Raw genomic sequence first — 72089 nt, forward strand, 5'->3', positions numbered from 1 at the left:
CTGACTGACTGACCTTTTGATGTGTTGGACTGAGTGACTGACCTGTTGATGTGTTGGACTGACTGACCTGTTGTGTTGGACTGACTGACCTGTTGATGTGTTGGACTGACTGACTGACCTTTTGATGTGTTGGACTGACTGACTGACCTGTTGATGTGTTGGACTGACTGACCTGTTGTGTTGGACTGACTGACTGACCTGTTGATGTGTTGGACTGACTGACTGACCTGTTGATGTGTTGGACTGAGTGACTGACCTGTTGATGTGTTGGACTGACTGACCTGTTGATGTGTTGGACTGACTGACCTGTTGATGTGTTGGACTGACTGACCTGTTGAAGTGTTGGACTGACTGACTGACCTGTTGATGTGTTGGACTGACTGACCTGTTGATGTGTTGACTGACTGACTGACCTGTTGATGTGTTGGACTGACTGACCTGTTGATGTGTTGGACTGACTGACCTGTTGATGTGTTGGACTGACTGACCTGTTGATGTGTTGGACTGACTGACCTGTTGATGTGTTGGACTGATTGACCTGTTGATGTGCCAGTTCATCCGCCTTAAGTCCTGGCTTGTAAAAATAAATCAACTTCCGGTAGCCTGGAAAAATTCAGTTAACGAATTTACGGTCTAGTGAGTGCTGGGTACCGACCTACCCTCCCCACCTCCCCCGCGAGCCTCTTGGTGCCACCCCTATCTCCCCCCTCTCGCTAACATAACAGTCGTGTTTTCATCGAACCATGATTTAACACAGGGGTGGAGGTTTAGGGAGAGGCTGGTCCTGGGGAGGCATTGAGAAGTTGTAAACAAGTTTAACTCAAAACGTATTCGGATATATTCGTTACTTGCTTTATTCGATACTTGTCTCCCCCACACCCTCACACCCTCACACTCGCCTCCCCACCCCAACATACCCCCCCCCCCCCCCCACCCCCTAATTCCCTAGACTGGACCAAGAAAACCCAACCTTCTCCTGGAGACCGTGTTTTATCGATCGCCTCCCAACACGCCCGTCCTGTTTGTTGTTTTACAACTAAATCTGTTTTCTTCATTCATAAGTTTGGCTTCAGTTTAATTTAATATCGTCTCAATCTTCTGTCCGTTTGCAATTTCACAACCTAATTTATTTACTTCATTATTTCCGTCCGTTGTTTTACGGACACATTTATTTGCTTCATTTATAAATTTAAACGAACCGTTTACTTTTTGACTACGTGTATAGATGTGACACAGTAGCTGTGATGTTTTAGAAAACCTCTGTCGTTTGTTTCAGCATGGATGTCATTTATGCGGAGTGCTACAGTTATGTCATATGTCATTCATAAAGCTCGGTTACCTCATTAGTGGATCAATTAAATTTTCAAAGTTAGCAAAAAAAAAAGTGATTTAACTGTGACTAAATGTGACAAACAAGGGCCAAAAATTGACATTAAGGTGAAAAGATTTGACGATAAAAGTACAAAATATGACCAAAATGTTACTTGAATTGACTTAACCTCGTCTGAGGGATTTTAATATGCTGGTTGTTTAAAATATATAACTTTTTAAATATGTTACCTTTAAAATATATATTTCCTTTAAATATATATTACCTTTAAAATATATATATATATATAACATTTAAAATATATATAACCTTTAATATATATATAACCTTTAAAATATATATAAACTTTAACATAAATAACTTTAACATAAATAAACTTTACAATATATAAACTTTACCATATATAAACTTTAACATAAATAAACTTAAATAAATATATAAACTTTAAAATATATAGCTTTTAAAATATACAACCTTTAAAACCTATAAGAATAGCATTATTGGATAGATATTTTTGTTTGCATTGCAATATCCTTTTAAATCAAGTGGGGTATATTTTCACTTTCAAATAAATACTGCCTAACAAAAACAATTAAAAATAATAGGCTTACTACGTCTATTCTAGTTTATAGGTGATTTCAAAGTAGTCCGATCTAGTTTAGATATAACATTTATTTTCATTTTATCTGTGGTAACGATATGACGATACATATAAATCAAGATCTAGATGTATGGGATTATATGTATAAAAATATAAAAAATTAAATTTTGAAATATACGTTTTGGAATAGCCTATTATACCAGTGGACCGTATTATATACTTGATTGAATTTTTATTGGCTGTATAATTTAGATATATCTGGTACCGTTTATTGCAGATTCCTTAGAATTATTTTTTGTCCCGTTTATGTATCAAGTCTGAGGTTTTTTTTTTAAACTACACATCTGAACACAACACGGTGTAGCATAGCACAACACAAGATAGCTGAACACAACACTAACACAACAAAACGCAACATAACACAACACTATACAACTGAACACAATACAACATAACACAGCACAATATAGCACAACACAGCAAAACATAACACTACACGAATTACAACAAAGTTTACTCCGACCTATTAAACCAAGTGTTACCACTTCGCACGTTTTTAATATTTTACAATCACCCCGCATCGACCGTCTATTTGTCGTTTCTATTTTAAGTCGCGTTTAGACAACGGGATAAAAAACATTTACAAATCGTAAACAATTTACCCCACAAATAGAGGGGAGAGGCAGAAGAAAACCTCCCCAAAAATATGTGGAATTTCAATGTGTACATGAAATAAAATAAATTTGGCCAGAAATCGGATCATTGTTCTGGCAACCCGCGCGCGCTGCACATCGTTCTCGTCTGGTCCTCGCTTTCTGCAGGTAAATCTACGACCTAACTGTACCTCACCAAACTACGTGAGCTGTTATTTTTTTTTGTATACACGCGCTCGCACGCGCATTTATTGAGTCGCTCACTCAACCGCCTTCCCTCCCCCTCCCCCTGCTCGAAGGTAGGTCTGTAGCTCACCTAAGGTCGCGCGCGAGTGTGTTCCTTGCTGGATATGCCCGTGTTTCTCTCAAGTATTCGCCACTCTTCTCCTCGCTAGCTTATATTGTCTAAACAACAGCAGCATCGCCATTGTGGGTGAGTAGAGTTATCGTTGTTTAAAATACTTCGTGTTCTCGAATTTTCTATTGTTTTTTATGAAGATATTAACTGGCAAGTTATGGCTGGGTTGGTAGTGAAAAATGTCAAAACTAGGCGTGAGTGATTTAGTCATGTGATGTTTGTTATTGAACTCTGGTTCCTGTGGGGGATCGATTATGACCCAGTTTGATATGTTAGGGTTGGTGTGAAGTAGGGTAGGGGGGTGGGTAAAATATGTGAGTGGTGTATGCGTGTGTAGGGTAGTGTTGATCTTATGTTACACACGTTTGTTGTAAGAAAACACGCATGTGCTGGTGTATGTTGTTATGTTAGAGTTCTTGTGGCCAATTAGTCCAGTTCTCCGTAGACTACAGGTACAATATATAGGCTATTAGCTTGTTCATAGATGTCTCTCCAAAGTGTAAATTCTCTCTTGTATTTGTCTTGTTCTCACACTACCTGTCTGTAGCTTGCCTGTAGCTTTCTACCTGTAGATTCTTGTCTGTAGCTTCCTGCCTGTATGTTGCCTGCCTGTAACCTACATGTAGATGCTGTCTGTAGCTTGCCTGTATGTTGCCTGTCTGTAACCTGCGTGTAGCCAGCGTGCCTGTAGCTTGCCTGCGTGTAGCCAGCGTGCCTGTAGCTTGCCTGCGTGTAGCCAGCGTGCCTGTAGCTTGCCTGCGTGTAGCCAGCCTGCCTGTAGCCTCCTGCCAGCTGACTAGCGCCCGTAGAACTGACTTGCCCGTCCACAGATCGCGAGACTTGAAATAATCAATGAACCAACACATGCCTACACGCACCGTCTTAAGCTTGAGTTGTGGGAAACACTGGCTTTTTTAAACCGGCTTTTTTAACCGGCTTTCTTTTAGCTTGGTTGGAAATTCTGGCTTTTTAAAAACCTGCTTTCTTTTCCTGTTTTTCAAAACCCTGGCTTTGTAAATGGCTTTTTATGTATGAATACGAATCTACATTTAAGAAAAATGGTACGCACTAGTCCACTATTTCTTCATTTCGCTATAAAACATCTAACGTTGTTTTTTTTCGTCTATTGGCGTCTCTAAAAATATTTAATGTAAAATGACAAAGTACTATCATATGAAAATTTCAGTGCTCTCTCTATATCTCTCTTCCTTTCTCTCTGCGTCTCTCACATCCCCCCCCCCCAACCCTACGATATTTTGTAGACTTGCATATGTTTGTATGTGAGTACCACGTATAATTTAATACGTCACACACCTGGCCGTATAATGTTCCATGTACTGAGTGGCTTGGAAAACGAGGCTGAGTAATCATATCCCTCATTTAACGGTTTAACGATGCCAGTATGACATTTCTGACTTCTGGCTCCAGTCTACTAGTCCAGTGTAGTTTAGGTCCGATGCTTTAGTATGGTAAATACATATGGTATCACACATTATACTTTGAATCTCTGTTATCCCAATGAGTTCTTTAAATATGTTATCCCAATGAGTTCTTTAAATCTGTTATCCCAATGAGTTCTTTAAATCTGTTATCCCAAAGAGTTGTCCTAATCTGTAATCCCAATTAGTTATTCTAATCTATAATCAAAATTAGTTCTAATTTGTAATCCCAATCATTTCTAATTTGTAATCTCAATTATTTCTACTAATTTGTAATCTCAATTATTTCTCCTAATTTGTAATCTCAATTATTTCTCCTAATTTGTAATCTCAATTAGTTCTCCTAATCTTTTATCCCAATCAGTTTTCCTAATCTCTAATCCCAATTAGTTCTCTTAATCTGTTATCCCGATCTGCCATCGCAATCTGTTTGCCTAATCCACGATCTACAGACCTTGCTCAATGAAAACATGGGTTCCAATCGCCTTCGTCTGGTAGCCTGATAGATAGCCGAGTGTTTGGGTAAAAGGAAACAGGCACACATCTACACTTTTACAAGGAATGGCTAGACCCCCCCCCACCCCCACACTACGCTGCTGTACCCTGTCAGGTAAATCGAGTTTGAAAAAAAAAATTTAAGAGGTAAGAAGAATCTTAGAAACCGGAAATCGATAATTTGAACGTCCTACACATAGATTTAAAATATCAGGATTTGGAGGGTTGGTTTATGCATGTGTGGTGTGAGGTGACTTTGGTAAACAATCTATTAGGGATGTCTAAATGACATGAAATAGGTAAGCTTACAGAAGAAAGGTGGTTTTCTACATATACACACATATACAGACATACATACTGATACACACAGACATTATATATATATATATATATATATATATATATATATATATATATATATATATATATATATATAATCTTACGATAAACAACATAAATCGTACTGCGCAGGCGCAGAGGTTGTTAATGTCTGGCTTTAGCGTCTACCTCCATTCCTGATCCGTTAAGTAGGTTATGATGCACTCATCCTTTTCTTTTAATTCCTCAAAGTGACTTTGCCATCAAGTTGTCTACCTTACTCACTGCTGATCCGTGCACTATTATCCGCCCCTAATTCTATTAATAGCTTTTGGGAAAACTCCGCGATAGCCTAGAATACGGGCCAAATAAACTGTTCAATATCTTCCAGCAGTGATTCGTGTGTGTGCATGTATTGATAGGTGCATGTTAGATTGGGAACGTGCATCTGTTCCGTATCTTGTGTAGGCTGAGATGCTTTAAAAGCGCAGTGCTGTAATTTAGGAATTCTTGGAGAAAATAAAATGGTCTCTTAACGTGAACTAGAACAAATACATTGTTGTAACTATCAAATTTGAACTAGAACAAATACATTGTTGTAACTATCAAATTTGATCTAGAACAAATACATTGTTGTAACTATCAAAGTTGATCTAGAACAAATAAATTGTTGTAACTATCAAAGTTGATCTAGAAGAAATACATTGTTGTAACTATCAAATTTGATCTAGAACAAATAAATTGTTGTAACTATCAAAGTTGATCTAGAAGAAATACATTGTTGTAACTATCAAAGTTGATCTAGAACAAATAAATTGTTGTAACTATCAAAGTTGATCTAGAACAAATAAATTGTTGTAACTATCAAAGTTGATCTAGAACAAATAAATTGTTGTAACTATCAAATTTGATCTAGAACAAATAAATTGTTGTAACTATCAAAGTTGATCTAAAACAAATACATTGTTGTAACTATCAAATTTGATCTAGAACAAAACAAAACTGTCGGTTGATGTAACTTTGGAAAGATCAACCAGACTTAAAAGAAAGAACATAAGTCGTGTCTAATTTTCATTTTTCTGCTTAATACCTGGCAAATTACCAATTTTTACATTGCGAAATTTCCGTACGTATTTACTAATCCGCGGTGATTTAAATAAATTTACTTTCATCAAAGTTAAACGGCTAATACATTATTTTTACATAACTAACTTTAATGGTATTACTGTATAAATCTAATTCTGGTTTCGTTTTAGAAATAATGAATTTTCAGCATAAAATAAAATTGTGTATTGATTAGTAATTTTTTGCTTGAAGCTCTTGTGAGTATATACATTTTAATAACCCGACATCTGTAATGTTTATGTGTAGCATAACCGTTTCTTGTCTATTTTCACAACTATTATTTCTAGCTTTTTTTTACGTTTATATTTCACGTAACATTACTAGTAGATGAACGTACATTTCTGTTTCTATTTGTGAAATCTTTACATCAGCTAAAAAGAAACGTTGAACAAAAACAAAACGTTTTACTGGGCTAGTTATGAAAAAGGTGAAAAAAAAATCTATGTGCGTAATCGTGACGGCCCACGGTAGCGCTGGTATTGATCTCGCCAGGGCTAATGGAATGTGAGCACGCTTAAGGAATCGATACCACATACATTAGATTACACGAGAGGTCAATACTCGCCCGTCCTGCGGGTGTGTGTCCTCGGCAGTGTGAACACTGTGGTGAGCGTGTAGGCTACATACGGAGTTATTGTTCTTTGCTAGTGGATACAATAGCAGACGTGAAGGAGCAGACATGTGCGGTGGGGGTAGGTGTGAGAAGTGAGCAGTGACTCGCGTGAATTATTGCGATTGTTGTTTTCAAACACGAAACGGGATTTGGTCTTTTTTTATCAATACGGTAAGTCGTCTCTTGATTTAATATTGTAGTGTTTTTGGTTTTTGTATAGAGATCAAATATACGCTGGACAGAAGGATTTGACACGATGCAAGCTACTCTGTATTTGTTTAATTTACTTTTTTAGCTAAATGATAGGAACACATAACAGATTGATGAAGTAGATCGCATCTCTGATTTATTTAAAAAAATAGGTTGTAACGGGCAGTATCAACTGTTGAAATTAGTTGAACTACAGATAGTTTGTGAAACATTTGGTGGTCGCATACACATACATACACACATACACACATAGACACACACACATAGACACATACATAGACACACATAGACACACACATAGACACACATAGACACACACATAGACACACAAACACACACATAGACACACACATAGACACACACATAGACACACACATAGACATACACATAGACACATCCACACAAACACACAGAGACACACAAACACACATAGACACAAACACACACATAGACACAAACACACACATAGACACAAACACACACATAGACACACACACACATAGACACACACACACATAGACACACACACACATAGACACACACACATAGACACAAACACACATAGACACATACACACATAGACACATACACACATAGACACACACACATAGACACACACATAGACACACGCATAGACACACGCATAGATAAACACATAGACACACACATAGACACACACCTAGACACACACATAGACACACACATAGACACATCCACACAAACACACAGAGACACACAAACACACAGACACAAACACACATAGACACACACACACATAGACACAAACACACATAGACACATACATACAAACACACACAAACACACATAGACACACACATATATACACATACACACAAACACACACATACACACACATAGACACATGTACCAGTTTACGTACTTAGACACAACATCCCGTCAACTCACAATCACACACGCACACAAACAACATACATTCATATTCACATATGCTTACGTACATGCACACAACATACCGTCAGCTCACACGCTCATAAATGTACTCACATACATACGCACATGCACACAAACCAATATAACAAAACATAAGATTACACACACACACACACACACACACACATATATATATATATATATATATATATATATATATATATATATATATATATATCTATATATATATATATCTATATATATATATATATATCTATATATATATATAAACAAACCAATACACGATAGCATCAATATAAACACACACACTCCCATACGCACATACACGCATACCAACATTCGCACTTACACACAACAAACCAATACAAAATAGCGTCAATACACACATACACACTCCTATACTTTAATACACACAACTAACCAATATAACTCACCGTCCACTCACACCTGCGGTGAATGCTAATTAATTACTTGAGCTCATCGACCCAATTTGTTATGCCCGCTAAACACCTGCTTGGTTTCATTTTTATTTATTTAGAAATTTTTAATAGTCACACCCCACAGCCCCACCTCTTCCCCAACATACATACAGGTTTATAACATACATACAGGTTTATGCTCGTGCGAACCTACACTGTCATAAAACTTTAAACTCTCCAACCTAATTGATTTTGATAAGACCCATCATTAGTATTAGATAATTTAGGAACATTTTTCAAAAGTTGAACGTTGGTAAAAACATTGTTGCTCTTGCATGTTTTCCTTCAGCTGGTTAATATCTGTGTCTGTTGTTTGATATCTGTCTGTTGTTTGATATCTGTATTTGTTGGTTGATATATGTATCTGTTGGTTGATATCTGTATCTGTTGGTTGATATATGTATCTGTTGGTTGATATATGTGTCTGTTGGTTGATATCTGTATCTGTTGGTTGATATATGTATCTGTTGGTTGATATATGTGTCTGTTGGTTGATATCTGTATTTGTTGTTTGATATCTGTATCTGTTGTTTGATATCTGTATCTGTTGGTTGATATCTGTATTCCACACATCTGTGTCGTATTGATGTTGATACAAACATGTTCATCTTTCAACGTCGATTTTACTTGATTCGCATAATTTCCTATGATGTTATGACGCCGCATATAATTCCTATGACGCCACATATATTTCCTATGACGCCACATATATTTCCTATGACGCCACATATATTTCCTAAGACGCAGCATATATTTCCTATGACGCCGCATATATTTTCTATGACGCCGCATATATTTCTAATGACGCAGCATATATTTCCTATAATGTCATGACGCCCATATATTTCCTGGTATATAAATTCTATTTCGTTCGGGGCGGTAGACCTACTTTGGGGGTAGTGGGGCGCAGATGCCTGGAAGAAACTGCTTTTATCGGCTCCAACGACAGGTTGGTGTCATGCTGACCACTGTCCTGAGCTTAACACTTGACCAACTGGACAGCAATGACGGGCTCGTTCATGTTCATATACCTCAAACTGTTATAAGAGTTGGGTTTTAATTTAGACATGTGGAAAAGGGGAGTAAGTAGCACTTAAGTGATTTGTACACAAATCGAACGTACATTTATGTATTGAACACAACCTAATGACGTCACCTGACGAAATTAACGCAACCTAATGACGTAGAGGACGAAACTGAACAAAACCCCATGACGTAAAGAGACGAAATTAGACATCCATTCTTGAAGAACAAATGCCGCTCTAATGAATCCACTCCACACGATTTCTTGTTGTGTTTGAAGCTGGGCTGTGGCTCGCTAGTACATCGATAGTCGATAGTTCAAACAGGGAATTTAAGTAACATCACTTAACCATTATTTATGTTCTTTTTTTTTAAAAATGTTTACATTTGGACGCATTTGTTCATTTATTCTACGAAGTTTTTTTTTCTAAATGCATCATCATCTTTTTTCCGTTTGTGCCCAAAGACGCATGGGGCAGATGAAGTAGAGTTAATCTATTCCAATGACCTAACCATACAAGGAGATAGTGTAGTCAGCACTATTACCAGCCACTTTAATTTCCCCAACTTGAATCAGGTACCCATCTGAGCTGAGTAGACTCAGGTACGTCTTACAGACACGAGCCAGTTTAAAAAAAAATTATATCATGTTTATTCATTCGTCCGTTAAATTATGTTTTTAATATTGACGCCAATGACATATTTGTTTATTTATACTTCTGAGTTTCTTTAAAAAAACATAACAGATTTGTTCATTTATTCGTTGACGAAAGTTTGTAATTATGACGAATTAGTTCACTCGTGTATGTAGTCCATGACGTCACACTTCACTCGTGCACAAATTAATTAGGTCAGTGTATTGACACTGTTTTAAAAGTGTATAGATATCAATCTAATTTCTTAATTAACCTCCATTTACTTAAAAGCAGCTGTTGCAAGTTACCGTTCTTTAACCCGGAAGTAATACATTACATTTTTTTTTACTATATATTCGTCTCGGTGATACCGTCTTCTTAATAAGATTTTTAAGGATGCATTTGGTTTAATTAAGAGTTTATTCTTTAGGAGGCATGTTGACTGTTTATAGTAGCTTGTCGAGTTAAACTATAAATCCAAAAATTTTGTTCAAAAAATGTGACTTGATTATTGCGAAAAGATATATGTCTGATTTCATCCTAAGGGTTGTTAAAGATGTTCAGAGATAGTTGTCCAGATAATATTGTCCAAAGACAGGTGCTTAGAGTTTGAACCAAAATATTATTATCCAAATATTGTTATCCAAGTATGTAGTGTAACGATTGCCCAAACCATCGCTCAAATAAAGTAAATATCTCTATTTGTCTAGTGGCACATTTCGTTTAGATACTTCTAAACTGACTTGGTTTTATTTCCACCTTTAACCCTCCACCCGGCTGTGTATTTGGCATCTCCCAGTATATCCCAGCATTCTTTACCTTTGGCGTTGTCTTACGTGTCTTCTCCTTTGTCTGCCTGTAAGATACTTCTAGTCAGACATCCGACTTCTATTTGCAAGGTCTCGCCTCCATGTTCATTGAGCAGTGCTAGCATAGACACACTGTTCCATTTTATCATTGTGTGAGTCGCAGCATGTTTATAAACAAATCAGTGAAGTTCCTCTTTCAGACCCTTATGGCAGAAGTAGAGTACATGTATTTCTTGACATCGGAATATGAAGGGATTATGTGGTCAATGCTATATCCAGCGGTCTTTACTTTCCCTAACGTGTGTCAAGTACCCGTCAGAGCTGGGTGAACTCAGGAACGTTCTGAAGTTTCGAATCCTGACCGAAATCCGAACTCCATAACTTTGGGCTGGTAGTCTAGGTCTCTATCAGCACACCACGCCAACACGCACTAGTGTAAGAGTTAAATGATTAAAGTTGAAGTAGACGAATGCATTTGTCATTTCGATATTTTATTCGTTTCAACTAAAACAAAAAGAAAAAAAGAAAAAAAAGAAGAAAAAAAAGAAAAAAAAAGAGAAAAAAGGAAAGAAAAAAAAAAGATAGAAAACCTGAAGGTCACCTCCGTCTATTCTGATGCTAGTGATGACGTTGGAGGATGCACGTTGTGAATGAAATCTGGTTGCGTCGAGTGCTCTAATGGCTGCCCGGTCTAACGATGGCCATTGGCCAGTCCAGTCAGCTCCCAACTCTAATGGCCGCTGTCTGTTCAAATGACCACTTGATATATTAATGGGTGGAGCGAGTGGTGGACCCAGCGAGTCAATCGATGGTCCATCTGCTGGAAGTCGATGGTCACTCTCTGGTCAGTCGAAATGTAGGTCACGGTGGCAGGCGAGTGACAGAGAGTCATTGAGGAGAAATCACGGCTGGAATATTTTAGCTGGGTCTGGAACCTAGCGGCCAGTTGACGGCTTCTTTCTACATCGTTTATTGCACATTCAAGTTATACATACATATATATATATATATATATATATATATATATATATATATATATATATATATATATATATATATATATATATATATATATATATATATATATATATATATAGCTAATTCAAAAACTTAAAGAACTAAGTGCAAGACCCATAATTTAGTAAACATAAATTATATTCTAGGCTATAATTCAGAAATGTCAACCCATTAGATTTAGTTACCCAAAAATTTGAGAAGTGCGGTTTTATATATTTTTGGTCATCAATATTGTTCGGTGTATTGTAGCCGCCATTACTGGCCATTAGTCTTGGTCATTATCGCTGGCCATCATCCTCCTAGGCCACCATCCTAGGCATTCTCTAAGGCCAACGTTCAGTATTGCCGTTACGCGCCCTTTAAAATTACCTTGAAGCGAAAAAGGAAACATCGGTGGAAGACTCTAATGGAAGGAAAAGAAAAGACAAAAAAAAAAAAAAACCCAACGAGGTAATCGATTTCTTGCTGCGCCATGTTTTTTATCTTCTTCCATCTAAACATCTAATTGCAACACACGTACAACTGGCATTAAAACTTGTAGTTTTCAATTGTGGCTGTTATCACTTTGAAAACAAAACGAACATTGTTTACATTTGTTCCCACTTCCATGTTGTCATTTAAGGCTAAGCTTAAGTTAATGGAGACAATTATTTGAATGTTGCCCTTTTTGTTGACCAGCTTCCGTGTAAAGTTGCCGGAACATATTTCTGCAATTTAAACGTGGACAGCGCATGCATAATTTGGAATAGATACGTTAATAATGTCATTTAAATACGTGTTTTTGTTTGTTGTCAAATGGGTTGGGAAAAAAACAACTCTTTAATGTTGTAACTTTATACCTGTGGGGTTGGGGGTGCAGTTGTTGGGGGAGGGGAGGGGGGGAGGGTGTGGGTTGGCGTAATACATGAAATGATTTTAGTTCTCGGGTACTCTGACTTGTCCAGCTGGGGGGTGTTGTAGTCATGATGGTTGTATGGCATTGTTATGACGATCATGTAGTGTTGTTATGTCGATCAGTGTTTCTTCCAGACTTATTTCTCCGGGGGGGGGGGGGGGTAGACTTTCTTCGGGTTGGGGGGGGGGGGGGGGCGGACACTGTTAAAAGTATATATTTTCTATATAAATTATAAAAAATTCATTTCGTTCGGGGGGGGGGGGGGGCGGTAGAATTTTTTCGGGGGGCTTCGATGTCGATTATGTAGAGTGTTGTTATGTCGCTTATGTAGAGTGTTGTTATGTCGATTATGTAGAGTGTTGTTAGGACGACTATGTAGAGTGTTGTTATGTCGATTATGTAGAGTGCTCTTATGTCGATTCTATAGAATATAAAAAAGTGACATACCAACTAATATAATTGCGACTGTTATTACGCTTGAGTTTTGACAATCATGTACGATGTAAAAAAATCTATAATATACATTCTTAAACATAAATTCTTTTAAAAGCTACACATATTTACCGGCAACATATCGCCAAAACATTGGTGTTTCTAGCCAAATTTTTGTTTACATTTGATCAAAGCTTCGATTGCCACGAATACATACCTACTATTACATATTCGTCAAGTACAAAAATAGTATCCTGTAGGTGATATACAATGTCAAGTAATCCAAACTTATCACATCTATTTAGTCATTACATCTGTTACACAATATTAAATGTCTACGTTTGAAGATTTATTTTAGATAAATTACCATACTTCGTCAGTCTATACTGTAATAAATTGTACCCTTTGTGCGGCAGTTGGTTGTAAATTGGGAGGTAGATGCTGATCACAACATTGCACGTGTCGGTAATTTATGGAACTGTATCACTAGATTAAGACAGTTAATTTAGGGCACGTGTGTTGAATGGGTGGGTGGGCAAGTGGCAGGTGGGTGAGGGTGCCTGTAGGGTAGAAGGTGGGGGGGGGGGGTTGAATTTAAGGTTGGATGGGGGTGGGGGTACGTTTGGGTAGGAGGAAGGTGGGGGGGGGGGGTTAGCTGTAGTGTTGGAGGAAGGGAAGGTGGGTGTGCATTTAGTATAGGATGAGGGTAGGGGTGACTTTAGGGTAGGAGGAAAATTGTGGGTGGGGGTGCCTGTAGTTTTGGACGTGGGTGGGGGTGCCTGTAGTTTTGGAGGAGGGTGGGGGTGCCTGTAGTTTTGGAGGAGGGTGGGGGTACCTGTAGTTTTGGACGTGGGTGGGGATGCCTGTAATGTAGGAGGAGGGTGGGGGTACCTGTAGTTTTGGACGTAGGTGGGGGTGCCTGTAGTTTTGGACGTAGGTGGGGGTGCCTGTAGTTTTGGCCGTGGGTGGGGGTGCCTGTTGTGTAGGGTGAGTGGGAGGTAACTCTCGCCCCCAGCAGCCAGACTTATTAGCTTGATTCAGACCGTCCCTTTTGGCTAACCATCCGTTTTATTGCCCGGGTGTATCGTGGTGGTCCAGTGTAAACTAGTGTATCGCGATACTCCGCTTATTCTGTTACCCTTTGGTATCGGGATGGTCCACCTATATAATAACCTAATGTATCGCGATGGCCCACCTACTATATTTTACCTTAAAGTATCGCAATGGTCCACCTATGTCTTGCCCTAATGTATCGCGATGGTCCACCTATGTATAGCCCTATTGTATCGCGATTGTCCACCATCTATATTACCCTAATGTACCGCCATAGACCACCAAGTTAGATAACTCCTATTACAAAAAGGGAAGCAACAATTCTCCACTCTACCTCCGGTCAACAACAAGATCCAGATCCCATTTTTTCCTGCTGTATTAGGTCTCAAGGCCGAGTAAGAACTATTCAGGCCGTTTATCGATTATTTACTGCTGTATTTGTTTTCAAGTTGTCCGCTGGTTACATAGCTTGTCGGAGGCTGATGTTGAGGAGACGGGGAGATAACCTAGTCCTGTCTATTAACACAATGTTTTTATCGCTAGAAAAGTCTAGAAAGGGGGAATGTTTTGTTTACATCTTTTAGCTGCCATCCTATGATTTCGACTACACATCATCTTATTAATGCTTTAGCTCGTTGCCAACCCATAATTTCAACTAGCATACATCCATACTTTTTCTTTTCACATTTCCAACATCCCATGATTCCCAGCTACAACCACACATTTTCTGCCACCATTCCACAATGCTCCATTTACAATCCCCTTCCCCCCGCCATCACCCCATAATTCCCCCATCCCATAATTCCCCCACCCCATAATTCCCCCATCCAATAATTCCCCCATCCCATAATTCCCCCATCCCGTAATTCCCCCATCCCATAATTCCCCCATCCCATAACACCCCCATCCCATAATTCCCCCACCCCATAATCCCGCCATCCCATAATTCCCCCACCCCATAATTCCCCCACCCCATAATTCCCCCATCCAATAATTTCCCCATCCCATAATTCCCCCATCCCATAATTCCCCCGTCCCATATTTCCCCGGGTCGATGTACACCGTGATGCCTTGAACAGCTCACCCCACCAACCAGCCCGTGAATAATTTATCTGGTTATCACACCTTAGCGAGATTAAACTTGGACACACGGAGATTCACCTAGACCGTGTGTCTCGACAAGATGCCGTGTGTCTCGACAAGACGGAATGTGTCTAAGAAAAGGGGTGTCTTAACAAGACACGATCTGTCTCATCACGGACATAATGTCTTGCAACCAAGACACAACATACACAACGACACACCTTATTCATTTTCCACACAATATCTTTTCCCCAGTTAAAAACACATTTGCCTCGTCAATACTAAACTGTACGCAGTAAGCAAACATCTCGCGTCCTACTGACGCGGACAATGTACTGACGCGGACATTGTGACGCTTTCGGCGTCACATTTAGACGCCGTGCCAAATCCTGCTCTGTATAGAGCTGCTCAATTTGCACCGAGAATGTCGCTACAAAACAAAAATCGTTTATTATTAGTATGCATATCTAAAGAGTTAATTAACGAAGAAATGTGGGCTTAAAAATGCATATAATTAATGTAATTAGCATGGCTTAATTTTCTGCACAGTGGCATGCAATGCGGGAGTTTGTTCGCTACTTAATTAAAACAAGGCTAATCAAGTTTGTATAGGTCAAGGGCGGAGGGGGAATCGATACCTCGAACCCTGATATGCTGATTGTGTGGGAGGGTGGGGGGGGGGGAACATTAGGGGGTAAGGAGGGAGTGAGGACAGTAGGTGGGAGGGTGGGGGTAATATATGTGGGGGTATGTGGACATTGGGTGGGTGTTTTGGTTGTGGAGGGTGGACATGAGATAGGGGTGGGCGCAGTAGTGGGGTTGGGGAGTGTGGACATAGTAATTGGAGGGTGGGGACAATAGATTGTGGGACGGGGAAATGAGGTGGGGGGACATTAGATGGGGGTGGTGTATACATTTTCCTGTGGGGAGTGGATATATGTTTTTAGAGTTCATGGAATAACAGGAAGTTGCTTGCATGCAGTGCAGGCTGGGAGTATAATGTTCAGAAATGGGGTGGTAAGGAGTGTTGCAGGGGGGTGGGTAGCAGCGGTAAAGGTAGGGGTAGATAGCGAGGGGTGTGGGGAGCTCCAGGTTGTCTGGTTGTCATTAAAGTATACGTCATATATTTTCGTAAACACCTTCTGCCAAGGCTGATATTCCTTCTTAGCTTGGTTCGAATTGAATGCAAATTGGTTGTGTGTGTGTTGATTTTTACTAGATGCCTGCCCCAACATTTGAACCTTCTGGCTGTCCCAATATTTGAACCTTCTGGCTGTCCCAACATTTGAACCTTCTGACTGTCCCAACATTTGAACCTTCTGGCTGTCCCAACATTTGAACCTTCTGGCTGTCCCAACATTTGAACCTTCTGGCTGTCCCAACATTTGAACCTTCTGGCTGTCCCAACATTTGAACCTTCTGGCTGTCCCAACATTTGAACCTTCTGGCTGTCCCAACATTTGAACCTTCTGGCTGTCCCAACATTTGAACCTTCTGGCTGTCCCAACATTTGAACCTTCTGGCTGTCCCAACATTTGAACCTTCTGGCTGTCCCAACATTTGAACCTTCTGGCTGTCCCAACATTTGAACCTTCTGGCTGTCCCAACATTTGAACCTTCTGGCTGTCCCAACATTTGAACCTTCTGGCTGTCCCAACATTTGAACCTTCTGGCTGTCCCAACATTTGAACCTTCTGGCTGTCCCAACATTTGAACCTTCTGGCTGTCCCAACATTTGAACCTTCTGGCTGTCCCAACATTTGAACCTTCGAACCTTCTGACTGTCCAAACATTTGAACCTTCTGGCTGTCCCAACATTTGAATCTTCTGACTGTCCCAACATTTGAACTTTCTGGCTGTCCCAACATTTGAACCTTCTGGCTGTCCCAACATTTGAACCTTCTGGCTGTCCCAACATTTGAACCTTCTGGCTGTCCCAACATTTGAACCTTCGAACCTTCTGACTGTCTCAACATTTGAACCTTCTGGCTGTCCCAACATTTGAACCTTCTGGCTGTCCCAACATTTGAACCTTCTGGCTGTCCCAACATTTGAACCTTCTGGCTGTCCCAACATTTGAACTTTCTGACTGTCCCAACATTCGAACCTTCTGGCTGTCCCAACATTTGAACCTTCTGACTGTCCCAACATTTGAACCTTCTGACTGTCCCAACATTTGAACCTTCTGGCTGTCCCAACATTTGAACCTTCTGACTGTCCCAACATTTGAACCTTCTGGATGTCCCAACATTTGAACTTTCTGGCTGTCCCAACATTTGAACCTTCTGGATGTCCAAACATTTGAACCTTCTGGCTGTCCCAACATTTGAACCTTCTGGCTGTCCCAACATTTGAACCTTCGAACCTTCTGACTGTCCCAACATTTGAACCTTCTGGCTGTCCCAACATTTGAACCTTCGAACCTTCTGACTGTCCAAACATTTGAACCTTCTGGCTGTCCCAACATTTGAATCTTCTGACTGTCCCAACATTTGAACTTTCTGGCTGTCCCAACATTTGAACCTTCTGGCTGTCCCAACATTTGAACCTTCTGGCTGTCCCAACATTTGAACCTTCTGGCTGTCCCAACATTTGAACCTTCTGGATGTCCCAACATTTGAACCTTCTGGCTGTCCCAACATTTGAACCTTCGAACCTTCTGACTGTCCCAACATTTGAACCTTCTGACTGTCCCAACATTTGAACCTTCTGACTGTCCCAACATTTGAACCTTCTGACTGTCCCAACATTTGAACCTTCTAGCTGTCCCAACATTTGAAGCTTCTGGCTGTCCCAACATTTGAACCTTCTGGCTGTCCCAACATGTAAAGCTTCTGACTGTCCCAACATTTGAACCTTCTAGCTGTCCCAACATTTGAACCTTCTAGCTGTCCCAACATTTGAACCTTCTGGCTGTCCCAACATTTGAACCTTATGGCTGTCCCAACATTTGAACCTTCTGGCTGTCCCAACATTTGAACCTTCTGACTGTCCCAACATTTGAACCTTCTGACTGTCCCAACATTTGATCCTTCTGACTGTCCCAACATTTGAACCTTCTGACTGTCCCAACATTTGAACCTTCTAGCTGTCCCAACATTTGAAGCTTCTGGCTGTCCCAACATTTGAACCTTCCGGCTATCCCAACATTTGAATCTTCTGGCTGTCCCAACATTTGAACCTTCTGGCTGTCCCAACATGTAAACCTTCTGGCTGTCCCAACATTTGAACCTTCTAGCTGTCCCAACATTTGAACCTTCTGACTGTCCCAACATTTGAACCTTCTGACTGTCCAAACATTTGAACCTTCTGGCTGTCCCAACATTTGAACCTTCTGACTGTCCCAACATTTGAACCTTCTGACTGTCCCAACATTTGAACCTTCTGACTGTCCCAACATTTGAACCTTCTGGCTGTCCCAACATTTGAACCTTCTGACTGTCCCAACATTTGAACCTTCTGACTGTCCCAACATTTGAACCTTCTGGCTGTCCCAACATTTGAACCTTCTGACTGTCCCAACATTTGAACCTTCTGGCTGTCCCAACATTTGAACCTTCGAACCTTCTGACTGTCCCAACATTTGAACCTTCTGGCTGTCCCAACATTTGAACCCTGACTGTCCCAACATTTGAACCTTCTGGCTGTCCCAACATTTGAACCTTCTGGCTGTCCCAACATTTGAACCTTCTGGCTGTCCCAACATTTGAACCTTCTGGCTGTCCCAACATTTGAACCTTCCGGCTATCCCAACATTTGAATCTTCTGGCTGTCCCAACATTTGAACCTTCTGGCTGTCCCAACATGTAAACCTTCTGGCTGTCCCAACATTTGAACCTTCTAGCTGTCCCAACATTTGAACCTTCTGACTGTCCCAACATTTGAACCTTCTGACTGTCCAAACATTTGAACCTTCTGGCTGTCCCAACATTTGAACCTTCTGGCTGTCCCAACATTTGAACCTTCTGACTGTCCCAACATTTGAACCTTCTGACTGTCCCAACATTTGAACCTTCTGACTGTCCCAACATTTGAACCTTCTGACTGTCCCAACATTTGAACCTTCTGACTGTCCCAACATTTGAACCTTCTGACTGTCCCAACATTTGAACCTTCTGACTGTCCCAACATTTGAACCTTCTGACTGTCCCAACATTTGAACCTTCTGGCTGTCCCAACATTTGAACCTTATGGCTGTCCCAACATTTGGACCTTCTGACTGTCCCAACATTTGAACCTTCTGACTGTCCCAACATTTGAACCTTCTGGCTGTCCAAACATTTGAACCTTATGGCTGTCCCAACGTTTGAACCTTCTGACTGTCCCAACATTTGAACCTTCTGGCTGTCCCAACATTTGAACCTTCTGACTGTCCCAACATTTGAACCTTCTGACTGTCCCAACATTTGAACTTTCTGGCTGTCCCAACATTTGAAGCTTCTGGCTGTCCCAACATTTGAACCTTCTGACTGTCCCAACATTTGAACCTTCTGACTGTCCCAACATTTGAACCTTCTGACTGTCCCAACATTTGAACCTTCTGACTGTCCCAACATTTGAACCTTCTGGCTGTCCCAACATTTGAACCTTCTGGCTGTCCCGACATTTGAACCTTCGAACCTTCTGACTGTCCCAACATTTGAACCTTCTGGCTGTCCCAACATTTGAACCTTCTGACTGTCCCAACATTTGAACCTTCTGGCTGTCCAAACATTTGAACCTTCTGACTGTCCCAACATTTGAACCTTCTGGCTGTCCCAACATTTGAACCTTCTGGATGTCCCAACATTTGAACCTTCTGACTGTCCCAACATTTGAACCTTATGGCTGTGCCAACATTTGAACCTTCTGGCTGTCCAAACGTTTGAACCTTCTGACTGTCCCAACATTTGAACCTTCTGGCTGTCCCAACATGTAAACCTTCTGGCTGTCCCAACATTTGAACCTTCTGACTGTCCCAACATTTGAACCTTCTGGCTGTCCCAACATTTGAACCTTCTGGATGTCCAAACATTTGAACCTTCTGACTGTCCCAACATTTGAACCTTCGAACCTTCTGACTGTCCCAACATTTGAACCTTCTGACTGTCCCAACATTTGAACCTTCTGACTGTCCCAACATTTGAACCTTCTGACTGTCCCAACATTTGAACCTTCTGACTGTCCCAACATTTGAACCTTCTGACTGTCCCAACATTTGAACCTTCTGGCTGTCCCAACATTTGAACCTTATGGCTGTCCCAACATTTGGACCTTCTGACTGTCCCAACATTTGAACCTTCTGACTGTCCCAACATTTGAACCTTCTGGCTGTCCAAACATTTGAACCTTATGGCTGTCCCAACGTTTGAACCTTCTGACTGTCCCAACATTTGAACCTTCTGGCTGTCCCAACATTTGAACCTTCTGACTGTCCCAACATTTGAACCTTCTGACTGTCCCAACATTTGAACTTTCTGGCTGTCCCAACATTTGAAGCTTCTGGCTGTCCCAACATTTGAACCTTCTGACTGTCCCAACATTTGAACCTTCTGACTGTCCCAACATTTGAACCTTCTGACTGTCCCAACATTTGAACCTTCTGACTGTCCCAACATTTGAACCTTCTGGCTGTCCCAACATTTGAACCTTCTGGATGTCCCAACATTTGAACCTTCTGGCTGTCCCAACATTTGAACCTTCGAACCTTCTGACTGTCCCAACATTTGAACCTTCTGGCTGTCCCGACATTTGAACCTTCGAACCTTCTGACTGTCCCAACATTTGAACCTTCTGGCTGTCCCAACATTTGAACCTTCTGACTGTCCCAACATTTGAACCTTCTGGCTGTCCAAACATTTGAACCTTCTGACTGTCCCAACATTTGAACCTTCTGGCTGTCCCAACATTTGAACCTTCTGGCTGTCCCAACATTTGAACCTTCTGGATGTCCCAACATTTGAACCTTCTGACTGTCCCAACATTTGAACCTTATGGCTGTCCCAACATTTGAACCTTCTGGCTGTCCAAACGTTTGAACCTTCTGACTGTCCCAACATTTGAACCTTCTGGCTGTCCCAACATGTAAACCTTCTGGCTGTCCCAACATTTGAACCTTCTGACTGTCCCAACATTTGAACCTTCTGGCTGTCCCAACATTTGAACCTTCTGGATGTCCAAACATTTGAACCTTCTGACTGTCCCAACATTTGAACCTTCGAACCTTCTGACTGTCCCAACATTTGAACCTTCTGGCTGTCCCAACATTTGAACCTTCTGACTGTCCCAACATTTGAACCTTCTGACTGTCCCAACATTTGAACCTTCTGGCTGTCCCAACATTTGAACCTTCTGACTGTCCCAACATTTGAACCCTCTGGCTGTCCCAACATTTGAACCTTCTGACTGTCCCAACATTTGAACTTTCTGGCTGTCCCAACATTTGAAGCTTCTGGCTGTCCCAACATTTGAACCTTCTGACTGTCCCAACATTTGAACCTTCTGACTGTCCCAACATTTGAACTTTCTGGCTGTCCCAACATTTGAACCTTCTGACTGTCCCAACATTTGAACCTTCTGACTGTCCCAACATTTGAACCTTCTGACTGTCCCAACATTTGAACCTTCTGGCTGTCCCAACATTTGAACCTTCTGGATGTCCCAACATTTGAACCTTCTGGCTGTCCCAACATTTGAACCTTCGAACCTTCTGACTGTCCCAACATTTGAACCTTCTGGCTGTCCCAACATTTGAACCTTCGAACCTTCTGACTGTCCCAACATTTGAACCTTCTGGCTGTCCCAACATTTGAACCTTCTGACTGTCCCAACATTTGAACCTTCTGGCTGTCCAAACATTTGAACCTTCTGACTGTCCCAACATTTGAACCTTCTGGCTGTCCCAACATTTGAACCTTCTGGATGTCCCAACATTTGAACCTTCTGACTGTCCCAACATTTGAACCTTATGGCTGTCCCAACATTTGAACCTTCTGGCTGTCCAAACATTTGAACCTTCTGACTGTCCCAACATTTGAACCTTCTGGCTGTCCCAACATGTAAACCTTCTGGCTGTCCCAACATTTGAACCTTCTGACTGTCCCAACATTTGAACCTTCTGGCTGTCCCAACATTTGAACCTTCTGGATGTCCAAACATTTGAACCTTCTGACTGTCCCAACATTTGAACCTTCGAACCTTCTGACTGTCCCAACATTTGAACCTTCTGGCTGTCCCAACATTTGAACCTTCTGACTGTCCCAACATTTGAACCTTCTGACTGTCCCAACATTTGAACCTTCTGGCTGTCCCAACATTTGAACCTTCTGACTGTCCCAACATTTGAACCTTCTGACTGTCTCAACATTTGAATCTTCAACTGATAGAGTTGAGATGGAGGGACATCTTCCTTTAAAACTGGGTCCTTTTTATTTGGAACCCTGTAAACAGGGGCCCCTTTAATCTATCGCCCGTCAAGATTGGTCACGTAACGAGTAATGTGATTACCGTGATTACAGCCCTCTCAAAATAAAAAAAATAAAAACTTCAAAAGCGATCCTCACCGACACGTAATGACTGCTTCAAGTTTTATGGCGGCCTAATCGCTAGCTTCACAAACCACACTCTATCTTCTAGAATGTTGATCATAGTATACGCTAAATTTGTTTAAATCAGTTGAAAGAGGTAAATAGTTACGTGGATAATGATATACTGTTAATTTTTTTTAAAAATGTGTACTTTATCTTGAGCGAAAAATCCTGAGAGAATTGATTTATTATATAAGTAGCCGAAGCTAAGCAATGTTTATACCTCGCTCCTAACTTAGAACTGTTACTAACCGTAGCTTTTTCAAAATGGGTCTAGTGTTTTGGTTATGGTTAAACAGTACAGTACGTACGTAAATAACAATAACTACCATTGACTTGATTTAAGAAAGTCAGCAAGGAACAGACCATTTTTAGAAGAGACAGGACAATCTGCCTCACCGACTTATTAAATATCAATGGTCTTGTTTTGCTAAAGTCTCCTCCCCCCCCATACTCCCCCACACCCTCCCCCACACCCACCGTGCGTGATAAACATCGTCGTTAGCCCTCGTCTACTCACAGGGCTTCATTCATCTTCTCCTCACCTAATTATAGCTCTCACATTTCCCGCTTATTTCTGAGACTTCCTGTATGAGTGAAAACACCGCCATCGTCTGCTAGTCTAACCACGAGCAGAAGTGACATGAGCTGGTGCAGCCGACAGAACAGGCCGCGCAGTTGCATATTTCAGCTCGCCAAATGTCCTCCTCAAAGTGGAGATCTAACTACTGTAACGACTGTTGTTTATATGACTCACTTGAGACTTACTCGTGTTCTAGTGAAAACAAGAGCTGGATTAACTTTTGGGTATGGATTAGCATTGACATATTTATTAGCTGTAGAGGACCCTACTAAAGACCTATTTATCAGATACAGGGGACACTTCAAAACTTAAAAAAAAATATTGTGAACTAAACAACGTTGGACGAACCCTAATAAAAGTAGAGCAGTTTTTAGATTCTATACTTGTCGTAAATCGATAAAAATTGCCTTAGAAAAGCATGTGGATAGATTCTACTTCCGTTTCTTAATTAGTTCTCTTATTTATTCCTCAAAATGTCTGGCTTTATAGTCACAGCACTCCTCACCCCCCCCCCCCTCCCCCACTAAACTAGTATTAAAATATTATCCCAGCCTCTGTTATTGATAGTCTCTCTACCCCTAGTGGATTAACTCCTCCTCCCTCTCACCCCACCCACTATTATAAAGCCAGTTCTCCCTCGGGAAGTCATTACTGAAGGGGTGGGGGTGGAAGTAGATAACATAATATCTTGCAGCTGGGGAAGGGGATATATTTTGATAGTACTGAAAAAAATTTAAACTCATAAAGAAATGTTTTTTATACAATTGGATTAGAACGAAATGCGATCGTCATATTTTTATCTGGTAGAAAAAATACGCTTTAAAAATAATAAAATCAACTACACAGTTTGAAAGTATGTTGGGCAAATTGAAACGCATCTGACACGTATGTTAAAACTGTTTCATTTTTTTCGTGTCTTTTTTTACTTTCTCGTATATACGTAGTATAGAGAAAGTATTGTAATCGTGCAAAAAAAAAAATCGAGATTTTTACAAATCTCGACGTTTTACACCTCACTGATACGGAAAAACATAATTTTGCAATCTTGTCCGTATGTCTGTGTGTGTGTGTGTCTGTCTGTCTGTCCGTGTGTAAACACGATAACTTGAGTACCGTTACAGCTAGGTTGATGAAATTTCATATATAAGTATTTTATCAAAATCGTAGATCCGTATCAACTTTTGAGCGATTTCCGATAACCGGAAGTGGTACTTTTCCTACTTTGAATTTTTTAAAAGCCTATAACTTGAGTACTATTTCAGATAGATAAATGAAATTTCACATGTAAGTAAAAGATCTAATTCTCTACCTTCTGTTAAATTTTGAGTAATTTCCGTTGACTGGAAGTAGTAATTTACGCTACTTCCGATTTCTCAAAAAACTAATGTAAATTTTAAAAGTACTAATAATATTGCGCACTATTATGCGCTTTTTTTATTTGCGTTCACTTGGTGTGCAATTAATTTGTCTACGAGATTTTATTCTATTTTTAAAACTTTAAGTATTTAAAATGGATTAAAAATCATGTCTATAGCCCGAGTTTCCATCCCCTGTTATTTTATATAAGAATATTCGAGAAAGTTTAGGGGAGATCACTCCAGGTTTATTTGTTTTGTTATATAGCGCAGATTTGAAATATGGTTCATAGATATTAAATCAGTTAGGACATGTCTGTCTGACTTGACATACACAAGACAAATCATTGAGATGAGGCGAACACATTCTGATTATATATCCCGGGTTTTTTAGTCTGGCGGAGGGGGGGGGGGGGGGTAGTGTCCGGGAGGGGGGGGGGGTAATGTAATTAGGTTGATGTCCTGGGAGTTATCGTTCAAGAGGTTATTGTCTAAAACCTATAATACTGAAGACCGATGAAACAAACTTATGCAATGATATTTATTTAACAATACGGGAACATTGATGCGACCCCCCAACGTTTTTATTACACCCAAATAACCCATATGCCTTATCGCTCCACTATCCCTACCTACTTACTGAACACCCCAGCCCGTAACTACTCTTCTATCAACGAACCCCTCTCCACTTCTATCTACGAACCCCTCTCCACTTCTATCAACGAACCCCTCTCCACTTCTATCAACGAACCCCTCTCCACTTCTATCAACGAACCCCTCTCCACTTCTATCAACGAACCCCTCTCCACATCACCCGTCCCCATCAATACATGTTAACCAGATGTCTGACACCGACCCCTCCATCCCATCCCCCCCCCCCCACCCCCCCACCCCGAACTATGGGTCATCGATACCCTTCTACCAGCCCGTGTAAATATTGTCCCAGTCCCAGACGACTGTTTGACGGGGGTAAGGCCATCTTGAACTTTGACCTACTAGTGGCCCGTCTGACACAGATCTACACCACACCAGGCTGAAATTCTACGACAAACTTTACAAACATCTCATCACCAAATACACATCTTACAAAACTTTAACAAAATATCTTACGCAATGTATATCAATATCATATAAAGATCCCTAAAATATTAAGAAAAATCGTACAGGCAAACACAAGTCTGATACAATCTTTTTACAAAATGCTCTAAAAAAATCTACAAAAATCCAGCAGTTATTCAAAATTATACAAGCGTTTTTAAAAACATTATATGTTTGGTAATTCTAAAAACATCTATCAAAAATCTTTTTTTAAAATGTTACAAAAAATCTCACAAACGAACACACGCTTTACAAATATTTTACAAAAATCTGAAAACATTTCATCGTACACGTAGAACATTGTCACGTAAACTTATGCTGGGATTAAAATAAAGCTGACTCAGCTGTCTTGGAGCCCATGTGTCCGTCACGTGACCGGTCCCCGCGACAAGAAAACACCCCCCCCTGGTTCCCCCCCCCCCCCCACCCCCTTGTTGACGGCCATCTACAGCAATATAACTTGGCCTGGGCATCGATCGAAATGTTGAAGACCTCAGGTGAGCATTTTTCTTTTTTTGGGCCGGTCCATGTTTTTTACTTTTTTTTTGGCCGGTCCATGTTTTTTTACTTGGAAAGAAAATGGCCGGCGTCCTCTTTATAGCAGGCCAGTTCACAGGGAATCCGCGGTCTCGATGTCTCGTTACCTCTGTCTTGTTATGCCTGCTGAGGTCTGGCCTGTCTTTTAATGTCCTGTTTTATTGGATGCTGTGATCATAAAAAGTATTTCTGGCCAGCGTGACTTTGCATATTTTTTATATTTATAACTGTCTTTCATAGCCTCACATATTTTATATTTATAGTTGCATTTCATACCCTCACATATACATACTACAATCAATTATTGGATGGTTATTCCGCGTTGTGTTATGTGTTGCAGCAAAATCATCACATATCACATACACAAATACACACACCTCACACACACAAGTACACACATCACTTACACAATTATACTCTTGAGACCCAATGCCCCCTGTATTGAGAACCGATTTCCTACACTACCCACTGTCTCACAAGACCCCAACTTTTCATATATTGAGACCCCCTCTCTCACAAGACCCCAGCACTTCATATATTGAGAACCACTGTCCTACATGACCCCACCTGTCCTCTGTCTAAAAATAGAAAATCCTCATCCCAGACATCTTACAGTGACCTTCACCTTTAATCGGATTACGGTCGTAATACTTTCAACTACACATTAGCACCAGCCGTTCTTTCAACCCCTCCCCTCCTCTATATCCTGTCTCCCTCCCCTCCTCAACATCATATTTCCATTGCCTCCACCACGTCGTCCCCTTTCCCCTGACATGTCCCTCTCTCCTCAGACCCCCCCTCCCCATCAACGTTTCCCACTAATCAATAGCTTACTCCTTCCTCTCACGCTATGGGCTTTAGATCTTGACCTTTAGCCCCTGCTGACCTTGACAATCTTAAACATCGTCGATATCATCAGATTCCCCGTCTTTAATGTCTAAAGAAAATTAGCGGAGGTTTGTTCTGGGCTTGTTCTGATGTTGTTTGCTACTAGAGGCAATGTGACGTGCCCACAAAGGTGGCAGGGCACCATGCCCATAAAGGTGGCAGGGCATCATGCCCACAAACGTAACAGGGCATCATGCCCACAAAGGTGACGGCCTCATGCCCACAAAGGTGACGTCCTCATGCCCTCAAAGGAGGTAGGGCATCCTGCCCACAAACGTAACAGGGCATCATGCCAACAAACGTAACAGGGCATCATGCAACCCCAAACGTAACAGGACATCATACCCACAAACGTAACAGGACATCATGCCCACAAAGGTACAAGGTGGCAGAGCCTCTTTTCTGACGATCGCGCATGAGAGGATTACAAATGCCCAAGTTTTTGCTCTCTCATCCAATGACCAAAACCAACAAAGACATCTGGGTTGTAGCCGTAAAACTTCGTTTGGTTAGGATTAGGATTAAAGTGAACTTCGTTTGGTTAGGATTAAAGTGAACTTCGTTTGGTTAGGATTAAAGTGAACTTCGTTTGGTTAGGGTTAGGATTAAAGTGAACTTCGTTTGGTTGGGATTAGGTTTAAAGTGAATTTCGTTTGGTAAAGTAAGCGTATACCCTGGGTTAAGGTTAGGTTTAAATTGAACTTCGTTTTGTTAGGATTAGGTTTAAAGTGAACTTCATTTGGTTAGGATTAGGTTTAAAATTGAACTTCGTTTGCTTAGGTTTAAAGTGAATTTCGTTTGGTACAGTAAGCGTAAACCCTGGGTTAAGGTTAGGTTGAAATTGAACTTCGTTTTGTTATGATTAGGTTTAAAGTGAATTTCGTTTGGTACAGTAGGCGTATACGAAATCTGGGCTAGGGTTAAGGACACCGCTGTAGAAAACCCAAACAGCGACTGTTGTTTTGACTGGTTGCAGAGATCGATACTGTGACGCTATCGATGAGGCGACATCCATTAGACGAGATTTAAAATAGCGAACATAAACAAGAGATCCGTGACGTCAGAGGCCTGGAGCACTTTGATTGGCTACAGTGTCGCGTGCGTGTGCAGCCCCTGTTAAGGGCACGCGCGGCTTGGTGTGGCGGTGACGCTGGGGCGCCGGTGCGCACTTCGTGGTGCGATTTCATCCGGCTTGTACCAATCCCAGGCTATTTTTAGACACAACAACACCTTGATTGCGTTACTTAATTGGGTTAGCCAGCGTCGACGACGGATGTCATTATTTGTCGCCCTAATGACTCTTTTTTGGGCCATTTCTGGGAATCTGGAGAATTGAGTCTTGTAACTTTATCCAGCGAGGAGCTTTGTCTTTTATTGATTATGCTGCTCTACGATGGGTTCGGTCCTATCACATAAGAAGAAACGCGAGGCTTTGTTTTCGGCTTTAGTTTCGTTTTGTCTTTTCAGATAGATTGAAAATTTGAACAAGTCCAAAGTTTTATTTATAAGATATTGTATGTCTAAATACCTACCATGACAATCTCAGCCTCGTTTTAGCAGAATGACGTTAGAAATAAACTCACCCTCCCCCACTTCACCGAGTCGTAATTACGCTGTTTCATTGATTAAAGGTTTAAATTTGAAAATAAATTGACCATGAAACACTTCAGAACCAAGGGAAAGATCACCCTGTCTTAATTTCTACACAGAGTTTTCCCCCGCTGAGTTACGAATACTTAGACATGCCACTTTATAGAATGACTGAGACAAGCATCTACACACACTTCTGCTATGATTAAGAGAGGCATCTATAGCTACTTCGGCTATGATTAACATAGACATGTATACATACTTCTACTATGATTAAGACATACATCTATACATACTTCTGCTATGATTAAGACAGACTTATGTATATATTTCTACTATGATTAAGACAGATATCTATACACAGCTATATGATTAAGACAGACAGATATACATAAATCTCCTATGATAAACATCTGTATTGATGGATACCGCATGTTTAGCAGGCCTGTAGTATAACTCAAAGATTTACAAAAAAATATAATTGTTAGTTTTTATCTCATGCTGACAAAAAGCTGAAATTCTAATACTCTTCTCTCTGTCTTTGAATACTAATATCTACCACATACGTGCCTAGACAATTGAATACTTCAATAATTATCTAATCCTTAGGAATGAATTCAGGATGTAGCACATAGTTTGGAATGAGTTAAGGGATGGAATGTTAATATGCTGTAGAAGCAGCTCATATTGGCAGATATGACTGTGTTTTCGTATAGGGGGGGGGGGGGGGGCAAAGGTACTAACATGTGAAGCTCATGAATAGCGAATTTCGCATTATAGAAAACAAGGCGAGGCAACTCGAATTTGTTGCATTAATCTACAGTTATCCCACCCAGCCACACAAATCAAGTTCATCACCTCACATTCACACAAACTCACTTAATTGAAACATAGTTATATTTCAACAGAGTTATAACCAACAGTCAACATAGTTATAAAACACAGTCAACAGTCGATAAAAATTGTATCAATATCACTTTCGTCGATGAGGGACTAATGGTCCAACACATGTTGTACCCACTGGTCCAACATGTTGTACCCACTGGACCAACATATGTTGTACCCACTGGTCCAACATAAGGTGTAACCACTGGTCCAACATAAGTTGTACCCACTGGTCCAACATAAGTTGTACCCACTGGACCAACATAAGTTGTACCCACTTGCCCAACATGTTGTACCCACTGGTCCAACATATGTTGTATCCACTGGTCCAACATTACCCACTGGTCCAACATATGTTCTACCCACTGGTCCAACATATGTTGTATCCACTGGTCCAACATATGTTGTATCCACTTGTCCAACATATGTCCCACACACCTGCCCCACAGCTAATGAGCTCGGCTCATTAAGCATTAGCCACGCCTCAATAACTCGACTCTTGATCCCAGCCAACCAACCGTGGCGCCAGTGATTCTCGAACCCACGCCGGGCCGTCTCATGGTGTCATTACTATCTATATCTATATATATAATTCTCTTCTGGGATCAGTTAGAAAACAAGCTGCAAGCGCGCCTTTGCAGTCCCCTCTCTTCCTCTCCATCGCTATCACTACCACCCCCACCCCACCCCCACCCCACCCCCACATGATCTGGTGAGCGGTGTTCACTCTGTTTACATTTTACAATCACAGAGACGGGTTTGGTGACGGCTATTAGGGGCAGATAATTGAGTTTGAAACGATTTGAAACTTAGAGGAGGTAACTAATAGGAGGCTGCTTTCACGTGGGGGGGGGGGGGGGTTAGTGTTTTTAATCAAATATTTTCAATGGCAGCATTGGTACTGTCGAATTCACAAATTATAAATTACTGAAAAGTAGAAAATAAAACAACTAAATAGCGGCGTATGATACGCCGCGGGTCGGCTCGTGTAATTTAATCTGGAGTGTAATGGGCTTTAGGACCATACAAAAATCAATATCAGTGGAATCTATTACCTAGTGCCTAACTTAAAACTGATTTCAAATCGTGTTGTTTTTGGCTGTGCTGGTGATCCGGCCTGTTTGCGCGTGCCATTTGGTAATATATTTGTTCAATAAATAATTACTTTGTCGTTTTACCAGCCTGTTAATTAATTAGTTACCTAGTTACATTGTTAACTTACAAGTAATTACTGTTAATTAATTAGTTACTTAGTTACATTGTTAACTTACAATTTATTACTGAAGTATACTTTTACGTTTTAGGTAATTGTAATCTACTTCACATCATTTGGTGCTATTGTGACCTAGTTCACAGCGCCTGATATAATTATGACCATCAGACAAACATTAGACAACCACGAGCCTCTGCAACACACTGGCCTTTAAATGTAAAAATTTGACTTTGATGTATAATGGTGACCTAGTTCGCAGCGTCTGATATAATTATGACCTAGTTCACAGCGTCTGATATAATCGTGACCTAGTTCGAAGCGTCTGATGTAGCCATGACCTAGTTCACAGAATCCGAGGCAATAACGACCTAGTTCCAGACATCTGATGGCCGATTTTCTGGCTTTCTCCCGCTCTAAGCGACGTATTTAATCCCTGAGACTGCGTCACTCGTTGTCCATGGTTACCAATGTCAACAACACTTCCCATGTCGAATTTCTTATCACAGCCAACCTTTTAAAAAGATAACCCATTTCTGATGAAGGTTCATAATGGTGGTGCTGCGTCATGGTTGGGTGGAACCCGTGCTATTTTTAGATCTGGGATCTAACGTCAACCATTTACAACCTACAGCAACCATCAGATAACCACAAGCCTCTACAAGACACTGCAATCATCAGAAAAGCACGAACCTTTAAAACACACTGCAACCATCAGACAACCATCTTACATACAACCATCAGACAACCATCATACAACATACAACCATATGACAACCATCAGGCAGACAACCACCAGACAGACAACCATCATACAACCACTAAACTCTACAACACACTGCAACCATTAGACAACCATCAGACAACCATCAGACAGACAACCACCATCAGACAACCATCACACAACCACGAAACTCTACAACACACTGCCCTTTAAATGTAAACATTTGACCTTGATCTTAAGAAATGCCATCATATTTGAAGAGCCCATCAATACATACGTCTGCTAGATCTAATTCCCTTTTTACCTAGTGACACGTCAGATGGCTTCAGGTGTGGTTGGTACCAGTACTGAATGTGGTTTCGTTTACATTTTTTAACACACAAAATATCTCTTTGCATAGCCCTTATAATTATTTTGTTCTTTTGTCAATGGAAAATTTAGAATAACAAATTTGCTTTTCAGTAACAATTTCATGTACGGGTCATGTACGGGTCATACACGGGTCATTTAGGGGTCATGTTCAGATTATGCCAAGAGCATTGACTAATTACGTAAAGGTCATAAACGATGAATGTACTGATCGAGTTCGGGTTATTTACGGGTTATGAAAGAGGAATATCCACACATCTTTGACTTCATGTGGACCAAAAAACTGGCGCAGTAAGCTGTGCCTGCTGACCCGCGAAAAATTTCCGACCCCCAACTGCCGACCCCCAACTGCCGACCCCCAACTGCCGACCCCGAACTACCCACCCTCCCAACTGCCGACCCCCATCTGCCAACCCCAACTACCCACCCCCCAACTACCCACCCCCAACTATCCACCCCCAACTATCCACCCCCAACTGCCGACTTCCAACTGTCGAGCCCCAACTGCCGACCCCCAAATACCCACCCCCAACTGTCGACCCCCAACTGCCGACCCCCAACTGCCGACCCCCAACTGCCGACCCCCAACGATCGACCCCTAACAGTTGACCCCCAACTGTCGACCCCCAGCTGCCGACCCCCAACTGCCGACGCCCCTGATACCTGACGTCTATAGTCCCATCATGCCTGCCAGTCACCACTGAATCCCTGACAACTTCCGGCGATCCTACAAACTCTCCCGAACATTCTCCAGCAATTCCAGCCTGACCTTGACCCCAGCGTTTATTCTGTAACGTTCCCATGCTGGACACAAATGTACAAAACCCGCCAAAATTTTTCCAACCACCCCTCCTTTCCCGTCACCCCTCCTCACTACCCCACTCCCCTGCCCTGAATAGAGCACCACTAAAATCACGTGACCTAATGTTTCGCTTTCTCTGTTGTCCTTCGACTTAACTACTAAAGTGAGTTAAAACCGGTGGACGGTATCGATTACCGAGTACACCCGAGCCGAATCGATACCGGGAGGAAGGATGAAAAAAAAATGTAATAATATGATAGATAGCCTAGCGCTGGCTCTGTCAGCTGGCGAAGAGGCGAAATCGATACTGATCTTCATTTTTTTTTTCTGTTTCATTCACAAAATCACAAACGGAATATATCTGTTAGAGCGAGTTAGAGACAGGAAGTTGGCCACTGCGCATGGCTACCGTCAAGATGGCGTCGTCGTGATTTATTGTGTGTACGCCGAGGTTCGTTCAAGTAGGGGATTCAATCAAAACATGGCGCTGTTGTGTTACAGAACGGGGGGATGTTGACATCACATGACATCACATGACATCACATGACATCACATGAAATCTTGACATCAGTTAGAGTTGCCATGTTGGCAAGACATTTTTATTTCTCTGTTGGATTCTCGACTGTTTTCTACAACAATCATTGTGATTGTGCTTTAAATTTTATTGATTGGATAAAGAGGAAAGCAATTTTTGCGTAGCGTGTGTTCAAGCTAGGAGAAAAAAATCGAGAATGTTAATGTGAATAGCAAAAAGGCACACTGGGATTATACGGTGGACTGGGATTATAGTGGTTTTAGTTAATTAAATTTTGATTGCGTTCACTTATGTTTTTTTATCGTTACTGGTTTGACTTTGCCTGTTTTTGAATTGGTTTTTCACATTTTCTCTGTATTTCACCATTTGATGTTGTGTTCGTTCATCAGCAGGCACTTGTGGTATGAGTGGTTGACTTAGGAATAATGTTACAATAAATGTAGCGATTTAAAAAAAAATTCGTCTGATAAATAAAGAGATTTAAAAAAAAAAGAACTCGATACACTTTACAATTACTATATTTTAACTCGATACAGTATATGTAGTGCTTTTTATTCGTTATAATAACTTGTCAGTACCTAGGCTCTACAGTGTCAGGCACGTGTGATAGCTGTAGAAAGTGATTGATGCCTCATCAAAAAACTAATGAGCATGTTCATAATTAATCTTTGTATAATTAATCTTAGAATAATTAACCTTTGAATAATTAACCCAACATTTTCAATCAGATTTTTTCCATTATTTTTTCCACTTTTTTCCGTCATTTGAAAAATAATGGTTTCATCAATTTTCCGTCATTTTCTCATATTTTAAAAATGGTTTCTCCATCATTCTCCCATGATTTCCATTATCCTTTTTTTGTGTTTGTTTTTATTGTAATTGTTACATTTTTTAAATATTTTCCTATTATTTTTCCATAATTTTTTCAATTTTCCCATTAATTTCCAATTATTTTCTCATTATTTTCCCATTATTTTCCCATTATTGTTCCACTATTTGTCCAACATTTGTCCATTATTTTCCCCACAGACACTGGATCCACCAGCGACAAGACCGCGGTGGCAGTGGAACAAGATCCAGCAAATTTTGTAGAAGCAACCTATTTTCGACTCTCGCTCAGCTCACAACTTTGGTCTGAACTAACCAAAGCGGCAATGGATTAATTCTTTGTGCCAGGAGTTTTCACGGATACACTGCCAAATTCAGTTTATGAGCTTGCTAGTTTCATAAGCAAGAAAAAAAATTCTCTTTATTTTGGATTACCGTTTTTTTAAACAAACAAAGTTGATACGTCGATATTTTCTGAGTGTTTCAAGAATTGAAAAAGTGTATTAAAATATATATTCTTCAATAAATTCGGCAAATAAAGAAAAGATAACTCGCAAATTGTTGTGAGTTCCCTCCCTTGCCGTCGTCTGACGTCATCGCGATTTGTTTACATGACGCCATGCTTCTAGTCACTACCGTGGACCAATGACAACAGGAGGAGGGAGATTCGATTTCGACGATGGGGGCACTTACTGCGGAGGCTGGGAGGACGGGAAGGCCCACGGCAATGGCGTCTGCACGGGACCCAAAGGCCAGGGGGAGTACGCCGGGGCGTGGCAGTACGGGTTCGAGGTGTCGGGGGTGTACACCTGGCCCAGCGGTAACGCGTACAAGGGCCAGTGGTTTCAGGGCAAGCGACACGGGCTAGGGGTGGAGAACAAGGGCCGCTGGGTGTACCGCGGGGAGTGGACCCAGGGCTTCAAGGGCCGGTATGGGGTCCGGGCCAGCACCACGTCCGGTGCCAGGTACGAGGGCACGTGGACCACGGGCCTGCAAGACGGATACGGCTGCGAGAGTTACGCGGATGGAGGTGAGTCTGGAGTTGCTGTGTCTGGTCTGTCTGTCTCTGGTGTGTCTGTCTTTGATGTGTCTGTCTTTGCTGTGTCTGCCTCTGCTTTTGCCTCTCTGTATTGTCAGCTATGTCTGTCTCTCTCCTCGTAAAATTCATTCAAGATATTCACATTTTACATGTCTTTTTCAGCTTGCCTGTCTCTGTCAATTTCTATATTGTCTGCCCGTGAATTGTCTGTCTTTCTCAATGTTTAACCTCTTTCAAAATGCGCACTAGATTTTCAGTACTTTCTCTGCGTGTCTGTCTCCTCTAAACTCTGTAATGTCTGACTATGTATTTTCTGTCTCTCTCCATGTATAAATCCCTCTAAAATGTCTTTCTCGGCTTCTCACTTTTCGTTATCTATCTCTGTATTATATGCCTCTACAAACGTAAAATTCAATCCAATGTTGGAAATCTTAAGCAAGTCTGCGGGTGTTTATCTAATCAGATGTCTGCCTATCTCCTAGTGAATCCCTCATCTTTGGCCTTCCTCAAAATTTTGTTTAGATCTAGAAAGTCTCCCTACCTGGGTGTCCTTGTTTGTCTGTCTGCTTTCTACATCTGTACGGGTCTGGTATCTGCTAAACCATTATTTTTTAAATGACCAGCTAACTTACAGCTGCTTTAAATTATTTTCCTTAATTATATATCACTGAAAGTATAATGTACGATTTGAGATAATGTGTACATTTCTAACGGCAACTCATTTGTCAGGTAACCCAACGGTATATTTTCCCCCTCTGTTGTATGTTTATGGGTTAATCTTTCAAACGAAACCCCAGATTAAGTGAAACCATACCAGCTAGCTTAATTATTGATGCCTAAGTTGTAAAATCCTTTCATTAATCTCCTTGATTTTTTTTGATCTGCTGGTAAACAAAGGTAGGTCGGCAATACGTTGGGTTTTGTTTGGTGTGTGTGTGGTATTAATGTGTTGGTGGGTTGGTATGTGTGTGGGAAGGGTCATTGTAGCAATGAGTATGTGAGTGTGTGCGAGAGGGATCGATGTGTCTGTTATTGTGTGTGAGTGGTCTGTGTGGCTATGAGTGTGTGTGTGTGAGGGATCTATAAGGCTCTGAGTGTCTGTGTATGTGCTGTAGTGTGCTGTAGTGTAGTGTGGTGTGGTATAGTGTGGTGTGGTATAGTGTGGTGTGGTATAGTGTGGTGTGGTATAGTGTGGTGTGGTATAGTGTGGTGTGGTGTGGTATAGTGTGGTGTGGTATAGTGTGGTGTGGTATAGTGTGGTATAGTGTGGTGTGGTGTGGTGTGGTATAGTGTGGTGTGGTGTGGTATAGTGTGGTGTTGTGTGGTATAGTGTGGTGTGGTGTGGTATAGTGTGCTGTAGTGTGGTGTTGTGTGGTGTGGTGTAGTCTGATGTTGTGTGGTATAGTGTGGTATAGTGTGGTGTATGACGTAGGCTTAAAAAAATTCGGTTAAGCCCAGGGAATCCCAATCGTTGACCCGAAACAGAACTAGATCATTACCAGTTTGACCTTCACCTTCACCTAGATAATCATCCAATATGTCGGACAGTGTGTTCTAATAACTCACCGTCCTGCTGGGTAGTTAGCTCAGCCCAAAATATCTAGAACACATTTAGTGGCACGGTTGATGGTAAAAACACACTAGGTACCACGCGAACACTAGCGCCATGATGGTTAAAACACACTAGGTACCACGCGAACACTAGGACCGGCGTGCATTGCGCCAGACTTTGCGGGAATGTACCAATAAAATGGCGGCGATGTATCACAGCCACTTAGATAATATCAAGTGTTCCCCTGGAGAGATATGTTCCTCCGGGTGGGGAACATGTTCCCTGTGATCACACAGTCCTCGTCTTATCGGGACATTTTTCCCCCTAGATAACAACCCCAATGTTCCCCGTGATCCATTTTGTATGTTCCCCGGGAACAGGAGTTTTACACAGGATACGTTCTCTGTTTATAAGGATCACATGTGACACACAGGATCACATATTTTTGTTCCCTGAGATCACGTTTCGGTTCCACGTCTTTCTGGTTCCTAGGATCACGTCTTTAACTTAGTATTTCCCTCAGGATCAGCTATGTTCCCTCCATTAGATCACGTTTTAACTAGGATCACGTCTGTTCCCTAAGATCAAGTTTCAATCTCAGGATCACGTATGTTCTTTTACAAAACGTCAGTTTCTAGAAGAACGTTACAACCCCAGTATCACGACTAGTTTCCCTAGGATTACGTCGTTTGGATACCTCGGATCACGTTTCTATGATCACGTAGGATCACGTCCCTACCCTAAGACCACGTCCCGAGGACCCCTTACAATAGTTCCCTTACCATCCCACATCGGTAGAATCACACATTTGTGTTCACGAAAAAAAAATCTCAGCACACACGTACGTGTGTACACCGTTTACCTGCATGTGCACACCTTCCCCAGCTACACACCCACACAGGTAAATGCTAGCACGCGCGCCCCTGCACGTGCAACTTACCTGGCACGACTCTTGCGTGTGATGGAATGAGCACTTCAACTTCTTTCTGACGCGAACACGTCCCTCCCCCCCCACTCTCTTATGATTTACATCTCACGAATAACACAGGGGGTGGGTATGGAAGGGTGGGTGGGGGAGGGGACTACCACTCACGTTTAGTTATGAAGTCTCCTTCCCTCTATACCCCCCCTCTCCTTTACCTAATTACTCCTCATTTACCAGACCGTTCATCACTGACCTCTACACGCTTATGATGATTATTATGTATGTTGATTCAAAGTGACGTTTCACCCACTAGTCCTCATTAGCATAACTATTAATTTTTTTTTAGAAATATGAAATGTAGTTATATGAGTGAGGGAAATTGTAGAGTTTATGACTTACATACAGTGTATGTGTGAGTACTTGATGCGCGCGCGTTTATCATACGCGGGGTGAGTAATCCCTTAGAGCACGCGCACTGCGTAGCGTGCACATTCCATGAGCATATCGGTTGATAGACACGCGCCTGGGGGGAGTGGTGATTGGATTAGATCAATTGAACAGCATAACGGTTCAACGTCCTCGGTCGCTTCATTGATTTCTTTCATTCGATTTGTGTAAAGGAACGGGGGAGGCGGAATCACTTCCCTAAAGTAAACAGGAAAAGGTCAGCTTTTTTTTTAAACTCGGAGCTTTACGTTTACATTGAAATTGAGCTAAATTCGGAGCTGGGATTAGTACTGGTGTAAGAACCGGGATTAGCCTTTTGTCTATAATTAGAAAGTGACGTCCATAAAACGGCAGTGTTCTCCCCTTGCATTATTTAGCCGGATGATGGGAGGCAACCTTACCGAGATTGCCTCTTGGGCTGTTGCACAGCGTAGCGTCGAGTCGGCACATTTTTCGCTTCCAGAGAAAACAATGGCGAGGGCAGATAACCAAGAAACATACAGGGGGAAGACAAATCTGTCAGGGGCGGAGGCAGGGATTTCGTTTACTGGAACGAAATGAGATAACATTAATGAAAGGTGTGTGTGGGGTAGGGAGGGGGTAGATTGTGTGAGGGTGTAGAAGGATTTTTAGAGGTGTTGTGTGTGAGGAAGGTTGGTTTGTATGTTGTGGTGTAGGATAGTGAGATTTACTGTTAGAGTAGTGTAGAGATGCGTGTGGTAGAGGGAAGGGGGGGGGGTGAATGTATGTGTTGGCTCAGCTAGTGAAATAATCGTGTTAGCACTGTCGTAAGCTCTGTGATCCGCCTACTGTTGTTAACGTGGTTGATATTAAGGGAGGAGTTACCATTAGACTGGGTTCCAAAATAGTTGGGGTGGCAGTGTGTGGATGGTGGAGGCAGTGTGTGAGTGGTGATGGTGTTTGTGTGTGGATGGTGATGGTGGTAGTGTGTGCATTTTGAGGGATTGTGTGGGTGGTGGGGGTTGTGTGTGGGTGGTGATGGTGGTTGTGTGTGTATTTTGAGGGATTGTGTGGGTGGTGGGGGTTGTGTGTGGGTGGTGATGGTGGTTGTGTGTGAATTTTGGGGATTGTGTGGGTGGTGGGGATAGTGAGAGAGTGGTGGTGGTAGTAGCGTGTGGGTGGTGGTTGTGGTAGTACGTGGGGTGGTGTAAGTACTATGTGGGGGGAGGGGGTAAGTGTGTGTAAGCTTGTGGCTGTGTGTGGGAGTGTGGGTACTCGTAGTTGTTTGCGGGTTGCTGGGAGCTAAATACGTCAATGTGGTGTGATGCCTGTTTTATGTTGCGTTTGTTGGTGTGAATGATATGGAAGTGTGTGTTATATGTGTGTTTTGTGTGAGTGTGTGTGTGTTGTGTGTGCGTGCGTGCAAAAAGGTGTTGGTGGTAGAATATATTCCACAATAAACAAAAATAGTTCAACCTAGATCTACATTTAAATGTGGAACGTATGCCATTTTAAATGTATTTAACACACGTTTTTTTCTGCTAAAATATTTAAAATAACCAGAAACCAAGATAAAGACATTTGATTTGACACCAAATGCCCCCCTCCCCGCCAAATACCACCCTCCCCACCATACCAAATACCACCCTCCCCACCAAAAGCCACCCGACCACCATACCAAATACCACCATCCCCCACCACACACAATACCCCCTCCCCACCAAATGCCTCCGCTCCCCCCGACCACCATACCAAATGCCACCACCCCCCCCCCCCCCCCCTAAAAAAACAACTGGGCATGCGCCGTGCTAGTGAATATAGAACCCACCAGAACCAAACACCGTTGACAAAAAAAATTCCGGTTGTCTGACCTACGTCATTAGTGGGCTACACGGGGTAATTTGTCATTGAAAAGGTTGTAGCTGTGACCTTTGACCTACTGACGCAGTAGGAGAGGGGGTGGGGAGGGAGGGGGTCTACCCCAGCTCGCACTCATCAGAAAAAAAAAAACATTTTTTTTTTTTGCTGGAAGTTTCTCCCGCCTTTTATCAGTGAATTTTCCTGTCTGAAAGATTTTGTCAGCTAAATTGTGTTAGTGATGGTCTACAGTTAAAGAATTCTTCAGGCTAGTTTTTTACTAAAAAGCTGTCGTCAAATATAATTTCTCGTGCAAAGAATAATAATTTAAAAAATATATAAATAAATATACCGTTGTATGTGCTTACTAAATATCGTTATATTACGATTATGCAAGTATATGTGTGACCGTATTTTTAGACATACGACAACACACACGCACAGACACACACACACACACACACACGTCTTTTAATACATTACTGCTAGTACTGTAAACTACATTTACCGGCAACATTTTGTCTAATCACGCAAAGGTATTCTATTTCTTTATTCCGTGACATGCACTACATGATTAGTATCTGTAACAGGTACCAATCTAGTATCTATACCAGGTACCGTAAGTCTAGTATCTGTAACAAAATCGTCTAGTATCTTAACAGTCAAACCGTCTAGTACCTGTACAGGTACCACTAGTCTAGTATCTGTAACAGTCAAACCGTCTAGTACCTGTTCCATGTACCATGAGTCTAGTATCTGTAACAGTCAAACCGTCTAGTACCTGTTCCATGTACCATGAGTCTAGTATCTGTAACAGTCTAACGGTCTAGTATTTAGCTCAGCCTCAGGTACGGGCCTTGTAGAAAGGTGAGCGAACACCTGCAGACATCTGGCTGTCTGTTGCCAGTCGTGAGCCGGTCTTTGAGCAGGTTTCTTCGGCTGGGATCTTGGTTCTCTTTGTAGGGTAGCCTTGTAGCTACCTTCTACTTTAGACTTGTAGCTACCTACTAGCTTAGACTAGCCTTGTAGCTACCTTCTACTTTAGACTTGTAGCTACCTACTAGCTTAGACTAGCCTTGTAGCTACCTTCTACTTTAGACTTGTAGCTACCTACTAGCTTAGACTAGCCTTGTAGCTACCTTCTACTTTAGACTTGTAGCTACCTACTAGCTTAGACTAGCCTTGTAGCTACCTTCTACTTTAGACTACCCTTGTAGCTACCTTCTACTTTAGACTAGCCTTGTAGCTACCTTCTTTAGACTAGCCTTGTAGCTACCTTCTACTTTAGACTAGCCTTGTAGCTACCTTCTTTAGACTAGCCTTGTAGCTACCTTCTACTTTAGACTACCCTTGTAGCTACCTTCTACTTTAGACTAGCCTTGTAGCTACCTTCTACTGTAGACTAGCCTTGTAGCTACCTTCTACTTTAGACTAGCCTTGTAGCTACCTTCTACTGTAGACTAGCCTTGTAGCTACCTTCTACTTTAGCCTTGTAGCTACCTTCTACTTTAGACTAGTCTTGTAGCTACCTTCTACTTTAGCCTTGTAGCTACCTTCTACTTTAGCCTTGTAGCTACCTTCTACTTTAGCCTTGTAGCTACCTTCTACTTTAGCCTTGTAGCTACCTTCTACTTTAGACTAGCCTTGTAGCTACCTTCTACTTTAGACTAGCCTTGTAGCTACCTTCTACTGTAGACTAGCCTTGTAGCTACCTTCTACTTTAGACTAGCCTTGTAGCTACCTTCTACTGTAGACTAGCCTTGTAGCTACCTTCTACTTTAGACTAGCCTTGTAGCTACCTTCTACTTTAGACTAGCCTTGTAGCTACCTTCTACTTTAGCCTTGTAGCTACCTTCTACTTTAGCCTTGTAGCTACCTTCTACTTTAGCCTTGTAGCTACCTTCTACTTTAGACTAGCCTTGTAGCTACCTTCTACTTTAGCCTTGTAGCTACCTTCTACTTTAGCCTTGTAGCTACCTTCTACTTTAGACTAGCCTTGTAGCTACCTTCTACTTTAGCCTTGTAGCTACCTTCTACTTTAGCCTTGTAGCTACCTTCTACTTTAGACTAGCCTTGTAGCTACCTTCTACTTTAGACTAGCCTTGTAGCTACCTTCTACTTTAGACTAGCCTTGTAGCTACCTTCTACTTTAGACTAGCCTTGTAGCCTTATGTACCATAACTCCAACTCTCAGACAATGTAAACTAGAAGAATGTAGCAGCTAGCATATCCTGAGGCTAGGATTCCGTTAGCATTACCTTTAACCTTGGATAGATTGCTATGTATTTTGAGTCAACTATTTTTGTGACTGTAGTTTACATTGACTTCCGTATGCGTGAGTTGTATCTTGCTTTTTGGAGTTTATCGCGCAGTCGGTGTGTGTGTGGGGGGGGGGGGGGGGGGGTTAGGGGAGGGGGCAGTGGTCTACAGGTAGATCAGATTTAGATCTTGACCTCTTTAGACTATTTAGTTCCCCCTGACCAAAAAATCAAAGCGATTGAACGCCAATCGCGTAATCGAACCATGTTCTAGTCTAGTTAAGAGTTTTATTTTTTTGAATTTACGTGAGTTGAATTTAGCATTCAACCTCATATTTTTTTGCAATGTTACAGCAATCCATTCTGGAAACATGTTAGTTAATTATTAATTAAATGCCATATTTTTAAAATTAAGTTACATTATTTATCGTGGTGACAGAAATGAAAATATGTCGTCCACTTTATTAGGAACGACCTGATCAGAACAGCAGTCTTCATACAAGGGCAAGGTTATAAGTGGGGAAAAAATCCCACACTTCTTAAAGTGATTTTAAAATAGACGCATTCAGTTATTTTAACTTTTAAAATATGTATAATCTTGTTTCGTTTTTAATTCAGTACTCCACAACCCGGCATCTGTTTCTAGTTTTTAAATAGCCCTGACAACACCGCACGCGGACAGATACTCCTGTGTTTGAAGCATGCAATGGTTCCAGTCGAGTTGTCTCCCCGCCTAGCGTCCCCCCTTCTCCGTCAGATCATTAGTAAAACAACCCCATCCATTTTTACCCAACCGGTCAGTCTCAAATAACCCGCGCATGCGCTCTGTTTATCCTCCATTAATCTCCAACCGCCATACGTTTGCATTTATTAAAGGCAAACGACAGTGACCTTCAACCAATCCTGTCGGCCGCCATAGTTTTTTTCTTCTTTGACGCTAAACCACGCAATCAGTAAGACCTTTTTTTTTTCAGCTTTTAAAAAAAAATACCTCAAGTCTGGTTGATAAGGTCGGACTGTCTTTGAAAGCTTCGCTCCACCTTAACACAGGTGTACTTCCTTTCTCAGCGTTACTTCCCCTTTTCTTAATTAATTTTTTTTAACTTTAAATAATATTATGGCTGAGTTTAATTAAACTTTTGATACTTAAAAATTAAAAAGTACACAAGAACCTGCTTTTTTTCTCCAAGGAACGTTTTTTTTTAAATTTTTATTTCTAAAATGTATTTTTGTAATCCACGTGGTAACATGTGAGTATTTCATTGGATAGTGAAATGATAGGACCAGGTAGATGTAAAGATCACGTGCTTGATTTTAAGGTCACGTGCTAGATTTTAAGATCACGTGGAATTAAAGTTCAAAGCAGCTTGTAATATAGTTTGTAGCCTAGTCTAAACAGTGTAGGCCTGTTGTAGGTTTAAAATACTTCAATAGTTGTAGTATAGAGAGTTTAAAAGGAAGTTCACATTAATATTCATTCTCAGATAGGAAGAGAGGGCAATTTCGAAATAGAAGAATTGATATTATATATATATATATATATATATATATATATATATATATATATATATATATATATATATATATATATATATATATATATATATTTATAATTTTAAAATACGATGTACATTCGCGAAGTTTTCAATAGACTGTTTTATCACTCAGCATAAAATGTTGGACTCCAACCCAGAAAAAAAATGGATCCTAACCCAATTAAAGCATTTATTCATACATGCCATCAACTGACCAGGCTGTTGAGCTGACCTTAACCCAATTAAAATTTGAGTTAACACATGCCGGGGGGGGGGGGGGAACCACGTGATCTGACATCACCTCCATTGAGGACATAATCAACGCGCGTCTGTGTGAATGTGCAGCTGCCACTTCCGGTCTAGCAGCAGACGGCAGGGTGCCAGTTATGGCGGACAACATTCTGCCCGGCTCCGCTGCGATGGCGTGTTTAATTAACTGCAGAAAAATTAATTACCTGCGGCAATTAAAATATAATTTTAATCAAATTTTGAAAAAAATTTCAGCCACGCGTGCTGTTAAGTTGGTTGACCTTGACATTGAATTAACATAATGAGTTCATATCAGTCAATGGGTGCACAGGTGTTCATGAGGTAGCTTGCATGGGCGGGGGTGAAGGGGGGGGGGTGGAAGATGAACAACTAGTCTTAGCGTGAGACTTTGTAGGTTGTATACGAACTTTAAGTGTCTGGTGTTTATAGTCAGCATTACCTTTATTGAAAAATGGCAGAATGATAGATGATCTAGATATAAATGTTCACTTCATTCAAGGTATCAATACAAATGTAGCACACACACACTATATATATATATATATATATATATATATATATATATATATATATATATATATATATATATATATATATATATATATATATATATAAATTTATAAACGGAATCGTATATTCAAATATATGGATATATATATGTATTTATATGTAAACATATATACATATATATATATATATATATATATATATATATATATATATATATATATATATATATATAAATATATATATATATATATATATATATATATAAATATATATATATATATATATATATATATATATATATATATATAATTATATATATATATATATATATATATATATATATATATATATATATATATATATATATATATATATATAATTATATATATATAATATGAGTGATGTTGCAACGTTACCTGGTGCTGGTACAAAAGCACCTTCTCCCTGCATGCTGACAGATGATAAATTCTCCGAGCCTTACAAAAACGTCACCTCGCCCTGACGTCACAGGATCTGCTCGTGTGCCAGAAGCCATTACACACGTCCTATTGTGATCTATCTTTCACATATTTTCACACTGAGGTTAATTGAGTGGAAATACATTCGTTGAGTGGGTCCCGGCCTATATTTTACAAACCTGCTTCTTTCTGGGAAACTTGGCTGGAGAGTGGGTGGCATCGTAAGAGAAATATCATGAGATGGGCATAGAATCGTATGGGAAATATCGGGAGATTGACATAGAAACGTATGAGAAATGTTGACAGATGGGCATAGAATAGTATAGGAAATATCGCGAGATGGGTATTGAATTGTATGAGAAATATTGAGTGATGGTAATCAAATTGTATGATAAATATCGTGAGATGGGCATAGAATTGTATGACAGATATAGTTTAATCTCATAAAGACATTGTTTTCAGCCACGTTCCGATGAGGAATAGTGTGGCCAAGTGCTAGATTACACAACTATTCCAAAAGACTCGAGTTCGGATACTTAAATTTGGTAGGACGTCCAAAAACCCACCTAATATACCGTAAGTTTTTAGAAGCTCTGGCCTATGTATCCGCAGCCCACGTAACACAGCGGTCAATGCCTGCGGTCAACGCCAACTCTTATTGGTATTCCATCTATCTCATGTCCACCTTTATGTAATCCCAAGGAATGCAATCACTCTTTAACCATCATCTTCCATTCCCGTTCGAGCTCCATACACATGCAGCAGATGACGTAGATTCCATTTGAAGCCCACTGGGATAAACCACAGTTTTTAGTTTTCTACTGTTGAGAAAAATGTTATTTTGTATTTTAGATCCTTTGCTGTTCCATTGTGGCATGATTTTAAAATCCTTAGTATTGAGGGGGTCTAGGTGGTTTAATGTTTTCATATTGTTAAAAGTGATAGATATACACTAGTACTACATAAATACTACTCAGAAGTTCCAAAAAGTGGACATCGGTGGTCTTCATATGAATCAAATACCTTCACTTAGTGTGGGTGATAGCGTGGTCAGCACCCATCAGCGATAGTTGGACTCAGTGATTTCCTACAGACATGAGCACGGGATCTGAACTCGAGACTTTCGGGTTAGTAGACGAAAACTCTACCATCCGACCACGCCGTCCCCAACTCGCTCTTAACTAACAACTGGAAGTGATCGGTAAAAGTCTCAACACTATCAGTTAGCGGTCTCAATTTTTCTTGTGTCAATTTCCGAGAGTTCTTGTAGACTTGCATGTCCATCATTAACAAGTATCGTGTCTACAAATAATTTGAAAAGTTTAGTACTAATTAATTACAGTATCCGGTGCACGCAAGGTTTTTACCTGAGGAGTTCTGACACTCAGACGTTACCTGGTCAGCGTGAGACAGGTGTTTAATTGTCATTGATTAGTGTCACAGGTATGTAATAGATGAGTGGCGCCGGGTATATTGTGGCCAGATGTGGCGTGCTGGTGTAACGGTTGCAGGTTGGCGCTGGGTTGTTCATTTGTGGTGCTGAGGTTGTTCATTTGTGTCGCGGTGGTTGTTCATTTGTGTCGCGGTGGTTGTTAATTTGTGTCGCGGTGGTTGTTCATTTGTGGCGTTGGGGTTGTTTATTTGTGGTGCTGAGCTAGTTTGTTTTTGGTGCTGAGGTTGTTTATTACTGGTATGGTTGTTTGTGTTGTTGGGGCAGTTTATTATTGATGCTGAGGTTGTTTATTAGTGGTATGGTTGTTTGTGTTGTTGGGGCAGTTTATTATTGATGCTGAGGTTGTTTATTAGTGGTATGGTTGTTTGTGTTGTTGGGGCAGTTTATTGTTGATGCTGAGGTTGTTTATTAGTGGTATGGTTGTTTGTGTTGTTGGGGCAGTTTATTATTGATGCTGAGGTTGTTTATTAGTGGTATGGTTGTTTGTGTTGTTGGGGCAGTTTATTATTGATGCTGAGGTTGTTTATTAGTGGTATGGTTGTTTGTGTTGTTGGGGCAGTTTATTATTGATGCTGAGGTTGTTTATTAGTGGTATGGTTGATTGTGTTGTTGGGGTAGTTTATTGTTGATGCTGAGGTTGTTTATTAGTGGTATGGTTGTTTGTGTTGTTGTGGTAGTTTATTGTTGATGCTGAGGTTGTTTATTAGTGGTATGGTTGTTTGTGTTGTTGGGGTAGTTTATTACTGATGCTGAGGTTGTTTATTAGTGGTATGGTTGTTTGTGTTGTTGGCGTAGTTTATTGTTGATGCTGAGGTTGTTTATTAGTGGTATGGTTGTTTGTGTTGTTGGGGCAGTTTATTATTGATGCTGAGGTTGTTTATTAGTGGTATGGTTGTTTGTGTTGTTGGGGCAGTTTATTATTGATGCTGAGGTTGTTTATTAGTGGTATGGTTGTTTGTGTTGTTGGGGTAGTTTATTATTGATGCTGAGGTTGTTTATTAGTCGTATGGTTGTTTGTGTTGTTGGGGTAGTTTATTGTTGATGCTAAGGTTGTTTATTAGTGGTATGGTTGTTTGTGTTGTTGGGGCAGTTTATTGTTGATGCTGATGTTGTTTATTAGTGGTATGGTTTTTTGTGTTGTTGGGGTAGTTTATTACTGATGCTGAGGTTGTTTATTAGTGGTATGGTTGTTTGTGTTGTTGGGGTAGTTTATTATTGATGCTGAGGTTGTTTATTAGTGGTATGGTTGTTTGTGTTGTTGGGGTAGTTTATTATTGATGCTGAGGTTGTTTATTAGTGGTATGGTTGTTTGTGTTGTTGGGGCAGTTTATTATTGATGCTGAGGTTGTTTATTAGTGGTATGGTTGTTTGTGTTGCTGATGCTGAGGTTGTTTACTGGTGGTGCTGGTGTTGTTCATTTGTGGTACGGGGGAACTAGGCAGCACCAAAAGCTAGTCTATACAGTAGAGGAAAGTGGGCGAAGTGGTGAATGAGGATGTGTCATGTATACGTTCGATTTACCCACTACACCTATAGGTCCAATACACAAATAGTGCAACTTGTATTATCTTAAAATACCTAATAAACAAATTTGATAATTGAACAACTTGTCAGTTATGAATATCTGTCCGCACGACAGTCAAAATGTTAAAATCTGATTTAAGTGATGTCATGAAGGTGAAGCACTCTACATTGAATGTTTACTTAAAAATTGATTTTTGAACAACAACATTTGATATTCGACCTACTCCCTCGTATCATTGAACACAATTTTAACTAACATTCGTTTTTAGTACTCTCTAAGCCTATCTTCCTATTCTATTTACAAAAAAACAATCGTAAGTTAGACTTAATGCATCTCTTCATTGATGGGATGCTACTTTTTATTTTTAAACCAGAACACAGGGATTTTATCGACGCACACTCCTACGTCCAGTGTTCTAAACCTTCATGCACAAACTATATGGTATTTTCTTTAAAAAAAAAAGCAACAACCTTTTTTATCTAAAATCGTCGCTAATTCTCTCTGCAATAATAAAAGACTTTTAACACTTGACACATTATCTCTCTTAGCCCTCCCCTTCACCCCACACACACAAGTTTCTGTAAAAACTAACTATCACATGTGATATCTTGTATGATATTCTCAATAACCTTGCATGATATCCCTGTACAGACTAGAGATATTAATGCACAAACATTACAAATGTCGGCTAAGGCGGACGTCCGGGTAGACTAAATAACTGGGACATTCGATCTTCTATACCACTTCGATATTTACCTAAAACAGTGCCTTTGTGTATGATCCACGTTTATCTACAGTTAGGTAAAAATAATGTATACTTTTTAAAAGTAGTTACATGTTTCCCGTGGGAATATTTCAATATTAAAAATATTTTTTTTACGATAAAGCTATGTTATGTAGATCCATGTGTTAATCCAACATTAGCTCTTTGAATAGGGCTGGTGAAATTCCTTAGAAAATACGAGCCAATGAGTGATCTCCCTTGTTCACCACCAAAGTATTGAAGTTCTACAGGAACTCACGTGTTTAGTGGGGAAGTGGGATAGGGTTTAGTACTGAATTAGTTTGGGGACCTACATATGTGGGGACCTATACATGTGGGGACCTACACGTGTGGGGACCTACACGTGTGGGGACCTACGCATGTTGGGACCTACACGTGTGGGGACCTACACGTGTGGGGACCTACACGTGTGGGGACCTACACGTGTGGGGACCTACGCATGTGGGGACCTTCTGTTATATCTGGGTGAGGATTGGAGAGAAGGAACATTGATGTTAAATACAAGCAGCTAGGACGTACATGATCACGTCTATCTAGGACGTACATGATCACGTCTACCTAGGACGTACATGATCACGTCTACCTAGGACGTACATGATCACGTCTATCTAGGACGTACATGATCACGTCTATCTAGGACGTACATGAACACGTCTATCTAGGACGTACATGATCACGTCTATCTAGGACGTACATGATCACGTCTATCTAGGTCGTACATGATCACGTCTACCTAGGACGTACATGATCACGTCAGATATCAATGACGTACATGATCACGTCTATCTAGGACGTACATGATCACGTCTATCTAGGACGTACATGATCACGTCTACCTAGGACGTACATGATCACGTCTATCTAGGACGTACATAATCACGTCTACCTAGGACGTACATGATCACGTCTATCTAGGACGTACATGATCACGTCTACCTAGGACGTACATGATCACGTCTATCTAGGACGTACATGATCACGTCTACCTAGGACGTACATGATCACGTCTACCTAGGACGTACATGATCACGTCTACCTAGGACGTACATGATCACGTCTACCTAGGACGTACATGATCACGTCTACCTAGGACGTACATGATCACGTCTATCTAGGACGTACATGATCACGTCTACCTAGGACGTACATGATCACGTCTATCTAGGACGTACATGATCACGTCTATCTAGGACGTACATGATCACGTCTATCTAGGACGTACATGATCACGTCTACCTAGGACGTACATGATCACGTCTATCTAGGACGTACATGATCACGTCTATCTAGGACGTACATGATCTCGTCTACCTAGGACGTACATGATCACGTCTATCTAGGACGTACATGATCACGTCTATCTAGGACGTACATGATCACGTCTATCTAGGACGTACATGATCACGTCTATCTAGGACGTACATGATGACGTCTACCTAGGACGTACATGATCACGTCTACCTAGGACGTACATGATCACGTCTACCTAGGACGTACATGATCACGTCTATCTAGGACGTACATGATCACGTCTATCTAGGACGTACATGATCACGTCTACCTAGGACGTACATGATCACGTCTATCTAGGACGTACATGATCACGTCTACCTAGGACGTACATGATCACGTCTATCTAGGACGTACATGATCACGTCTATCTAGGACGTACATGATCACGTCTACCTAGGACGTACATGATCACGTCTATCTAGGACGTACATGATCACGTCTACCTAGGACGTACATGATCACGTCTACCTAGGACGTACATGATCACGTCTACCTAGGACGTACATGATCACGTCTATCTAGGACGTACATGATCACGTCTACCTAGGACGTACATGATCACGTCTACCTAGGACGTACATGATCACGTCTACCTAGGACGTACATGATCACGTCTATCTAGGACGTACATGATCACGTCAGATATCAATGACGTACATGATCACGTCAGATATCAATGACGTACATGATCACGTCTATCTAGGACGTACATGATCACGTCTATCTAGGACGTACATGATCACGTCTATCTAGGACGTACATGATCACGTCTATCTAGGACGTACATGATCACGTCTACCTAGGACGTACATGATCACGTCTACCTAGGACGTACATGATCACGTCTACCTAGGACGTACATGATCACGTCTATCTAGGACGTACATGATCACGTCTATCTAGGACGTACATGATCACGTCTACCTAGGACGTACATGATCACGTCTATCTAGGACGTACATGATCACGTCTATCTAGGACGTACATGATCACGTCTACCTAGGACGTACATGATCACGTCTATCTAGGACGTACATGATCACGTCTATCTAGGACGTACATGATCACGTCTACCTAGGACGTACATGATCACGTCTATCTAAGACGTACATGATCACGTCTATCTAGGACGTACATGATCACGTCTATCTAGGACGTACATGATCACGTCTACCTAGGACGTACATGATCACGTCTATCTAGGACGTACATGATCACGTCTATCTAGGACGTACATGATCACGTCTATCTAGGACGTACATGATCACGTCTATCTAGGACGTACATGATCACGTCTACCTAGGACGTACATGATCACGTCTATCTAGGACGTACATGATCACGTCTACCTAGGACGTACATGATCACGTCTATCTAGGACGTACATGATCACGTCTATCTAGGAAGTACATGATCACGTCAGATATCAATGACGTACATGATCACGTCAGACAACCAGGACGTACAAGATCACGTCAGACATCTCGTACTAACACACACGAGTCCACCGCCCGGCAAGAACGTAGCGAGCTAGTGGGGAATAAACTGCTGAGTGAGCACAATTTATCGTTAGTGTTGTAGCAAGCTGGGGGGGGGGGTACGAGGGAAAAATGTTACTGTGTAATCTCTGATGGGGAAAATAGAAGAAGATCGCACGTAATAAGACATTAGATGTACATAGTGATAGGCGAGATAGGGGTGGGGGGTACAGCTTTGGGTTTTACATGATGAGATGGGGAGGGGGGGTAGTGCAATGGTTAAATAAAAAGGTTTTCACACAATGAAGATATGTGTGAATTAGCTTCACTGAAGGTGCCAAAACTGTTGATAAAAAAAACTTGAGAAGATTTTTAATGTTTCTGCACAGTTTTGTATGATTCTTGGTTGGCTAGGGGTGACTGTATCCGATAGTTTGTAGGTCTCGTTTTGATAAGGCTACAACGTTTAAAGAAAATTCCAGATTTAGACTTTGGGGAGGGGACGCCGTGGTCGGGCCGGAGAGCGCATATCAGCTAACTCTAGAAGTCTTGAGTTCGAACCCTTGGGAAGATGAGTCACGTTAACAAGCGACAGCAAGCTATCTAGAAGAGAAAACTCCAAAATAACACAAATACTACCTTGTAGTTATGGAAACAAATCCAGAAAGAATATAAGTCAATGGACGCAAACAAGTTGACACAAAACTTAACTGTTGGAGGAAACCCCGTCCAATATAAAAATTAAGAATGAAGAAGAAGACTTTGGTAAATAATTGAATTAATTATACAAATCTCTAAGAAAAAATACTGTCGTGGTAACAGTTTAAAAAATGTAAATTAGAAAGTAAATTGACTTTCAAGAGATAAAAAAATTGCGACGAGAGATTTCAATTAAAGACATAAACAGTTGAACCAGAGATAAAGGAACAGGGGGGTGGAGGTGTTTTGTGTGTAGGGATCAATCTTTTGGTGTGAACAGATCAACACCACTACAGCAGCCGACAGATGCACGTGTAAACAGATACACGTGTGGTCAGCTCGTCACAGAGACAGCTACTCACTGTAGTCTTGACCTTTCTGTTTACCCGGTCCATTCTATGCCTAGTTCTATCCCGTACAATTTTATCCTAAACTCTATCCCACATATTCTCTAGTTCTATCCCGTACAATTTTATCCTAAACTCTATCCCAGACATTCTCTAGTTCTATCCTGAACAATTTTATCCTAAACTCTATCCCAGACATTCTCTAGTTCTATCCCGTACAATTTTATCCTAAACTCTATCCCACACATTCTCTAGTTCTATCCCGTACAATTTATCCTAAACTCTATCCCACACATTTTCTAATTCTATCCCGACAATTTATCCTAAACTCTATCCCACACATTCTCTAGTTCTATCCCGTACAATTTTATCCTAAACTCTATCCCACATATTCTCTAGTTCTATTCCGACAATTTTATCCTAAACTCTATCCCACACATTCTCTAATTCTATCCCGACAATTTATCCTAAACTCTATCCTACACATTCTCTAGTTCTATCCCGTACAATTTTATCCTAAACTCTATCCCACACATTCTCTAGTTCTATCCCGACAATTTTATCCTAAACTCTATCCCAGACATCCCTAGTTCTGGAGCACCCAGAGCCTACCTGAGCCTAGCACCGACATGTACACCGAGCCCCACTCCAAAGAAAACAAAGCTCACCTTCTCCCCACCCCCGGGCTGTTTAACCAGACGTGAAACTTGGCGCACCCTCGCGCAACTTTTCGCGCATGTATTCCACCCCCTCCACAACAAACCCCACCCCCTCCACAACAAACTAACTAACTATTCATTTCTAGAAGCTGCCAGATTTTTTACACCCATCTCGCTAAGTCTCCAGTCCCACAAAAGACTGAGCTCACACGTGTACACTCACATGTCTGGACCTTGCTCACGCCGTCTGTTAACTAACGTGACACTATCACGTGACACGGGGCCTGGTCATATAGTACGGCGTAGTCGAATGGTAGAGCACATGACTGCTTACCCGAAAGTCTCGAGTTCGAATCCGCATTCACGTCTGTATAACGCCCTAAGTCCACTCAGCTCTGATGGATACCTGACTCATATTAGGGAGAGTAAAGGCGGCTAGGCATAGTGCTGACCAGACTATCACTTCAAATTCTGAGGTCACGGAAACAGGTGAACTCTACTTCACTTGCCCTGTAGACCGTCAGCTTTGAAAAGGAACTTGCTCACCCTGAAGGTTTAGTCTAAACTTCCTGTCTGTCGTGTTTGACGCCGTGTGACGTCAGCTTATTGAAATAACGAGCATCTTGGCAACTGATAAACTCTACTCCACCTACTTTATAAATCATTCGATCTTGACAATGCACGTGGTGTGGTTCACAATTAAGTCGTAGTTCTGTTAATGATAATTAACAAGATACACCTTCCGTCCCTTGCCCTAAGCGGCCCTCATGTTTCCCTGTCTCTCTTCTTTCCCTCATCCCATTACTACTCCCTAAACTCTCCCTAACTCTCTGTGCAAATCTTGGAATAATTCCTCTTTCCCGAACTCTCCCAAATCCTCTCACTCAAACTCCCCCCCCCCAATCCCTTCTCTCAGAACACTCTCAACACTCCCAAACTCTGTCTGCAAATCCTCTAGTTCCTCTTCCCAGAACTCTCCCAGACACTCTCTGCAAAGAACTCTCCTAAACCCTCTCCCCCAACCCCCCCCATTCCTACTTCCAGAACTCTCCTAAACCCTCTCCCCCACCCCCCCCCCACCCCCCCCATTCCTACTTCCAGAACTCTCCTAAACCCTCTCCCCCACCCCCCCACCCCCCCATTCCTACTTCCAGAACTCTCCTAAACCCTCTCCCCCAACCTCCCCCCTCTACTCTGAAAATTCCCCTCAAACCTTACATAACACATTCCATACCTTCCTCGCCTTCCCCCACCCCCGCGCCCCATCCCCACCAGCAAGACTGACCCGAACAAACAAACACCCACACCAGCGTACACCTGGGTGAGTAGACGAGTGACCTAACATGCACGTCATGTTACAACGACCGCGCGCCTCAAGCACGCGCCGGTGATGCGCGCGCATAAAAAAAAACTACCGTGATGGATGTTAAAAAAATGTGTTTGATGTGAAGTCCAGAGTTTGATGTTGTCTTTACCTGAGGCTTCACATTTTTATAAGCTCTGAGCTTCTAAAAGCTTCCAGTTTTATAACTTGCTAGTTTATACACGCTCAGAGATTTATTAGCTTCAGTTTATCTAAGCTCATAGAATATATGCTCCCAGTTTTTATAAGTTTCAGTTTGTTTAAGCTCTTTGGTTTTACAAGTTCCGCGTTTTTAAAAGCTCTAAGGGTTTGATGTTGCCTTTACCCAAGAATATGCAGTTTGTATTAGCTCTGAGATTTAAATAAGCTCCTAGGTTTTTAAACTCCGAAGTTTAAATAAACTCCTAGGTTTTTATAAGCTCCTAGGTTTTATAAGCGCATATGTTTTATAAGCTCCTACGTTTAAATAAGCTCCGAGGTGGTATAAACTTCGAGGTTTTATAAGCTCCTAGGCAAACTCTTAACTTTTAAAAAAGTCGAATAGCTGGTAGGTTGAAGTGGTCAAGTTATAGGTATATTATGTTATCGCATAATGTGAATTATGCTAGCAAGTAATGTGAATTATGTGATTATGTAGTTAAGCTAGATGTGCATGTGAAGAACCAAACACATTAATTGGGTGTTTATGTACTGGTTATGTTTCTGGATTTTGATCTCACATCTTCTACATTAAGGCAGTCTGCCCTCTAAGATAAACAACATACCGGTTATAAACGATATATAGACAACACAACCAAGACAAACATCAGCTCATCCAAGACAGGGAACACAAGTACAACAGACAGCAATCTAAGATATACAACTCACTAAAGTAGACAATTCAAACCTGACTTGGACAGTTCCCAATATGTCACGAATATTTTTAAAAAATTATTGTAATGGTTATCTTCTTTTACGCCCCCCTCCCTTCCCCCATCACACGCTCCCTATAGTAAATAATACAATGTGATAATAATTTCCTATTTTTTGTTCTAAGACTGTTGTACGAACAGCTAGACTCTAGAGTCTAGACTACTCTAGACAATAGCATCTTGGGTCAACTTGTTGTCCCTGTCTCGTTCAACACCGGGAACTCCCAAAAAATGACTGACACCGGGAACTCCCAAAAGAAAAATGACTGACACCGGGAACTCCCGAAGCTGACCGACTCCGGGAATTCCCAAAAAAACATACTAACAACCAGGGTTTCATTTTTCTCCAGTAGCATTGGGGGGACTCACAAAACTTCCTGGTGGAGTATGGGCTGGTTAAGTGTATGTCCAGTTGGGGGGGGGATGCTTAAAAAACTGCCAGGAACTCCCAAAGTCACCCAACACTGCCACTTACCTCCCATGTTATAAGAGTACATCCATTAAGGTTAATTAATCCGACCCAGACCCCAGCTACAATCAACATCTCAGGGATGACGGTGCACTTTCTGCGAGCAATATCCGTCAGCTTCCACAAATCCGTTTTAGGGGCCGTAAATCTCCAAACATAACAGATCTGATATGGCATTGGGGCACTGCTCTCCCCTCACACAATTATACAAGACACATTGGTTCTCTTCTGCATAAAACTGATCTTGCCGTGCTAAAAATAGACGTATCGTTATTCTTCTGCTATAAATAACTTCGTTTTCATGACCTTCACCCCATAGCAAGTCTTCCGCGGCGGTTATTTTATTACGACACTTCCGGTAGGGGTTGGGAGTTTTGAACCGCTTGGAGTACCTTCCCTTTGTTCCCCCTTTGGTTCCTGTATTGTAACTGCGGGGAGGAGGGTGGGTGGGGTGGGGCGCCGTCCTCTGCCACCAATCTGTCCCGTCGTCCACCGAACGTCAAACCACTTCCGGTTGCACGCCACACCCGGCTGACAACGCGAATGGTTAAACGCTTACGTCATTTCCGGAATGTTCGTGCGCATCGTCAGGGCAACGCCAGCGTGACGGGCTCAGGCGATCACGTGACGTGGTGTGGTCAGTCACGTGTGAGCACAGCCTAGACCACGTGACAATGTGGGAGCTATCACGTGTCAAGATCCAATATTGAATCCAAACTATAAAAAAAAAAAACAGAAAAAAAAAAAACCACACAAGACGAAGAGACAATGAGACAACTGTCTAATTCAAACACAATATGAGTTTCAGAGGTAATTGCTTATATATTTTTATATCAGGACTATTTACAATTTTTTTAAAGTTTTAAGTGCCCCCTCCCCCTCCCGAGAAAAAATAAATCCGAAAGAAACACTGCCTGACTTATGCTGGGTAAATTACAGACGACTGAGCATAGTCCACGCCATCCCTTCATGTAAACTCAACTTCATCTGCCCAATGCACAGCTCGGAATCTTTACTTTTACTATGTATTATTAGAATTATGGTGTGTATGTATGTGTATGTATTGATAAGCAACCAGCACTGACCTCACCGGCAATCTGGTGCATGTGATCTCATCAGGAAACTCGACAGGTCGCTCGTTACAACAACATTCCAACTTTTAAAATAATCCGTCTGATTAGCCCAGCACAACTTGATTACCTACTGCTAAAAATAGCATCAGTTAGCCTGACCTATTTAATTTAATTTGCAATGTCCGTACACGTGTGAGAAAAACATTGGATGTTAGGGTTTAGGGATTAGCAGGATTAGGGATTAGGATTATAGTATAGAGTAAGCGGTAAGGGTTGAAGATTACGGCTAAGGTTATGGACTAGGGATTATAGATCATGGATTATGAATTATGCTCAGGGATTAGGGTTAGAGATAAGGATTTCATTATTCCTGTGGTTGTTCGACAGTGCGTATAATCCCCAACCTGAAGAGCAGGAGTTCGAATCCCAGTAATAAACTGACTTTCTTTAACTGCTCAAAGGTTTAGGGTTATGGTTAGGGTTAACAACGTCTATTAGCGTGCCCTTATGCATACCTGCCAATGCATTGCTTCCTTGATCCCGTCACGCCGAATACCAGTTAATAATCGGATGGTCATTAAAAGTGGACGAAGGAACAGATAAAATCTGCTTCACCTACGCCAGGGTAGTTTCGATCTGTACCACTACATTTCTCTAGTTATATCCTAATATATAAAACGCCATGTGCGCTCTTCTCTCTCTCTCTCTCTCTCTGTCTGTCCGCAAAAAATTTTCGCCGGACATCACGTCAGAAACGGCAGCGATATATGGAGAACTTTATACGGACTTTTGTTGAAAATAATATGTTAGATGTTTTAAATGTATAACCACAATTTTAGTTAAAGAAGAAAAATAAAAATTAAAGGCGTATTCGAATGTAGAGAAACAGTATTATTTATGCAACCGGAAAAGCATTAATAAATGTGAAAAAGAACGCATAAAACTGTGACGTCACTATTGCTTATACATTAACTAATGACGTCATCTGCCGTGTTTTGAATAAAAAGAAATGAACTATTTCATTCAAATTTGATTTAGATCTACACACACTATGAAATGTATACAATACAATTTTTCCGGCCTAAACTCATAAAATTTATTTTACGTATTTGGATTCTAGATCTAGAGATTCTAGATCTAGACTAAATCTACGCAATAACTAGATCTAGACGTAGACGCTAAGATCTAGATTTAGACTCTAACTTCTCTAAAATCAATTCCAAAAATAAATTTCTATATTAGGACTAAACTATTTCAAGACTTATTTATTTTATACACAATCTTTGTTTGGAACTGGCTAATTTGGGATAAAAAATTAATTTGAAAGAATAGGCATATTCGCGTAAGTTAAGATTTTAAAATACGTGTTTCATTCTCCGTAATTTATAAGGTGCCTAAATAGCGGAGATGTTAGTGTACTATAAACCACGCAGGTTGTGCGGGTTCGAGACACACCAAGTCAACTTGGTTCATATATTTTTTTTTTATTATGCTCGGGCTAAACTTAAAAAAAAAATTCTTTTAGGAATCTAGATCTAGATTGTCGGGTGTCCGATAGGGCACTTCCCGGCGCCGCAGGCGCTTCAAATTTGGCAGGATCTTGCCTTGGGGCGACAGAACACGGGGGCCGGTTGGCCGAAAAGTCTACGATGAGGGGGTCAAAACTGACCTCGACTGACCGGTACCTTATATGAGCTATAAATCGAAAAAAAATTGTCCACGGAGGAACCTCTTCATAACTCTTGAGGTCGTAGACCGACCCTCGGGCGAATTAATTAAGCATGCAAATTCTCAATGTTTTCGAAAGCCTAAGCGAAGCTGGGCAGCATGCCTAGTATTCATAAAAACCTCACCTTATTCTAAAGTGCGATCAAAATTGCCCACAGATTTAATATATTTGACCTCCCCCTCCTCACCTTTAGGCTAATCTCGATGCCAAACTTATATAACAGATGTTCCTTGCTTGATTAAGTTATCTCCCTTTACTTTCTGCTATGTTCATTAACAAACTACGACGGTTTAAAAAACCAATTAAAGATGGCTGTTAGCGATCAAATATTTCACATGTGTTTGTATTGTAGATTGCTTATCTAGATGTCTAAAGGACGTGTATATTGAGTCTGTATATGTCGTATTTGTATATATATTTCGTGTTTTTGTATGTGGCTGTGTTTGTGGCAGGAATGTGTTTAAAATTGAAGATGTTTTTGTGTTTTTCAAAATGTTTGAGTTAGGGTAAATGGGGAATGTAAGAGGATATGTTTACAGTTAGGATAAGTGGGGAATGTACGAGGGTATTTTTTACAGTTAGGGTAAGTGGGGAATGTATGAGGATATGTTTACAGTATGTATATAAAAGTAAATGTTTACATGTTGATGTGTGGATAGTTGGATTGTTGGATATGTATGTGTGGGTGGATAGGGATGTGTGGGTGGTGTGTTTGTGAGGACAGATAGCCAATCAGCTGTAATATAGACATGTCTATAACTAAACCTTTGCTGTAGTGAAGGCTATGATCTAGACTAGACTTGTTTTTGTCTAGACATGTGTATAATCTACACTAGACCTTTTCTGTCGTCTAGACAAGTCTTTAAACTAGACTGGAACTTTACCGCCACCAATATCTAATCACCGCACACTCTCCTATCGATTGTTTACCTGTCTGCCGTTATCGATCACTACTCACCAATATTGATTTTCTTTTAATTCCTCGCTTGTTTAAAATGTTCTACGTAAAGAATTATTGCCCCCCCCCCCCCCCGCCACACACACATGTGCCACATGAATAATTTAAACTTGGCATAACTGACGTTTTTTTTTTAAAATTAATTGCAGATCTTGATCTAGACGTAATGGTTAAGGATAGATTTTATTCAAAATAGAGAATGTTTTTTTAAGTGTAAAGTGATCATAGAGTTTAGATTTTCACACTACTATTGAGCTGTTTGTGTCAAACTACGATTTTAGCAAAAACTATATTTAGCATTGTACTTTTTTCTATTTGCTGTTCAACCTACTTGGTTTTTATCCCCCTACTCTCATGTCAACCCCACTCTCCTCACCCCACATTACCGTTCCCCCACACCCCACACCATTACCCCTTACACTCCATGCTCCATGTTGTTATTTTCTCTTGTCTCACTTCATCGTCATAAGTACAGAAACAAGTGGGTAATTTACTTAATTCGCTCATGTCACCCCTCCCCTCCTTCCTGCAACCACCCTCACCCTCCTCACCTTCCTGCAACCAGGCTCACCCTCCCCCTCCTTCCGGAAACCCCCCTCCCCCCTCCTTCCTGCAACCACCCTCACCCTCCCCTCCTTCCTGCAACCACCCCCCCCCCCCTCCCCAGCGCTGGAACAAGTCTCTAAACCTCTGGTGCCTCACCCAGAACATGTGGTCCTTAAGGTCGCCCCTCAGTTCATGGCACTTTGTCTTCATCAGTGGTTCAATTCTTCCTTCAGTTCAGCTTTCAACCCATCACAAACATCTATCCCCACCAACCCCCCAACCTAATATATACCTCAGTCCCTATCCCCACCCACCCCCAACCTAATATATACCTCAGTCCCTATCCCCACCCACCCCCAACCTAATATATACCTCAGTCCCTATCCCCACCCACCCCCAACCTAATATATACCTCAGTCCCTATCCCCACCCACCCTCAACGTAACATATACTTCAGTCCCTAACCCCCACCCCCACATATCTATCTTTCAAAGTACATCCTTTACTCCCCCCCTCCCCAAATCACGATTAAAAAACCACACCCTTATAGAGATTGGGTTAATTTAGATTTCAATATCCGCTCACCTCCCCCCCTCACTTCACAGAAACTACGCTAATCCATAAAGCATCTAGCTCGGTATCCACCCCCCCTCCCACCTCACCTCACAGAAATTGCGTTAATCCATGAAGCATCTAGCTGTCCCTCATAGCTCCCCACCCACCCTCCCTTCTCCTCACCTTATGATCACCACAAGTTATTTGTTGCCATGGCAACAAGACAGACTGCAGTGCTGGGAGCCACGCTGGTTGGTGAGGGAAAGAAAAGAGCGTTAATACGAGAGACATTTTTTTGTTCATGACCCGCATAGATACTTCTAAGCCGATCATATATACTTGTAGGCCGATCTCAGAGATTCTTCTAGGCCGATCTTATAGATACTTGTAGGCCGATCTTATAGATACTTGTAGGCCGATCTTATAGATACTTGTAGGCCGATCTTATAGATACTTGTAGGCCGATCTTATAGATACTTGTAGGCCGATCTTATAGATACTTGTAGGCCGATCTTATAGATACTTGTAGATCGATCTCATAGATACGTGTAGGCCGATCTCATAGATACTTGTAGGCCGATCTCATAGATACTTGTAGATCGATCTTACGGTCTCATAGATACCTGTAGACCGATCTTACGGTCTCATAGATACCTGTAGGCAGATCTCATTGTCGTGATATAAATGGAGGGGGGAGGGCTGATAGGCTAGGGCTGTAAGATTATGCCAGGGCATTGAAGTGGGGCTTATGGCTTATGTGAGGCGTTAAGAGATTACTCCTGGGCATTAGAGTAATACATTAGACTAAGGCAGTATTAGGGCATGGCATTAGGGCTGGGCTTTCTCCTAGTGCTTTGAGCTTATAATTGGGAGATGGCGGTCATTTGATGTTTTATAGTGTTGCGCTGGGGGATGGCGGGGGAGGTGGGCTTGTAATGCAATTTTAACAACTTTTTTTTGCTCTCCAATTAAAAATAGTATTGGTATATATATATATATATATATATATATATATATATATATATATATATATATATATATATATATATATATATATATACATACTATTTCCATATACCTGCATAGATCTTTTATAAATTATATAAATAACTATATTTTTATCAAAATATATAGCATGTAACAGTATATATCATTGTATACATAAATACATACATGTAAATATGTATTAATATATATATATATATATATATATATATATATATATATATATATATATATATATATATATATATATATATATATATATATATATATATATATATATATATATATATATATATATAGGAGAGAGAAATAAAGGGAGGAATAAATGATGACAATAGAGATAAAAACTACTGTTGTAACTGGCCAAAACGCTGACGTCACGACTTCCCCATCTGACTCTGCAGTATAAACCCCATAAAACCCCTGCCCGTGGTGTAACGTGTCGACCCCCGTGCTACACGGACTGAGAACCCCTCAATCACCTGCCCGTGGTGTAACGTGTCGACCCCTGTGCTACACGGGCTGAGAACCCCTCAATCACCTTAATGATCTGATTGTCTCCTCTAGTGACCAGCCTCCATCTTGTCCACACCCCGGTCACTCGTGTCCCTAGGATGTCTCCCCCAGTTGTTCCCCCTGTATCGATCACTATCGATCTTCTCAAAGCGTGGGTTATCGAACTTTCGTTCTTTTTTTGGGCTGGATATATTGCATGGTCACTTCCTGTTTGCTAATATCATCCAAGTAGTTTTATTTACATCTTCTTTAAGTGAACTATTCATTATCTTTGTTTTATTGGTTATTTTCTTTAAACATCTCTAAAATGCATATTTAAAGCTTCTTGCTTTACTAAGTTAAATTCCTTATTTACTTAATTTAAGTATTTCCAAAGTACAGCACAATACGAAAAGTTCAAGTTCGTGTCTCTGTAGGGCTTGTTTTGTGTTTTATTGAATGTACCCTGGTCTTCCTCCCAACAGGGCTTGAACTCGTGTCGCCAATATGAATTCAACTCACCACAATGTTTAATGTTTCTTAAAATCCAACTCACCAATTGGGATTAAGCTATTGTACGAGATTAACAAGATTCAAATGATGCTCTCACTGTGGCACATTAAAACATGCAAATATTCCCCGTTCTGAGGTTATATATCAAAACGTGTTGTATTGGGTTTATATCGTGCGTTTGTACATTATACTCGCCGTCCCGGCCAGGCCCTGCACTGGCCTCTGTGAAAAACCTATTTGTAAAGGACCATGACTTGTGTGTTTATTAAGCAGTATATACCCAGCCTTGCCAGGGTTTAGGAAATTACTTTTCCAATTAAAAGTGTAAATGCTAATATGGACGTTTGAGAAAATGACACATAAACCTAAACCTAACTCTATCTCTAAAACTAACTACAACCAACCAAACCTCCGAACCTTTCCAAAAAAATCCTGATCTTACCATATCAACCTCTGAAGACATTGTCTGCTCACCAAGCGATGACGTCTGAACACCACTTCCGGTGTACAATTCAAACACATGTTAACCGGCCACTCTCTGGTGAAGCAACTTTCGGTGTGTTGTTAAGTTTATCTGGCCACTCTCTGGTGCAGCAACTTCCGGTGTGTTGTTAAGTTTATCTGGCCACTCTCTGGTGCAGCAACTTCCGGTGTGTTGTTAAGGTTATCTGGCCACTATCTGGTGCAGCAACTTCCGGTGTGTTGTTAAGTTTATCTGGCCACTATCTGGTGCAGCAACTTCGTGTGTTGTTAAGGTTATCTGGCCACTATCTGGTGCAGACTAGCTTCCGGTTCAAGACAAGAACATTTTCATTCATCATTGCAAGTGGTCTTATGAGCCTCATGCACCAGTCATGTGACGGGCTGTGGTTAAACCTCCTAGTTTGGGGTTAAACCTCGAAGTGTGTAGTTAAACCTCCAATTCCTGTCTGCGGTTAAACTTCAATGCTTTGCGGTTAAACCTATTTTATGATTAAACCTACAGATGAGAATCAGTTACCTTTAGGTATAAAGACTATGTTCATTGCAGGGAGGCAATACATGTTTAACCCACCCTTCTCGCAAAAATCTTTTTATTTAAAATTTATGTTTTGGTTAGAACGGATAGACAAAAGCTTTCAGGAGCGTTTTCAATGTTTTAAGTTATAAAGGGAAAAGAAATTTCATTAGCTTTTTCAGTCTTTAAGCTTTATAGCATGCAGGCTAAACAGCTTTTAAATGGGTGATAATTTGCTTCAATTCTTGGCATAGAATATATATATATATATATATATATATATATATATATATATATATATATATATATATATATATATATATATATATATATATATACAAGAAAAGTATATATAGATGTCTATGAACGCACCATGAAAGAATTTTGTGGTCAATGCTAAGCACATCTACCTTTATGCTCCCAAACTAGTTAGGTAACTATCCGTGTTTTATATTGCCACGTGTAATCTATATATAGCGAATGTGTTTGTTTCCGTAGTTTGATTGCCCTACTTGACTGCCATCCTCTGCCGTCTGGGGTAGGCTGTTTACGTTTTGGTCTATTTCTGGACATGAGAAGGTTCATTCACGTCGTCCGGCGCCTCGGTTTCCATCCGGCGTTTTGTGACCTTTAAACCGGTCTTGCGATACCACACCAGTGGTAGTGAAGAAACAGACACTGTATGAGTGTGGTGAAACAGCTCTTGAATGTGGTGAAACAGCTCTTGAATGTGGTGAAACACCTCTTGAATGTGGTAAAACAGCTCTTGAATGTGGTGAAACAGCTCTTGAATGTGGTGAAACACCTCTTGAATGTGGTGAAACACCTCTTGAATGTGGTGAAACACCTCTTGAATGTGGTGAAACACCTCTTGAATGTGGTGAAACACCTCTTGAATGTGGTGAAACACCTCTTGAATGTGGTGAAACACCTCTTGAATGTGGTGAAACACCTTCTGGGTATGATGAAACACCTCTTGAATGAGGTAAAACACCTTCTGAGTGTGGTGAAACACCTTCTGAGTGTGGTGAAACACCTTCTGGGTATGGCGAAACAACTCTTGAATGTGGTGAAACGCCTCTTGAATGTGGCGAAACACCTCTTGAATGTGGTGAAACACCTCTTGAATGTGGTGAAACACCTTCTGGGTATGGTGAAACACCTCTTGAATGTGGTGAAACACCTTCTGAGTGTGCTGAAACACATTGAACTTGATGAAATACTAATACCGGCTAGAAGACCTGTTATAATGAGACCAGGTCAAAATTTCCGTCGGCTTGCCAGAGGTTTTAAAGACTCTTAAAATGGGGTGTTGTATCGAAAAGTTATAATAAAACTCTGGAGAAATAAATAAGAGTCAGGTTACTTAGCCTTAATGATAGAGTACGATGTCCAGCAAATGATGTTCACTGACCGAAAGCTGAGTCTCTGCCTCGTTAGGTAACACACGGCGATATTAGGCAAGCTCCAGGACAGGTTTTTTGGTTTTTTTAATTCTGAATGTTGGTGGGGGAGTGTGTGTGTGTGTGTGTGTGTGGGGAGGGGGGGGGTCAAGTCTTCAGATCGATACGTCAACCGGATATGGTACTCACACCCATCTTGATCCGTCTCCAGATGTGTTTAACTAGGTCAGAGAACTAGGTCAGAGTACGTGCTCAGTGCGCATGGATGGGAAAGCGCTAGACACAATGATGGCATTATTATGGACAGTTTTTATCCCCCATTAAAGGGAAACCGTATTCAGCGCGGCTCTGCTTCACCTATCACACGGACGGATCGAAACACGAGTTTGACCCCCACCCTCTCCCTCACGGTTCAATCAACTCTCGTCGGCTGCGTTACGCTTTGTCGGACCGCGTTAACTCGTGCGTGACCTACTCTTTCCGTCACGTGTCAATAATCTCCAATCAAGCGTATCCACGGGGCAAGCGCTGGAACGTCGATCAACCGGTCACAGTCTGTTGAGCAGGGTGATGTTTTTTTTTCTGGACGTGCAGGTCGTGTTGTGAACGTGAGTGCTTCAGGCTATGTTGTCAGTTGATTTGTGTATCAGAAAAACGTTTCGCCCACTAAGATGTCACATGTCAACTGTCATCAAGGAGATTGCTATAGCATTTCTGGGGCTGTGGATTTCAAATGTAAAATTTTTCGTTCAAAATTATGTGATGTGGAATGTGGTGAACATATAGGTCAATGTCCTTTAGAGTGTCCGTCCTTGATATTATCCGTCCTTGTCAATGTCCGTCATACAAATTTGTCACAATCTTTTCATCGGTAAAGGATACACAATGTGTTATGTATCCTTTAGATAGTCTGTTCTGGGAGAGTTATCTGCGCTGAGCCATCGACTTGTAGCCATTTTGTTTTCGTTGGCCATGATTCTCCCCCCCCCCCCCCCCCCCCACACCCTTCCAATAACTCCCGCCCGTACAAAGAGATTCCCTTTAAGCCAATTAGTCCATAAAATACTTCCAGTCAGAACTCCAGTCTTGTGGCTTCTGATCTTCCAAAAAAAAAAAGATCCCGTCTTTAAACCCCACCCACAGGCTTCCCACACAAATTTTTTTTACCTCGGCTTATAATACTTATATTGGCGAGAAGTCAAACCCCAGTGTGTGTCGGATGTGGTAAGTTTTCAGTTTAAAGTGATCACTCAGGGCTGCGAGTGATCAATTATTCACCAGCGCTAATCTAGGCCAACACGCAATCGCTGGTTGGATCCAGAAGCCTTTGCGACAGGAAGCCTCTACATGGCCAGGATTTTTTAAAAACCTCACTTTATGCTCAGGCGGAAGGGAGTCAATAAATAATTTATATCCAGTTATAAATTGTGCTGGGTAGATATTTCACTGCAACTTGAATTGTTTTTATGTTAGGGAAAATGTAGCTGTGGAGCCTAATGGTAGATTGGACAGATGAAGTGGAGTTTACCTGATTCCGTGGATACGGCATATTAAAGGGTTGTGCGATTATCACAATACCACAGTGGTATTTAAAATTTTCCCGACTAAGCTTAAGTTTTGATGAACGAGGTAGATCAGCCTGGATCCCAACTCCGACGATAGACAGCGTGCATCGAGTTACATAAAAATAAAAAGTTTAATTTTTCGAAAGATTAAGTGCGATTATACTCGTTACACGGAGTGCTATTTATGTTTTTTTTTTTTTTTTTTTTTTTTTTGATGATACGTTTGCTGGGGACAGCAAACCATCTAGGAGAGACAACTCCAAAATTAAACTACGGCTGCATTGACTGTAGTTTGTGGACAAGGGCTATGGAAGCAAATCCAGAAAGAAAAGTGGTGCGAATCAACGGGCCATATGGAGCATCGAATTTTGACACGTTATACTTGACTGTGTTGGAGTAAATCCCCGTCAAAATTACAATTAAGAACGAAGAAGAAGAAGACATGATTTTATTGGAATCTAGGTGTTGGGAATGTTTGTCTCTGTGACGTATGTAACAAAGAGTAAACTACTCGTATATCTGGCGGTATTTGTTTACAAAGTGTACCTTATATTTACATTTACAAACGATTAAAACGATAAAATATCAAATGGTGTAGAGTCCAGTTAATATCTGGTGACATTTTAGCTGATGCGTTTATGATTCGACGGATTAGCCGTACCGTGCGGGGAAGTCTCCCGAAGCTCCGACATTTGATTGTGTTGTATATTCTGACATTAGTTTTATGGGCGGCTAATTACCGCTTCACCCCCCCCCCCCACCCACCCCACCCCCATCTCCCATATCATGGCCGTCTCTTAATCATGGAGCCGCTGATTTGTGATTGACGGGTCAAGGTCGCGTCGTGATTGTTTCACGCACGAGCATTGCTCTCCGGCATTTCCGGTTTCCGTGTACGGAAGACGCGATAAAAAATCTGGCCAATCCCGGTTCTTTACCTTGCCAGGTTGAGCAATGCTAGAATTTATGACAAGTCTTTTCCTTTCTCTCCCGGCTCATCAAGGTCTGGTTTACCAATTAACGTGCTTGATTTATTTAAATCTAATTAACCGCGGGGATGTTAGACAATTATTAATTTTTTTAAACACGTTAATAACAGGCGTCACTTCAGGAGCCAACCAGCAAGTCACGAAAGTTTTCGTGAGATTTTGCTGAATATATTGAATAACAATACAGAAATAGGGACATTGTCTCGTTTGGGGAAAATGTCAATTTGGGCAATTGACCTTTGCAGTAGAACGACGTTTGGGCAAGTGTCTTTTGGGGCATTTGTCTAGAGACTTGTCCGTTAACACACCCGTCTACTGACACATCTGTTAACATACCTGTCTACTGACACATCTGTTAACATACCTGTCTACTGACACATCTGTTAACATACCTGTCTACTGACACATCTGTTAACATACCTGTCTACTGACACATCTGTTAACATACCTGTATGCTAGCACACTTGTCTGTTAACATAACATTCTGATATACCTGTCTGTTAACATACATAAATTATGACAAACCTGGTTTCCCAGTTGACATACTTATATTACGACACACCTGTCTGTTTACATACTTTAATTATAACATACCTGCCTGTTGATATACGTGTATACAGGCAATACCTGTATGCTGGTTTACCAGCGATTCAATATTTTCATCTTAGAAAGTTACAGAAGTGGCTCGACATGCTTCTTTAGTTAGGGTCACCACCTGCTCACCCCGGGGTCACGTGACGACCTGCTCACCCCGGGGTCACGTGACGACCTGCTCACCCCGGGGTCACGTGACGACCTGCTCACCCCGGGGTCATGACTTTTCCTACACTGTTAAAGCAACGCCCCCGTCTTTAAATCAAATCACGTAATACAAACAGGTGCCAAAAAAATCAACCGGTCGTCATAACAACCATTCTGAGGAAGGCTAGGAGGGTGGGGGATACTTAAACTAGAGGCATCGGACGAGTAGGGTGGGGCAGAGGCGTAGCGAGGGGGGGGAGGGGGTGCAGACCGCACCGGGTGACACCATTTAGGGAGGTGACACCAAGGCAAAAAATAGCAAAATATATAGAAAAATTTGAGGGGGGGGGGGTGCAAATCGAAAGTTTGAAAGTTTGTCCCCGGGAAGGGTCGCTACGCCATTAAGTGCCGCATTAAGCGACACCATTAAGTTCCGCACCGGGTGACACCCGACCTCGCTACGCCACTGGGGTGGGGGACCCTAAAACTTAAGTTTTTTTAATCCAAAATAAATTAGGCAGGGAAAGTCTTACACCTTTACTGGGGGAGGGGGGAGGGGAAGTAAGTCCGTGTTGTGGTTCCATCCTGGTTCTCATCAGCCTCCAAACAAAGCTCCAACTCAATTGTCTCGCGTAATCTCGCTCGCCCACGTTTTCACCGCGAGAAGGTTTTGATGAAACGGGTGTGTTGCTAGTACGCCCGGGGGGTGGGGCCGAGATGAAAGGTGTACTGTCATAGGGAGGTAAACAGTCGATTAATAGGAAGTGATGCTTAAATGGCATTCACGTCTGGTTGTTTGGTGGATTACAAGGTACAGGATGAGCAGTGTGGAAGTGGGGGGTTTGGAGGATGATATGGATATCTCCAGGTCCAGTCGCCATCTAAAGGTGGTTTAGTGAAACTTTGAACAAGCACATCAAAACGCATATCAATACATACATCAACACACATATTAATACACACCTCAACATACAAATTAACACTACATACATATATAGACATATATGTTTATATATATATATATATATATATATATATATATATATATATATATATGCAAGTGTATGTATGTGCGTGTGCGTGTATTCTGATGAAATCAAGTAGGGGCGGACGCATGTGTTTTATTTACCAGGGTATCCTCAATGATTGCTGTATAAGATACTTGGGTGGGCTGATAAGTGAACAGGATAGTTTATTGATATTTCCCACACATTAGAACTCCGGGGACTCACAGGCAAATATTTACTTTCTTCAAACCTTCGTTGTCATCAAAGTCTGCTTCTAACCATGGATGCGCAGAACTCATGCTCAAAACAAAGCTATACACACAACCAATGCGTCTCTTGAGTATTCGATACCGCCATAGGAATTATCATTTACATCGGCTTATATATTTAACGACACCGTAAACAAGCAGAATCGATTCTTTCGTAAAAATAAACAAGTACGATACGCTAATAATGTTCAATCTTTTAAATAAATATTCGACTCCTTTAGTAGCCGACTACGTTTCTCTTAGATGAAACAACGCACTTCCTGGGTACCAACCACCACTTTGATGGCGTGGGGACGAAACCAGATCAAGCCGTCTTTGATCTTTCGTCAGTTTCTATCAAGATAAAGCGAGTTTTTTTTCCTACCTGGAAATCTTCCTAAATTCTTTCCTATCTTTTTGTAGTTTTGTCTGGGTTTGTGGCTGGAAGCACAAGGTTGGTGTGTAAACGGAAATGTGTTGGGCTGATGTAGACAACACAGAGAGGTGTGTCGTGATATATATATATATATATATATATATATATATATATATATATATATATATATATATATATATATATATATATATATATATATATATATATATATATATATATATACACATACATATATATACATATTACACACACATTCCCGCCCACACGAATACACACCCACACACAACCAACATCTACATGCTCGGACAAAAAAAAATCATAATGGGAGTGTGGGTGGGTGTGTGGGTGTGTGGGTGTGGGTCGTAGAGTGTCTGTGTGTGGGTTGATGTGAGGGCGAAATGAGATCACTACTCACCTGTAAACTCCCCAAATGCACCTGTTCACATAATCCCCTATTGCTATCACACACACACACCGAATACCACCCTCACATCCCCTAAAAACTACCCACACCCTACCGCTACACCTCACCCCCTTCCCCTCCGCGTTATTGCCACCCCACCAACTAATGAGACCCCTCACACCCCCCATTCCACGCCCCCTAATGTTACGCCTGAGATCACAACACACCCCTCCCCCCAACACCTTGTAACTCTAAAGTCTGCATGACACAGCCTGCACTAAGTCTTGGCCGTCTCACGTGACGCTGCTGTCATAGGTTTCCTCTCGCCATCTTCCTGGTGCTAACTGCTCCCTTCCTGGTGCTAACTGCTCCCTTCCTGGTGCTAACTGCTCCCTTCCTGGTGCTAACTGCTCCCTTCCTGGTGCTAACTGCTCCCTTCCTGGTGCTAACTGCTCCCTTCCTGGTGCTAACTGCTCCCTTCCAGGTGCTAACTGCTCCCTTCCTGGTGCTAACTGCTCCCTTCCAGGTGCTTACTGCTCCCTTCCTGGTGCTAACTGCTCCCTTCCAGGTGCTAACTGCCCCTGGAAGAGCCGCCTCAAAGAGCAGAGATCACTTCCAGCCATTCAACATGTGCTTCTCTCAGATGGTCATACGCCCCCCCCCCCCCCACTCCCCCATTGGTTCACATCGCGGCGGTGGTGTGAGTTTGAATCCTGCTCGGACGAACACAGTACAGAGATAATCGCCAATGTTATTTGTGACTCTCTCTGGGAAAAAAAAATTCCGAACACTTTAAGGCAAAGTCAGGTCAACACGTAATTATTTTACATGTAATGTACTCCTGTCAGTAATTTTAATAAATTAATTTCAATTTGTACGATATTAATGATTAATTAAATGTATGAACTTTTACATTTAATTTCATTAAATTTCGAAATGTAAGTTCTTTTAGATTTAATTTTTGTCGTAGATTTAAAGTTGACCAATGACCTCCAGTCATTGATATAAGACTTTGTTTTTCATCGTTTTAATCATCATATTTCTTTCGCGGGTCTAATGGTGTTTTGATGTCCGATTGATTAGGCAGATTAGCTTCCACGTCTCATTGCGATGCCCAATTGATTGGACTAATTAATTTTCACTTTTAAGTTAATTAGTTTTTGCTTCTGCGCCGTGGCGTGGGCAGGATTAAAGACGAAAGC

At 41.2% G+C, this 72089-nt stretch overlaps 1 protein-coding gene across 1 annotated transcript; it reads left to right on the forward strand.

The window, feature by feature from the left end:
* The first annotated feature begins 2767 nt into the window (after nucleotides 1-2767).
* Nucleotides 2768-35631, forward strand: LOC131926921 (junctophilin-2-like). The gene is made up of 2 exons (XM_059282514.1): nucleotides 2768-3017; nucleotides 34672-35631. The coding sequence occupies exon 2, from the start codon at nucleotides 35116-35118 to the stop codon at nucleotides 35629-35631; it is 516 nt and encodes a 171-aa protein (XP_059138497.1). The 5' UTR covers nucleotides 2768-3017; nucleotides 34672-35115.
* The last annotated feature ends 36458 nt before the right edge of the window (nucleotides 35632-72089 follow it).

This window comes from Physella acuta, unplaced genomic scaffold (genome assembly GCF_028476545.2).
Source record: "Physella acuta isolate Inbredline_101_S28 unplaced genomic scaffold, ASM2847654v3 ptg001351l, whole genome shotgun sequence".
NCBI classification, from domain to species: Eukaryota; Metazoa; Mollusca; class Gastropoda; family Physidae; genus Physella; species Physella acuta.

Coding starts and splice junctions, on each gene's coding strand:
- LOC131926921 (XM_059282514.1), top strand. CDS start 35,116: ATGACAACAGGAGGAGGGAGATTCGATTTCGACGATGGGGGCACTTAC.